Below are 72,089 nucleotides of genomic sequence, written 5' to 3'. Positions count from 1 at the left end.
ACGAGGAAAGCTGGTGAGGGAACTTAAAAGTGCCCCTAGATTGGACTAATTATCCAACTGAAAGCATTGGTCGATACTGGTACTTTCAGCTTGTGCTCCAGTTCTCCTGATGTTATTTGCAATTACTAAGTAGGTCCTAGAGCAAGCAGGGAATGGAATTCCTGGGAAAGCAATGAAGTCTTGTTGCTCTTACCACCCTGTTTTTTGAGGGATCATGGTGCACACTTACTCCTTACAACTCCTTACTTATCACATTTTTGCCACATTTTTGTGTCAACTTTTCCTGTATAAGGTTCTATCTCCACATTTATAATAGAACCTATCCACATAAACTTATCATGCTGTAGTTACTCTCTTCCACAATGGTTGCTCTGGAATATCTTAGTTTTGCATTTCCCATCTTCTCAGCTTGTGCTGCAGAAGTCAGAAAATGGAGATTCAACAAAACTCAAAGCTAAAACTTAAATATTCCCTTGTTTGAATTTTTATTCCTTGAAATAAGAGCATCTTCATTTTCATTCATTTGTGACCACAGAACATTTGTAAATTTGTATGAACTGAACATAAGTTGCTCAGAACAGATATTTCCACAGATTTCAAAGCAACTCGGAGCACAAGGCAATTTTTCAGTTACCTACTTCAATGTTACATCAGACTCTACCTCTTAACTTCCCAAACAATAGAAAGGTTTGCTACCTATTAAGATGGGTAGGTAGAATGAGTAATTCATTGAAAACTCTTTATAAGTCTCAGCAATTCCCATGTCGACATTTATAATAGATCCTGCCAACATAAACTTCTCATGCTATAGTTACACTGCTTGTCAGTGTCAGCTGTGACTCAATTGGTAGCACTCTTGCTTCTGAGTCAGAAGGTTTTGGGTTCAAGAAACTGTGCAGTACTGAGCAAGTGCTTTACTGTCAGAGGCATTGTCTTTTGGATGAGACATTAAGCCAAGGCCCTGGGCTGAAATTTATACCTCCGCCACTGAAAACGGTGGTGGATGAAAACAATGGCAGCCCGCCTGTGTGGGGCGCAGGTCGTGGAACCGCTGTGAGATTAAACACGGCGGCTCAATTAAATAGCTGGGGCGGACCGCCCACCCACCCCAATGGCGTGGAGGGGGTAGGCGTTCCCGTCCCCAGCAATGGCGTCAGTTGCCTTTGCGCTGACACTGATGCCATTTTTAAAGGGCTTTGAACTCTACATTTCAATTTAAATATTTAAAGAGAGATTGCTTTTAAAAAATGAAATAAATTGATCATGCTCTTCTCCTACCTCCCTCCCAATAACCATAATTACCTGCCCCTCTCCCACCCCCAAAACACTTACCTTGTGCACCTGACCTTCCCCCCACAAAGTGCATCAACTTTACACTTTACCCTTTCCCACCAACCCCTACACCAATGAGATGCCTTCTTACGTCGAAGTCTATGGCGGGCCTCTCCCGGAGGCATTTTCTTCTCCCCCCCTCCCTCCTCCCCCACCACCACGAACCCCGATGTTGAGGAGTCTGTAAAACTCGCCCTCTGTCTGCTCTCTAAGGTGAATGTTAAAGATTCTATTGCATTATTTTGAAAAAGAGCAGGCGTGTTATCCCTGGTGTCCTGGCCAATATCTATCCCTCAATCAACATTCCAAAAACAGATTATCTGTAATTATCACATTGCTATTTACAGAAGCTTGCTGTGCACAAATTTGCTATTGCATTTCCTACATTACAACAGTGACTGCACTTCAAAAAGTGCTTCTTTGGCTGCAAAGCACTTTGAGATGTCCTGTGGTCATTATAAAAATGCAAATCTTTCTTTGTTTCTTCTGTTACTCTGATAGGTAGTGCTATGATAGACCTTATATTATGTGACACACAATAGCCCAGAAATTGCTGGAAAATTAATTGTGAGTTCATGGTATCAGCATTATTAGTAATTTGTGGTGAAAAAGAGTTATGCCTTAAGTTCTGATTCTCCACAAATTGCTGGACGATTTATGTCATTACCTTGAGAAAAGCAAAAAAATTGCTGCCTGGCCAGGTATCTCCCCATTGAGGTTCATCACTTGTTCTGAAGTTGCTAGATTTCCACAGTAAATGTGAATTAATCTTAGCGCACCCATTTAGAGCTGGTAATTCATGTCATAAGGATCCTGTTAATGATGTGATATATGATCCTGCCATGCCAATCAACTTTGAAAGCTCAAAAAAGGAACAATGAATCTGTGGAGTTTCATTCTCACAGGTAGTATATTGTTCCTAGAGATTTAAAAAAATGTTTTATCTATTCAAGCAGGATTTTTGTGTTAGGTTTGCTATCCACACACCTGCTGGTTTGAGAAAGCAATAATTTTCAGAATACAAAGTTCTTTTGACATTCAGAAATGCAAATTAGATACATATTGGGATGCAATATATAAATAATTTGAGACATGACATGGTTAGCATAACATGTTTGGGAATAAAACTGTGCCTATTGTTTCTAAAGTCCTCCCCACTGGGGCTATCCTCACTTCACTTCTGGGCCTATTGTAGACCATTTGATAGAGCTTGATTGCTATGATAAGTCAATAACTCCATTGTCGCTGTATCTTGTGACTACTAAGATGATAGAAGACGAACAAGATGGATTGTTGTCTTTTTACATCGAGTAATTCTTATGTTCCTATGAAAGCAGTTAGACTGTTCCTGATCATGATGTTCATGCTGGTTCAATATTTCATGGTTTAAGAATATTTGTACATTTCAAGGACCTACCCTGCCAATCATTCTTAACATCTCAAGGATAAATACAATTCCAAAACACAATTGTGTTACACTGTCCTCTTCTTATAATTGTTAATTTTAACATTTTCTTCTTGGCTTTCCTTTCTGGCTCTTTTTCCTCTCTCTCTTAATCCATTCTCTGTTTCTCTCTATTTCTCTTTCTATATTTAATCTGACTCTCACCCTATTTCCTTTGCCATTCACTCTGTTTCTTTCTCCATCATTTGGTTAAGGAGATAAACGTTTTGGCATATTATTGATGAGGTCCCAGATGAAACACTGACATTTCTGCTCCATTATCAAATCAAATTTCCAGCATTTTGTAGCAGAAATATAATGCAATCTGAGGGATGAGGATAAAGTTTAATTAATGTCTGGATGGGATGCATCCAAGGTTATTAAAGGAAGTGACAAGAGAAATTGTAGAGGCTCTGGCCAATATTTTCCAATCCTCCTTGAATATGGGGTGATGCCGAGCACCAGAAGAATGCAAATGTTACATTCCTGTTAAAAATAGAGAAAGAAATCCAGCAACTATAGGCCAGTCAGCCTAACACCAATGGTGGAGAAACTTTTAGATACATTAATCCTGGATAAATTAATTGGCATTTTGAAAAGTATGGGCCAATAAATGAAAGTGAGAACATATTTGTTAAAGGTAAATTGTGTTTGACTAACTTGATTGAGTTCTTTGCTGAAGTAATGGAAAGAGTTGATGAGGGTAGTCCAGTTGATGTTGCCGAAATGGACTTTCAAAAGTTGTTTTACCATGTACCACATAGTGGACTTGTTAAACAAAATTAAGGCCTATGTGATTAAAGGGACAGTGGCAGTGGGGATCGAAAAGTATGCTCAGGACAGAAAACAGAGAGTAATGGTGAACGGTTGTTTTCAGACTGGGGGGGGGAAGAATGCAGTGATGTTCCTTGGACGTCAGTATTAGGACCACCGCACTGTTTGATATTTATTAATGACCTGAACTTGAGTATACAGGTTGTAATTTAAAAGCTTGCAGATGATACAAAACACGGAAATATAGTAAACAATGACGAGGATAGTAACAGAATACAGAAGGACATAGACTGGTAAAATGGGCAGATATATGGCAGATTAAATGTAATGCAAAGAAGTGTAAAGTGATACATTTTGGTAGATTGAGGAGAAACAATAGGAATTAAATGGGAACATTTTAAAGGGGATGGATGTACAGAGTGACCTGGGTGTCGGGTATATACACAAATCTTTGAAGGTGGAAGAACAAGTTGAGAAAGCTATTTACAAAGCAAATGGGATCCTTGGCTTTCTTAATAGAGGAATAGATTACAAAAGCATGAAATTTATCATAAACCTTTTTGAAACACTGATTAGACCTCAGTTGCAGTACTGTATTTAATTCTGGGAACCACACTTTAGGAAGGATGTCAAGGCCTTGTAGAAAGGGCAGAAGAGATTTCCTCAAATGTTATCGGGAATGAGGGACTTTACTGGAGGAGCTGGGCTTGTTTTCCTTAAAACAGAGGAGGTTAAGAGGAGATTTAATAGAGTTGTTTAAAATGATGAACAGTTTTGATAGAGTATATAAGCAGAAATAGTTTCCAGTGATTAGATGGTAGGTAAGCAAAGAACGCAGATTTAAGGTGAGTGGCAAAAGAACCAGATATGAGATGAGGAAACTTTTTTTTATGAGTTGTTGTGATTTGGAATGCACTATCTGAAAGGATGGTGGAAGCGGTTTGAATAGTAATATTCAGGAGAGAATTGGATAAATACTTAAAGGGAAACAATTTACAGAGTTATGTAGAAAGAGCAGGGGAGTGAGATTAAACCCTATCAAAGAGCCAGCACAGGTAGTAGAAAAAGGCTGAATTTGTTCTTTCTGTGCTGTATATTCTATGATTCTATGAAATTACTACTTGCCATAAGATGCGTCATTCCAGCCATTTCTGGTCCAATATCTGCTATCTTATATTGAGTATGTCACTTTGCAATTGTTCAACCTGGCTATCGGACTCCCACAAATCATGCTGACGTTGATTGTATAACTTACCTGTCACCAGCCTGTGCTGTATTATCCTTTCCCCACAAATTGCTTAAAATGCATTGTGAAGGAAAACATCACTGCCACTTTTTACTTGAAAAACTGAAATTTCTAGTATCTAAAATAATAATTTAAAGAAAATAATGAAATCAAACGTTCACATTTCATAATAATGTAGTTTTTCTACTGAACTATCTTTTGTGTCTTTTATAACTTGATTTAAATGTTTGCATGAAATTCCCAGACACTCTCAAATGTGTATAATTTTCTCACTCTAATTTGATTCTTTCTTAAACAAGTTAATTTTTGACGAGAAAACATAGTAAGCGGCAATAGGTGAGGGAGAGAAGAACAAAACAAGATAAGGGTGAGGAGATCACTGGCACTTTGCCCCCCACCCCCCACCACCCCATCCTTGGGAAGAGAGGGCCCCATATTCTCCACACCTCCCACCCATAAATTGTGACCTTTAGCTGTTGTTGGATCATCTTGGATATCAAGATTCCAAGTCCTTTAATATGTGAGAAAATGAAGGTCCATGGGGCAAAACAATCCTGACACATTAACTAAATCCAGCACTACTTTCTTTTTGTTAAGGGTTGACAATGTAAACAATATAAAATCTTTAAAGGCCACCCCAAGCTTTTACAACTAAAAACACACTCAACTAGCTGATAGTCAGTCTATCTGCAGCAACAGCGAGGAGAAGCAGGAATACAAATGACCACACAATACAGGTGAATGCAACATTGAGAGTTCTCAGGGCCAATTTAAAATGTTTTGTCTTTCAATGCTGAGTGGGAAATTCAACTATAGAGCCATAAAGTCATAAAGAAAAAAAAAGCACCTACCTATTCTAATCCCATTTTCCAGTACTTGGCCCATAGCCTTGTCTGCTATGGTGTTTCAAGTGCTCATCTAAATACTTCTTAAATGTTGTGATGGTCCCTGCCTCTACCACCTCTTCAGGCGGTGTGTTCCAGATTCCAACCACCCTGTGGGTGATAATTCTTTTCCTCAAATCCCCTCTAGACCTCCTGTCCCTTACCTTAAATCTATGCCCCACGGTTATTGCCCCCTGCGCTAAGGGAAAAAGTTTCTTCCCATCTAATCTATCAATGCCACTCATAATTTTGTATACCACAATCATGTCCCCCCTCAGCCTTCTCTGCTCTAAGGAAAACAACCCTAGCCTTTTCAGTCTCTCTTCATAGTTGAAATGCTCCAGCCCAGGCAACATCCTGGTGAATCTCCTCTGCACCCTCTCCAGTGCAATCACATCCTTCCTATAGTGTGGTGCCCAGAACTGTACACAGTACTCCAGCTGTGGCTTAACTAGCTTTTTATACATCTCCAACATATCCTCCCTGCTCTTATATTCTATGCCTCAGCTAATAAAGGCAAATATCCCATATGTCTTCCAAACCACTTATCTACCTGTGCTACTGCCTTCAGTGATCTATGGGCAAGTATACCAAGGTCCCTCCTGCCATCCATTGTATATTCCCTTGCCTTGTTAGTCCTCCCCGAATGCATCACCTCACACTTCTCAGGATCAAATTCCATTTGCCACTGCTCTCCCCATCTTACCAGCCCATCTATATCATTCTGTAATCTAAGGCTTTCCTCCTCACTATTTACGACACCACCAATTTTCATGTCATCTGCGAACTTACTGATCACACCTCCTATATTCATGTCGAAATCATTAATGTACACTACAAACAGCAAGGGTCCCGGCACCGATCCTTGCGGTACACCACTGGTCACAGGCTTCCAATCGCAGAAACAACCTTCGAACATCACCCTCTGCCTCCTGCCACCAAACCAATTTTGGATCCAATTTGCCAAATTACCCTGGATCCCATGGGCTCTTACCTTCTTAACCAATCTCCCATGTGGGACCTTATCAAAAGCCTTACTGAAGTCCATGTAGACGACATCAACTGCTTTACCCTCGTCTACACATCTAGTCACCTCCTCAAAAAATTCAATCAATTTAGTTAGACATGAGCTCCCCCTGAAAAAGGCATGTTGACTATCCCTGATCAATCCCTGCCTCTCCAAGTGGAGATTAATCCTGTCCCTCAGAATCTTTTCCAATAGTTTCCCAACCACTGATGTAAGACTCACCGGCCTGCAATTACCTGGTTTATCCCTGCTACCCTTCTTGAATAATGGTACCACATTCGCTGTCCTCCACTCCTCTGGTACCTCTCCTGTGGCCAGAGAGGATTTGAACATTTGTGTCAGAGGCCCTGCAATCTTCTCCCTTGCCTCACATAACAGCCTGGGATACATCTCATCTGTGCCTGGGGATTTATCCACCTTTAAGCCTGCTAAAACAGCTAATACTTCCTCCCTTTCAATACTAATATGTTCAAGTATATCACAATCTCACTCCCTGATCTCTACACCGACATCATCCTTCTCCATAGTGAACACAGATGAAAAGTAATCATTTAAAACCTCACCTATATCCTCTGGCTCCACACACAGATTGCCACTTTGGTCCCTAATGGGCCCTACTGTTTCACTGCTTATCCTCTTGCCCTTAATATACTTAAAAATGCCTGAAGATTTTCCTTTATCTTGCCCAGCAGTGTTTTTTCACGTCCCCTCTTCGCTCTCCTAATTACTTTTTAAGTACCCCCCTACACTTTCTATACTCCTCTAGGGCATCCGCTGTTTTCAGCGCTCTGAATCTGCCATAAGCCTCCTTTTTTTCCTGATCCATTCCTCAAAATCCCTTGCCATCCAGGGTTCCCTGGACTTGTTGGTCCTACCCTTCATCTTAATGGGTACATGTTGGCTCTGATCTTTCACTATTTCCTCTTTGAATGACTCCCACTGGTCTGATGTAAACTTTCCTACAAGTAGCTGCTCCCAGTCCACTTTGGCCAGATCCTGTTTTATCATCCTGAAATCGTCCTTCCCCCAATTCAGTACCTTTATTTCCGGTCCATCTTTGTCCTTTTCCATAACTACCTTAAATCTTACAGAGTTATGGTCACTATCCCTGAAATACTCCCCCACTGACATTTCTAACACTTGTCCAGCTTCATTCCCTAGGATTAGGTCCAGTACTGCCCCTTGTCTTGTCGGACTTTCTACATACTGGCTCAAAAAGCTCTCCTGAATGCTTTTTAAGAATTCCACCCCCTTTAAGCCTTTTGTACTAAGACTATCCCAGTTGATATTGGGGAAGTTGAAATCCCCTACTATTATTATTCTATTATTTTTACACCTCTCTGAGATTTGCCTACATATTTGTTCCTCTATCCCTCCCTGACTGTTTGGAGGCCTGTAGCAAAGTGATTGACCTCTTTTTGTTTTTAAGTTCTACCCATATGGCCTCATTTGAGGAACCTTCTCAGATATCATCACTCCTTACTGCAGTAATTCACTCCTTGATCAACAGTGCAACACCACCTCTATTTTTATCACCTCCCCTGTCACGCCTGAAGATTCTATACCCTGGAATATTGAGTTGCCAGACGTGCCCCTCCCTCAACCAATTCTCTGTGATAGCAATAATATCATAATCCCTTGTGCTAATCAATGCCCTAAATTCATCTGCTTTACCAGTAAGACTTTTTGCATTAAAATAGATGCAATCCAGCCTTGCATTTTTCACTTGTGCCTTAACAGGTTGATATTTTCTCATCCTTCCAGACTGACTTTGTTTCTCTTCTATATTTGATGGTGCATCACCCCCTACTGTACTCTGTATCCCATCCTCCTGCCAAATTAGTTTAACCCCTCCCCACAACAGCACTAGCAAACCTCCCAGCAACGATCTTGGTCCCGTTCTGGTTCAGATGCAACCCATCCAACTTGTACTGGTCCCACCTTTGCCAGAAACAGTGATCCAGGAAACTAAAGCCCTCCCTACTGCACCATCTCCTCAGCCACGTATTCATCTACTCTATCCTCCTATTCCTATACTCACTAGCACGTGGCACCGGGAGTAATCCAGAGATTACAACCTTTGAGGTCCTGCTTTTTAATCTGCTACCTAGCTCCCTAAATTCTTGTTGCAGGACCTCATCCCTCTTTCTATCTATGTCATTGGTACCAATGTGTACCACGACCTCTGACTGTTCACCCTCCCCCTTCAGAATGTCCTGCAGTCGCTCCATGACATCCTTGACCCTAGCACCAGGGAGGCAACATACCATCCTGGAGTCACATTTGCGGCCACAGAAATGCCTATCTGTACCCCTTACGATAGAATCCCCTATCACTATAGCTCTCCCAATCCTTTTCCTCCCCTCCTGTGCAGCTGAGCCACCCATGGTACCACAGACTCGTTTCTTGCTGCATTTTCCTGAGAAGCTATCTCCCCCAACAGTATCCAAAGTGGAAATTCTGTTAGAAAGGGAGATGGACCCAGGGGACTCCTGCACTACTTGCCTAGTTCTTCTACTCTGCCTGGCAGTCACCCATTCCCTTTCTGTCTGAGCAGTCTCTACCTGCGGTGTGACCACCTTCCTGTACGTGCTATCCACGATGATCTCAGACTCGCGGATGCTCCACAATTGCAGATTTTGAGTAGCTGCAGCTGGAGACACTTCCTGCACACGTGTTCGCCCTGGACACTGGAAGTGTCCCTGACTTCCCGCATTGCACAGGAGGAGCACTCCATGCTGCCGAGCTGCCATGCCATGACTTACCCTTAAATTACCCAACAATTAGATTATTTACACTAGGGACCTTGATTCCCTAACAAAAAACACTACCTACTATATTCAAAAAGACTGTAGACCTTTCCCTTTACTTCAGTTACTTACCCAGCTATTTACAGCTATTCCCTAACAGCAGTGATTCACCAACCAATCACTTTGCAGCTTTCCTGTGACATCACCGTTGGCTTTTTTTCAAAACTCCGGCGTGCTTGAAGAGGTCCAATTGCTTTCTGCTCCTGAAGATAAGTGAAGGCCCCAAGTCTCGCGCTGGATTTATCCGCTCCCGGTTCTTGGTGTTTCTACACAGGTCTGACTACTATCTGCTCCTGAAGGTAAGTGAAGGCCCCGAGCCTCGTGCTGGATTTATTCGCTCCCGGTTCTCGGTGTTTCCACACAGGTCCGACTGCTCTCCGCTCCTGAAGGTAAGTGAGGCTCCAAGCTTCATGCTGAATTTATCCGCTCCCTGTTCTCTGTGTTTCCACACAGGTCCGACTGCTCTCCGCTCCTGAAGATAAGGTAATCAATCAGCAAGCAGAAAATGATAATATGGAAGAAAAATAAATAAGTCATTCTAAGCATTAGATTTTTTTAGAATAAAGCTTCCCTTTTCGAATAAAGTTTTCTATATTACATGTAGTTTAACTAGGCAGCTAAAGAAAGGTGAGATTCAAAGAACATTATTGTTGAGCACAAGGATTGTTATGGACAAGTGTGTTTCTAATGTAGCTATAAGTTTCGGCTTGGAGTATAGATGTTAGAATGTTCTTGAAGTGGGATTGGACATACTCACGTGTTACCACAAGGCCATTTAAGATAGATCACGTCAAAACCTTGTAGAAGTTAACAGATTGTACCTGTCTTTAACTGACTATATTATAAGTATAACCTTTGTATTTTAGTTTCTTTACTTCTTGTAACCTATTGAATGACCTTAATAAACATAAATACTTTGGAACAAGTCTTTCTCTAATCTTGGAGTATCACAGACTGAATCTAATATAAATCATTTACAATGGGGGTACATTTCTGACCACACGCAGTATTGGGGATACCCTCACTCGACATCTGCGGATATCGGAAAATTGTTTGTGCAATATACGGTCCAAAAATTGCAGATAGCTTGTTTAGGATTTTCGGATATGCATTGGTGGCTCCACTCCACCAGCATGTCTCAGGAAATTGCTCCCATCTGCTTTCTCCAAACTGCAGATACTGGCCAAAGTTTCATCCTCTGTCTGCATTTGCATTTGAGGAGGGCAAATAAAGTGAGGGAATACACAATAAATGGGAGAATATTGAGAGGGGTAGAAGAAGTGAGAGACATTGGCATGCATGTCCACAGGTCCCTGAAGGTGGCAGGACAGGTCGATAAAGTGGTGAAGAAGACATATGGAATGCTTTCCTTTATTGGCCAAGGTATAGAATACAAAAGCAGGGATGTGATGCTGGAACTGTATTAAATGCTGGTTAGGCCACAGCTGGAGTATTGCGTGCAGTTCTGGTCACCGCATTACAGAAAGGACATACTTGCTCTGGAGAGAGTACAAAGGAGATTTACAAGAATGTTGCCGGGACTTGAAAGTTGCAGCTATGAGGAGAGATTGGATAGGCTAGGGTTGCTTTCCTTAAAACAGAGGAGGCTGAGGGGTGACTTAATTGAGGTGTGCAAAATTCTGAGGGGCCTAGATAGAGTAGACAGGAAGGACCTGTTTCCCCAAGTGGAGAGGTCAATTACAAGGGGACACACATTTAAGCTGATTAGTGCAAGGATTAGAGGGGACATGAGGAAAAGCTTTTTCACCCAGAAGGTGGTGGGTGTCTGGAATTCACTGCTAGGAAAGGTGGTGGAGGCAGAAACCCTCAATTCTTTTAAATGGTATCTGGAAATGCACCTGAAGTGCTGTAACCGGCAAGGCTATGGACCAGGTGCTGGAAGGTGGGAATAGACCGGGCAGCTAGTTTTTTTTTTCCAGCTGGCATAGACATGACGGGCTGAATGGCCTCCTTCTGTGCCTTAATTTTATTATGGTTCTATGGTTCTCCACCTTGTCAGCCTTGGCTCAATGAAGCAGCTTTGCTTCTGAGTCTGAAGGTTCAAGTTTCACTTTAGAGACTTGAGCACATAAAGCAAACTGACAATCCAGTGCAATACTGAAGAAGTACTGCATTGTCAGAAGTGCTGATTTTAAGATGAGGCATTAAACTTACCTATCAGGCAGATGTAAAAGTTTCCATGGCACTATTTGAAGAAGAGCAGGGAAGTTCGCCTAGTGTCCTAGCCAATGTTTGGGGCATGTTTTTGTAGTGCAGACATTTGCTTTGCACAGAAAAGGTATTTGGTTGGAAACCCCCACAGATTCTTATCAAACCAGACTAAAGACATATTGGTAAATTTCCTCAAGGTTGCTCCTGCTCTGTTGTAACATTGCTGAACGTGCGACAGAATGTATACAACACTAGTTAGACCATGGCTTGAGTACTGCATGCAGTTCTGGTCACCGCTTACAGGAAAGATGTGATTGTGCTGGAGAGGGTGCAGAGAAGATTAATGATGATGTTGGCAGGACTGGAAAATTTTAGCTATGAGGAAAGATTGGATCGGCTCATGTTGTTTTCCTTGGTATAGAGGCGGCTGAGGCATGATTTAATTGAGGTGTATAAAATTATGAGGGGCCTAGATAGAGTAAATAGGGACGACCTATTCACCTTAGCAGAGGGGTCAAAAATCAGTGGGTATAGATTTAAAGTAATTGGTAGAAGGGTTAGAGGGGAGACAAGGAAACGTTTTTTTCACCCAGAGGGTGTTAGGGGACCTGGAACTCACTGCCTGAAAGGCTGGTAGAGGCAGAAACTCTCACCACATTTAAAACGTACTTGGATGTCCATTTGAAGAATTGTGACCTGGAGGGCTACGGACCTAGTACAGGAAGGTGGGATTAGGCCGGGTAGCTCTTCATCAACTGGCACAGACACAATGGGCTAAATGGACTCCTTCTGTGTTGTAAATTTTCCATGATTTCTTGAAACCCTATTTACACATCTAGTCAGGATTTGCATCAGCTCTGGGGGAATTCAGCCACATAATTTTGATTTTTTTATTTATTCTTGGGATGTGAGTGTTGCTGGCAAGGCCAGCATTTATTGTGCATTCCTAATTGCCTTTCAGCAGGTGGTGGTGAGTTGCATACAACTCATGCTAGGCCATTTCAGAGGGCAGTTAAGGGTCTGAGGTCACATATAGGCCAGACCAGGTAAGAACAGAAGGTTTCCTTCCCTAAAGAACATTAGTGAACCAAATAGGTTTTTACAACAGTGCAGTAGTTTCATGATCACTACCAATGAGACAAGTATTTAATTCCAGATTTATTAATTAACTGAACTTAATTCCTCCTCCTACCATGGTAGGATTTAAGTTCATGTATCTGGAGCATTAATCCACACCTCTGCATTACTAGTCCATTACTAGCCTCTGAAGCTTAACAGTTATGCAAATAAAAGAAAGAACTTGCATTTATATAGGGCCTTTCACAACCTCATAATGTCCCAAAAGCCTTTACAGCCAATTAAGTAGCTGCATCAGGCATGCTGCTTTATGCCTACCCTTTTTTCCCTTTCATACCCCTCCCCTTCCCTTCTCTGGACTAAAAGAAGGAATTGAAGACTTGCATTGATATCACACCTGTCACAATCTCAGGACATCCCCAGGTCCATTACAGCCAATTAAGTACTTTTGAAGTATAGTTACTGTCGCAATGCCGAAATAGTGACAGCCAATTTGTGTACAGCAAGATCCCACAAACAACAAAGAGATTATGTAATGTTGTTGAGGGATAAATATTGGCCAGGATACAAAACATGTTGGCACAATGCAAATGTTTCAGACAGATTTACAGTTCTTAATAAAGTACAGTTCAGTAAATCAAAATGTCAGAAAGGCTTTGATCTGTTAATTTAGTCCAGGGTTTTCCATTTCCTTTTGGATACACTTGGCCTAATTGATAGATTCAATAACTCTGCATACATTAGCTCAATTGTACTGCAGTCTCTGACATTTTTACTTTCTCCCAATGCCAGAACTGATGCAGACATAGCAGATAAGGTGACCATTTTCACATCTATGGTTTTTCTTCCATTTCTACTTCACTTCTACGTCATCCTGATTGCTGTCAACATTGCTTATAGGTACAAACGTACAAATGTGGCTGCTTTCTCAAATTTTAACCTCTTACATTAGCATGTTGTTAATCTCTTTCCAAAGCACTCTTGAAAAGTATCAGTTTAATTGGTATATAGGCACATGGGGAAATGGAAGAAAAGATACAGAGATCGACAAACATTTAACTCTGACATAAAAAGGATAAATATATATTTATATATATTTTATAAATATATATTTATGTACATTTTATAGATATATGTTTATATATCTTTTATAGCTATATATTTATATCCCCAGCCATAATGGCAACAGTCTGAGCTTGCATAGCAGCAAGCTGAGATTGCATTGCAGCAGTCTGAGCTCCCACTGCAACACTCAGACCTTTGGTGGAACCTACATGTGCTGCAATGGAAGCTGAGATGTCAACTGTCGGGCAGCGCATCATGGTGGACTCCGCAGGTGTGCTGATGGAGGTGACCACCTGTTCCATGTTGGCAAAGATGAGCTCCAAGTTTTGTGCAAAGCCCTGTGCCATGTTAGCGCTGGAGCCCTCTATGCTTCTTGAAATTGACCACAGACTTTCTGTCATGATTTCCAGTGCACCAATCATTTGGTTGTACTCCCAACTGTCTTCTTCTTTAGCCTGGCCCATCAAAGTCATCATCTGATTCCTCTGCAACAGTACTAAGGTGTAACCTTGCCGTCTGTTGAACTGGCACTTACTCTATCCTTTCCCTGTACCCTGTCTCCTTCGCACTTCGGCCCATTGTCTCACCACAAGTAGATCCCTCCCTGTGAGCTGGTGGCTGCGACTGTGACATTGAGAGACTGTGTCTCTTCATCTACACTGTCTTCTTCTTCTTTCTTCATTGTGACTCGTTTGCAGCCATCCTGGTGTCCATTCACAGAGAGTGAAATAAAGGCTCACCTTACTGCCTGAGCTCTGCCGCGTCCGTTCCATCTGTGGTCCCTGTCTTATGAGTGGGTGCAATTTGAGCTAGTGCCCATGGGAGAGCATATGGTAACGAAGCCTCTCATAATATTAGCATGTTAATGAGGGCTGCAGTCAAATTGGCATAGTCCTAAGGGGAAAGTGTGAGGTCTACATCTCACAATTAAGGCAAAATGGCACATGGTTTTCAGACAATGTAGCCTAAAGATTTCAACAAATGATCTTTTAATTATTTACCACAAAATATATTCTATACCCGTGAAATCCAAAGTTTTGCTATGTGCTCTTTTTATTCCATTTGCAGGTGCTCCTATGTGGTATGATCCTGGCAGCAGCAGCTGGGCTGGAGGCAGGCTTCTGATCAGGCTGCCCCTTGACCTGCGATGAATTTGGCGGATATCCTCTGGCTACCTGAGGCCTGGAAGGCCCCGGCTGCCTGGGAGTGTCCTGGACTAGTGCAGGACTCTCCTCAGGCGTCATGGCTGCTGGAGTTGGGCTCACTGACAGAGAGGCTGAGGAGCTAGGTGCCACACTCGGGCCCTGAGTGGAGCCCCCATATAAGGCTGACAGCCTCTTCCCCTCCCTTTGAAGGCTGTCTTGAGCCTCCCAGCTCACCAAAGAAGGATCAGGAGCTGCAGAATCATCTGGGCTCTTTCCTTCTCTTGCCTTGCCACTGCTACGTTGAACTCATGGCCAAGGTGATGGTGTGCAGGTCATAGCGGATCTGTGGGATCCGACTCTCCATGAGAGTTGCCAATGTCTCGTTGAAGAACACCAAGTGCTCACACACCTGAGATATGGCAGCACTCATGGCATGAATAGACTCCTCCATTATTCATTCATTGCTGTTCACGGCCTCTGGCATTTCCGCAAAATTTTGCCCTATCTGTCTCTGGAATTCCAGCATGCTCTGTACTGTTGACACTAGAGGCTTGTCATCATCCTGGGGCTCAGCATGGGCCTGGCCACCCACAGTCCTTGCCTGTTGGAGGCCTTGGTTGTGTCAACCTCCGTCAGCTGCTCGTGTGTGTGTGCCGTGCTCTCACCAGCTTGTGACCCTGATTCTAACGCCGAGTGGGAATCCATCAAAGTGAAAGTATCTGCACTGGTGGAGGATGTAAGAGAGTCATGGGATGGTGCATCCTCCGAATTGTCCTCCTCCTCATAGGTGGACGACTGTCCCCCAGTGGTACTGTACACCTGTGAATGGCTACCTGCATGACAGAACACAAACATACGTGGGTTAGGCAGTGCTATTCTCTCGATGCCTATAAAGCATTATCAGGTCTCCATCATTGGTGCGCATGCTGACGGGAGGCAATCCTCAGTCTTGCACAGAGAGTTCAATCTCCCTGTCAGCTATTGTGCGGCCGCCCTGGGTGCCCACCAGCTCTAAGGCCTCTTTCTCAGCGGAGGTAAGTGGATGTGCATCTGGGATTCCTCCACCTGTCCAGGCCATCTCCCTTCTATTATGGACCCTCTTGTCCTGTAAGAGGAAGAATGGAGATGGTAGAGAGTGGCACAGAGATCAACATGACAGTTCAGACCTTTTAAGCCCCTCAACCCCGACTAGGGAATCTGATGTCTCTCATGCTGACACTCGTTGTCATGGGAGTTAAGGCGGGTGAAGGAAGGTGGCCTGTGGCCGAGAGACATTCATGCATCTGCCGGGAAGAGACAGATCCCTAGCCACTCAGCCAACGCTGCATCACTGCCACCCTCCCCATGTCGCGCCATCTCCACATAGTCACATGCAATGCCCAAGACGATGACTGGTATGAAGCACTCACCTTGACAGAATGCAATAGCTCACAGTGTCATAGAGTCATTTACAGCACAGAAGGTGGCCATTCGGCCCACCGAGTCCATACCAGCCACCCATCGAGCTCTGCAGTCACTGCCACTTCCTTGCTCAATCCCCACAGCCCTGCAAATCTATTTCTCTCGAGTGGCCATCCAACTTCCTATTGAAGTCATTGATCGTCTCTGCCTCCACCACTCTTGTGGGCAGCGAATTCTATGTCATTACCACCTGCTGCGTAAAAAAGTGCTTCCTCATATTCCTCCTGCGTCTTTTGTCCAAAATTTTCAGTCTGTGGCCCCTAGTCCTTGTACCATCAGTTTTTCCTTGTCTAACTTATCTAAGCCTGTGATAATCTTGTACATTTCTATTAAATCTCCCCTCAATATCCTTTGTTCTAAGGAGAACAAACCTAGTTTTTCAAACCTAACCTTGTAACTAAAATCCTCCATTCCCTGGAACCATTCTGGTAAATCTCCTCTGCTCCCTCTCCAGGACCCTCACATCCTTCCTGAAGTGTGGTGACAAGAACTGGATGCAATACTCCAGTTGGGGCCAAATTAGAGCTTTATAAAGGTACAGCATAACTTCACTGCTTTTGAACTCATTGCCTCCATTTATGAAGTCCAAGATCCCATATCCCATATGCCTTACTAACCACTCTCTCAATATGTCCCACCACCTTCAAAGAACTATGCACATGAACCCCCTGGTCCCTCTGTTCGTGCACACTCTTTAGAACTGTGCCATTAAGTATATATTTCCTCTCCCTTTTCCTTCTGCCAAACTGCATCACCTCATACTTGTCATTATTAAATTCCATCTGCCACCTGTCTGCTCATTCTGCTAGCCTTTCTATGTCCTGTTACAGACAATCCGTATCTCCCTCACTGTTTGCCATATCTCCAAGTTTGGTGTCCTCAGCAAATTTTGAGATTCTACTCTATATTCCAAGATCCAAGTCATTTATACATAGCAGAAAAAGTAATGGTCCCAGCACTGACCCTTGGGGAACACCACTGTCTACCATCCTCCAGTCTGAAAAGCAACAATTTTCTAAGACTCGCTGTCCTTAAGCCGATTTTTTATTCAATTAGACACTGACTCTCCTATTCCATGAGCCTCAATTTTGTTAACCAGCCTTTTATGTGGTACTTCATCAAATACTTTCTTAAAATCCATTTAGACAACATCCACCACATTCCATTTATCATCCTACTTCGTTACTTCATCAAAAAATTCAATTAGATTAATCAAGCATGATCTGCCTTTTACAAATCCATGTTGGCTATCCTTAATTAACTCAAACCTCTCCAATCGTCTGTTGATATTTTGCTCGGTTATTGTTTCTAAACTTACTCACCACTGATGTTAAACTAACTGGCCTGTAGTTGCTAGGACTGTCCTTACACTCTTTCTTGAATAAATGCATCGCATTTGCCACTCTCCAATCCTCTGGCAGGTCCCCCATATCCAGGGAAGATTGGAAGATTATGGCAAGCCCTTCCGCTGTCTCCATCCCTATTTCTTTTAGCAACCTGGGATGCAAGCCATCTGGATAGGTGGTTTATCCATTGCCTCTACTCTCTCTGCTTCTACTGATATTTTGTCAGCCTCCATTTCTTTAGTGAACACTGATGCAAAGAATACACTTATTAAGTATATTAGCCTTACTTTGTACCTCTAAGCATATATTACCCTCTCTGTCCTGAATAGGCCCCACTTCTCTTCATGCTCGCTTACTATATATTTGCCGGTAGAAGGTCTTAGGGTTTCCTTTTATCTTGACTCCAATTCTATTTTCACATTCTTTCTTTGCCAGTCTTATTTTCCTCTTCACCTCCCCTTTCAACTTATTGTATGTGGCTTGGTTCTCACTTGATAAGTTCATCTGACATGGATCATACACCCTCTTTTTTGTTTCATCATCATCTCTATTTTCTCCGTCAACCAAGGAGCCCTGTTCTTGGTTCCCCTACTTTCACCCTTGTTGGAATGTTCCTAGCCTGTACCTGAAGCATCACTTCCTTAAAGATAACCCATTATTCCAATACAGCTCTTCCTGCCAGTCTTTGGTTCCATTCGACCCTGGTTCGATCCCTTCTCATCGTGTTGAAATTAGCCCTCTTCCAATCTAGGCATTCTACCTTATATTGTTCCTTGCTTTTCTGCATTACTAGTCTAAACCTTATGATATGATGATCAGTCTTACCCAAGTGCTCTCCCACGGCCACTTGGCCCACCTCATTTCCCAGCACAAGATCCATCAATGCCTTTCTTCTCGTTGGTCTGAGAACATACTGATCAAGGACGTTCACACGAACACATTTTAGAAATTCCTCCCCCTCATAACCCTTTACTCTAAAATTATCTCAATCGATATTTGGGTAATTAAAGTCGCTCAATATCATCACTGGATGGGTTATTACACATCTCCTTGATTTCCCTGCATATTTGCTCCTCTATCTTTCTCTCAGTCTCTCTCTCTCTCACTTTTTGGAGGCCTACAGGATACCCCGAATAGTATGGTCATACCCTTTTTGCTCCTTCCCTTGCAGTCTGGAGGAGAATCTGCAGGGAGGCATCACCAAACTGTGTCTTTGCTGTGACATCATCTTCTGCCCTCCTTGGGGTTGGGGGGTGAGGGGGATACAGGACCCAGTTGGACAAAGTTGTAGGCTGCATCAAGCTGACAATGCAGGGCTGGCAGGCCATTAAATATGGCATCAGCACCTGCTCCAGAGTCATCTGAAGCTGTAATCACCAACTCGCCTCCCCTATGCAAAATGGGCACCCACGACATAATCGCAGTGGGCGGGGGCCCACATGATAGACAGGTATGGCGTCATTTACCAGGCAGGTTTATTAAATTTAGAATATATGCAAGCTATGTGCGTATAGCTTGTAACAGTGGTAAGTGTGTGAGGGTTGGGTAAAGCATATGAATGATAGGGTTGAATCCTGACTAATAGAGATTGTTGATGAGTTTCTAGTGATTTGAGCAGTGGATGATCCTAGGGATGCAGTCGGTAGAATATGGCATTTGAAGATAAACTCACTGACCTTGACAAGCCATGTGAGATCATTATACTTCTTCCTATGCTGTATCCAGGTTCTTGCAGGCCCACTCAAGGACAGAGATGGGAATTTATGTGTGGAGCCAGAGGAAATGGGCGAGGTGCTAAATGAGTACTTAGCATCAGTATTCACCAAAGAGAAGGACTTGGTGGATGATGAGCCTCGGGAAGGGAGTGCAGATAGTCTCAGTCATCTCATTATCAAAAAGGAGGAGGTGTTGGGTGTCTTGCAAAACATTAAGGTAGATAAGTCCCCAGGGCCTGAAGGGATCTACCCCAGAATACTGAGGGAGGCAAGGGAAGAAATTGCTGGTGCCTTGACAGAAATCTTTGCACCCTCATTGGTGACAGGTGAGGTCCCAGAGGACGGGAGAATAGCCAATGTTGTGCCTTTGCTTAAGAAGGGTGGTAAGGATAATCCAGGAAATTATAGGCCGGTGAGCCTTATGTCAGTGGTAGGGAAACTATTAGAGAGGATTATTCGGGACAGGATTTACTCCCATTTAGAAACAAACAAACTTATTAGCGAGAGACAGCATGGTTTTGCGAAGGGGAGGACGTGTCTTACGAATTTGATTGAGTTTTTTGAGGAAGTGACGAAGATGATTGATGAAGGAAGGGCAGTGGATGTTATTTATATGGACTTTAGTAAAGCCTTTGACAAGGTCCCACATGGCAGACTGGTACAAAAGGTGAAGTCACGCGGGATCAGAGGTGAGCTGGCAAGATTGATACAGAACTGGCTCAGTCATAGAAGACAGAGGGTATCAGTGGATGGGTGTTTTTCTGAATGTAGGGATGTGACTAGTGGTGTTCCGCAGGGATCAGTGCTGGGACCTTTGCTGTTTGTAGTAAATGTAGCTGGTCTGATTAGTAAGTTTGCGGACGACACAAAGGTTGGTGGAGTTGCGGATAATGATGAGGATTGTCAGAGGATACAGCAGGATATAGATCGGTTGGAGACTTGGGCGGAGAAATGGCAGATGGCGTTTAATCCGGACAAATGTGAGGTAATGCATTTTGGAAGGTCTAATGCAGGTGGGAGGTATACAGTAAATGGCAGAACCCTTAGGAGTATTGACAGGCAGAGAGATCTGGGCGTACAGGTCCACAGGTCACTGAAAGTGGCAACGCAGGTGGATAAGGTAGTCAAGAAGGCATACGGCATATTTGCCTTCATCGGTCGGGGCATAGAGTATAAAAATTGGCAAGTCATGTTGCAGCTGTACAGAACCTTAGTTAGGCCACACTTAGAATATTGCTTGCAATTCTGGTTGCCACACTACCAGAAGGACGTGGAGGCTTTGGAGAGGGTACAGAGGAGGTTTACCAGGATGTTGCCTGGTCTGGGGGGCATTAGCTATGAGGAGAGGTTGGAAAAACTTGGATTGTTTTCACTAGAACGACGGAGGTGGAGGGGCGACATGATAGAGGTTTACAATGTTATGAGCGGCATGGACAGAGTGGATAGTCAGAAGCTTTTTCCCAGGGTGGAAGAGTCAGTTACTAGGGGACATAGGTTTAAGGTGTGAGGAGAAAAGTTTAGAGGGGATGTGCGAGGCAAGATTTTTACACAGAGGGTGGTGAGTGCCTGGAACTTGCTGCCAGGGGAGGTGGTGGAAGCAGATACGATAGCGACGTTTAAGAGACATCTTGACAAATACATGAATAGGAAGGGAATAGAGGGATATGGGCCCCGGAAGTGCAGAAGGTGTTAGTTTAGGCAGGCATCAAGATCGGCGCAGGGTGGAGGGCCGAATGGCCTGTTCCTGTGCTGTACTGTTCTTTGTTCTTAATCATGGCATTGAGATCCACTGCTAACTCTCCCTGGTCAAGCTGCCTGGTTTAAATTTCAAACAAAGCTTTGCAGCTAACTGTCATAGAGAGATACAGCACTGAAGCAGGCCCTTCAGCCCACTGAGTCTGTGCCGAGCCATTAAAACTAATCCTACATTAATCCCATATTGCCTACCACATCCCCACAATTCTCCTACCACCTACCTACACTAGGGGCAACTTACCTATCAAGCTGCAAGTCTTTGGCTGCGGGAGGAAATCAGAGCACCTGGTGGACCCACATGGTCACAGGGAGAACTTGCAAACCACACAGGCAGTACCCAGAATTGAACCCGGGTCACTGGAGCTGTGAGGCTGCAGTGCTAACCACTGCGCCACTGTGCCACCCTGGGTAAGTCACCATAAACTGGTGTCTTCTCCATGGCAACATCTCTACCAATCAGAGTCCACTTGCCAACCAATCAGCAGTCTCTTCTCATACAGTATAAAATTGTTGCTTTCCCTTCCACTGGTATTCTTGCAAATTGCCCTGATGAGCGCAAGACAAAAAGCTTCAACAAAATGTCTCTATTTTCAGCAATAGTCAAAATGTTTAAGTGGAATACACAGTGATTCTCTTTATAAGAACACACTGACTAGAGTCAATTGTACAAAGCAAAACACATGACCGTGGCATGACATCATATATCATGCTACATATCAAGTTGCCATATCTGAAATTATGACACAATTGTACTGTCTCAGGATAATTTTATTAATAAATGATTGCACATTGCAATTTGGAATTTTCTTATAATTCAGTGAAAAAGGAGAATATTGATACAGCCAAATTTAGATATTCTTGTTACTGATTACTAAAAGAGCAAAATGGGCTTTGAAACAATTCACATGTATGAAAATTGTGTACACACTTAGTTCACATATATTCAGTGCTGTGAGATTAGAGGCCTACCAGGTTCCTCCTTTCAGTGAATTGGTTATAGGAATGGGTTAAATTTTATGGAAAAATCATCTGCAAGCAACAGAGAAATGCTGTCGTATTTATTGTTAGGATTGCTATTTTAGGATTTACAGTGCCCCATTCGCCAATGTGCCCAAGCACTCCAGGAGTTGAAGGATGAGGAAGGAACGGATTCATGCAAACAGCAAGAAATTTTCACAACATCTTTAAAAAAGATGAGCCATTAAGTGGTAGGGTAAGCTGTCATGTTGCAACATTTTAAGGCTTTGTATATCCTGTGAAGTGTTCAGTTACTGTAATAGATGTTCATATTTTTGAGAACTGTTATACTAGCATCTGAAAGCTGAATGTTTTTGCCCTCTACTGATCAAATTCGGATTGCACTGTACACATGGGAAGCTGCTGCAATCTCAGCTAACACTTTCCAGTTTGGTTTAAACTGCAACTTGTTCACCCAGCACTGAGCTGGGACCAGCAATTGCATGGAGCGTATCATAAGATTTTTTTCATTCATTAATTTTAATGCGCAGAACACCATGGACTATTTTCCTACAATATTCTGCAAAGCATTGGGAGTGTTGAATCAGGCTTACAGCGTATTTTTAAAGAAATATATCAGCAGAAACTTCCTATAAGTAAGTCATTATTAACTGGCATCGGAATATAAATGGACTGAAATCCATATGTGACATTAGCCATAAACACTTAATGCATTCATGTGTAATTTCTTTGTCTGCTATTTTAATGGACAGATTAAACTGCACCATTATCACACAACAACAATTTACCATTTATGTAACACCTTTAGTGTGGAAAAACATAAAAAGACATTTCACAGAAGTGTAAAGAAAATAAAAGCTGCTGTACCAGAAAAAGAGATTTGGAAAAGTGACTAACAGCTTGGTCAAATAGATAGGTTGTCAAGAAGGTAGCTGGAGGGATTTAAAAGAGGGAATTGGGGTCCAGGCAGCCACCAATGTTGGGTCATGGAAAGGTTGGATGGGGTGGAGGGGAACACTCAATATGCTGGAGGCATGGAATGCAGAGTTTAGGGCAAGTTGTACCATTAGAAAAGTTTACAAAGATAGAGTACGGCAAAGACATGGAGATACTTAAACACAAGTATGAGAATTTGAAATGTAAAATTCTGGTAGTCAGAGCAAATGAAGGTCAATAAGGATAAGGGTAAAAACAAAGCAAAACTTAGTATATAATAGCATAAGAGAATGTGAATAACTTTTTCTGTGCAGGAGGGATGAGGTAGAAAGAAATAACTTGCAGTTATGACCTCAGGACATTCCAAAGTGCTTGCAACCAATTAAGTACTTTTATTTTTAAAGTGATGATGGTGGAGAGAAAATATTGGCCCCAGGACACTGGAGAGAACTCTCTTGCTCTTCTTTGCAATAATGGCAATGTGATCTTTTATATGCACTTGAGAGGGCAGATAAGACCTTGATTTCATGTCTGATCAGAAAGATGGCACTTCTCAGTCAAGTGTCCTTCCAACAGGACCGCACTCCCTTAATACTGCCCCTCTGACAGTGTAGCACTCGCTTAATATAGGCAAAGTGGAGTGTTGGCCTGGATTATGGGGTTCGAACCAACAAACCTTTGACAGAGAAAGAGAGATAGAGAGAGAGTGCAATCCGCTAAGTAGCGGTGTAGGCAGGTGATATTATGGAAAGGAAAGCAGTTTTCTTTGTGAAAGAAAGGATATGGATTTGAAGGTCTGTTTGGAGTAAATTAGGACATTAAGATTGTAAACAGTCTGGTTCAGCCTGAGATAGTGATCGGGAGGAGGATGGTGTCGAATGTGAAGGTTGTGACTGGGGCCCAAAGACGATGGGTTTGGACCTCCCAGTGTCTAGCTAAAGAATATTTTGACTAGTAAAGGAGATGAAAGTGCTGACCATGCACTTCCCTGTTTGATACATGCTCAGACTGCAATCAACGCCATGATGGCCTGAAAGAAGTTAAGTCAAAAATGTGGTGAGAGGAGGTGATCTTTACTGTCATTGGCAATGCTGGTCTTATGGCACAAGTTAGTTGCAAGTGGCCTTACAGTAGATAGCGCAGATGTGCAACTGGCCCCATGTTAACCCAGGCTGGACCTGCACAGCCATTTCTCTACATTTAGGTAGGTGTGCCAGAGTTTGCATTTGTAGTTGGTTTAATAATTTGGGTGTCATCTGTCTGGCTTTGGCACCTGAGGGTTATTTAATCTTGTACCACATTACTTATGAAACTCCGTTTTTGTACTGTTTCAAAAACAAATCCAAGAATTAATTTTAACTGATTTGCCAATCTTGGAACTTTTCACTTAGAAGCTCTGAGCTGCTCAGACAGTTTTCTTTATGAGAAGGTCTTACCTTATTAACTTAGCTGCCTTTTAAAAGTATTAATTGACTCTGCTTTAACTACCTTCTCTGGAAGTTTATTTCCTATATCCCTCAGAGCTGCTCTCGCTCCACTATTGTAACCAGAAGTACGGCAGCAACCTCATTTACATGCCGGGACAGAGTTTCCGCCATACTTCCAGTGAAGTTACAAGTGTTAAGAGTTAAAAACTTTGAGAAGCTTCACCCCCATAGTGTTCTACGGGAAGAAACATTTTTTCTTATCTCAAATCTTGGTCAATTCTTTCAAATTTTGTACTTGCATCCTCCAGCTTTTTGCTATTAAACTTATGCTTTTTGCCCAAGATAAACAGGGTGATTCCACCTTATCTATGCCATTCATTATTGTGCAGATAAGGAACTGCAACATAGTGGTAAGGTTGCTGGACTAATAGGCTGGTATCTTTAAAAGTCTGGAAAAATCCAACTGGATCAGTAATGTCCTTTAGGGAAGACAACCTGTTGGCCTCACCTGGTTTAGTCTACACCAATATGTTTGACTCTTAACTCAGCTCTGAAGTAGCCTCGCAAGCCATTCAGTTGTATCAAACCTTCTCAGGGCAACTAGGGCCAATAAATGCTGGCCTTGCCAATGACACATGCATCATGAGAATGAATCAAAAATGAGCAGCACAGTATCTCCTTTCAGTCTCTGGAGTAAACATTAATGAAGTTGTTTGAGCTTTTCTTTTCTGCCCTTTTAGATCAGATAATCAAGAGAGCAGGTAGCAAGGCTGAGAAAAGAACAATTTTGTTTTGCAGGTTCCATAGAGATCTTGGGGTTGGAGGCAGTCTGCTTGTTGGGTTTGGACAGTGACCAAAGCAGTCCACAGATGACAGCCATTACTGAGGCCTGCAGCAGTGGTTGGATTTTCTCCATTCTGCGTATAGGCTTCCTCCACATTTCAGGGAGCACACCAGCTGACCTGCAACCAGAGGTTGGGAGGGGGGGGAGGGGAGGAAAGTTGGGGCTAATAATAAGCTTTGGGGGATATAGGCTTGGATGCATAGGAATAGGAGTTAGCCATTCAGCCTCTTGAGCCTACTCCACCATGACCATGACTGACCTCAACTTCATTTATCTGCAATTGCTCCATATCCTTTGATACTCTTACATAACAGAAATCTATCGCTCTCAGCCTTGAAAGCTCCAATTATCCCAGCATCTATCGCCTTTTGGGGAAATGGCCTGAATGGCCATAATGGCCTCCTAAATGGCCTGACTCTAATTTTAACATTGTGTCTCCTTGAATGCTCAGAGGAGGAAATAGTTTTTCTGTATTTACCCAATCCAATCCTTTTAACATTTTAAGCACCTTGATCAGATCATCCCTCAATCTTCTTAAATCATGGGGATATGAGTCAAGTTTACTCAACCTATCCTCATAATTTAACCCTCTAAGAACATAAGAATATAAGAAATAGGAGCAGGAGTAGGCCATTTGGCCCCTCAAGCCTGCCCCGCAATTCAATAAGATCATAGCTGATCTGCCCCAGACCTCAACTCCTCTTTCATGCCAGCTCCTCATAGACCTCACCTCCCTGATATTTCAAAAATCTATCAATCTCCTCTTTGAATACTTTTAGTGATCTAGCCTCCACAACTCTCTAGGGTAGAGAATTCCAAACATTCACTACCCTCTGAGAGAAGACATTCCTTCGCATCTCAGTTTTAAATGAGTCTCCCCTTCTTCTATAACTATGTCCCCTAGTTCAAGATTCCACCACTAGTGGGAACATCTTCTCAACATCTACCCTGTCAAGCCCCCTCAGAATCTTGGACGTTTCAATAAGATCACCCCTCATTCTTCCAAACTCTAATGAATAAAGGCCTAACCTGTTTAGCCGTTCTTGATAAGTCAACCCCTTCATCCCAGGAATCAGCCTAGTGAATCTCATTTGAACTGCTTCCAATGCCAGTATATCCTTTCTTAAATACGGGGATCAAAACTGTACACAGTATTCCAGGTGTGGCCTCACCAACACCCTGTACAGTTGTAACAAGACTTCCCTATTTTTAAACTCTAACCACCTAGCAATAAAGGCCAAAATTCCATTTGCCTTCTTAATTACTTGCTGCACCTGCATGCTAACTTTTTGAGTTTCATGCACAAAAGCACCCAGATCCCTCTGTGCTGCACTTTTTTTGGAGTCTCTCTCCATTGAAATAATTGTTTGCCTTTTTATCCTTCCTACCAAAGTGTATGATCTCATATTTTCCTACATTAAACTCCATCTGCCAATTTTTTTCCCACTCACTCAACCTATCTATATCCCCTTGCAGATTCCTTATGTCCTCATCACAACATGCCCTCCCACCTATTTTTGTATCGTCAGCAAATTTGGTTATATTACACTCTGCCCCCTCCTCCAAGTCATTAATATAGATAGTAAATAACTGAGGCCCTAGGACTGATCCTTGTGGTACTCCACTAGTTACGTCTTTCCAACCTGAAAAAGTCCCATTAATCCTGACTCTCTGTCTTCTGTGAGTTAACCAATCCTCAATCCATGCTAATACATTACCCCCAATACCCTGAGCTCCTATCTTGTGCAATAATCTTTTATGTGGCACCTAATCGAATGCCTTCCGGAAATCCAAATACATTACATCTACTGGTTCTCCTTTATCAACTCTGCTTGTTATATTCTCAAAGAACTCTAGCAAATTTGTCAAACATGATTTCCCTTTCACAAAACCATGTTGACTTTGTTTGATTGAGTTAAGTTTTTCAAAATGTCCTGCTATTTCTTCCTTAATATTGGACTCTGGCATTTTCCCAACTACTGATGGTAGGCTGACTGGCCTATAGTGTCTTGCTTCTTCTCTCCCTCCCTTCTTGAACAGGGGCATCACATTAGTGGTTTTCCAATCTGCTGGGTCCCTCCCGGAATCCAGTGACTTCTGAAATATTTCAACCAATGCCTCCACTATCTCTGCAGCCACTTCCTTTAAAACCCTAGGATGTAGGCCATCAGGTCCTGGCTACTTATCTGCCTTTAGGCCCATTAGTTTGTCAAATACTTTATCCCTTGTGATAGAGACTGTTGCAAGATCTTTCCTCCCATTAGCTCCTTGCTTATCTGATATCTGTGGGATGTTTATAGTACCCTCCACTGTGAAGACCGATGCAAAATATTGGTTTAAATTATCTGCCATTTCCCTGTTCTCTGTTATCGGTTCTCCAGTGGCATCCTTCAAGGGTCCCACGCTTACTTTAGCTACTCTCTTTCTTTTTATATAGCCATAGACGTTCTTGCTGTTTGCCTTTATATTTCTTCACAATTTACTTTCATAATCAATTTTCTCCTCCTTATTAGCTTTTTAGTCATCCGCTGTTGGTTCCTAAAACAAAATCCCAATCTTCTGGCCTACCAATAGTTTTTACCGTTTTGTATGTCTTAGTTTTTGATTGGATACTCTCCTTGACTGCCTTTGTTAACCACGGGTGGTTCATCCTTTTCATCGAGTCCTTCTTTTTGACCGGGATAAATTTTTGCTGAGCGTTATGAAATATTTGCTTAAGTGTCTGCCACTGCTCATCCACTGACCTTCCCCTTAGTCTATCTTCCCAGACTGCTTTAGATAACTCTTTCTTCATGCCTCTGTAATTGCCCTTGTTTAACTTGAGGACACTGGTTTGTGACCCGAGTTCCTCGCCCTCAACTGAATTTGAAATTCTACCATGCTATGATCGCTAACCCCTAGAGGATCCTTAACTACCATATCTATTATTAATCCTACCTCATTACACAACAAGAGATCTAAAATAGCCTGTTCCTGGATAGGTTCTGCAACGTATTGCTCTAAGTAACAATCCCTGATGCACTCTACAAATACTCTGCCAATCTGATTTGTCTAGTCACTATGCAGATTAAAATCACCAGTGACAATTGTAACGCCCTTCTTACACGCCTCCGTTATTTCCCGATTTATGCTTTGTTCGACAGTGAGACAACTCTTCAGGGGCCTCTCGACAACTCCCACCTGTTACTTCTTTCCCTTGCTATTCCTTATTTCCACCCAAACTGACTCCACATCACGATCTATTGCACCCATATCACTACTCTCCACCACACTGATACCTTCCTTTATTTACAAGGTTACTCGACCTCCTTTTCCTTTTTGCCTATTTTTCCGGAATGTCGAATACCCTTGAATATTGAGTACCCTGTCTTGGTCACCCTGTAACCACGTCTCTGTAATAGCTATCAAGTCGTACTCATTAATTTCTATTTGTTCTGTCAACTCATCTATCTTGTTCAAATGCTGCGTGCATTCAGATAAAGAGCCTTAAGCTTTGACTTTTTACCATTATTACTCATTCTGGTTCTAATTTCTGCTGCACTCTTCTACTTATATTTTCTGCCCCTTCTGTCACATTTTGATTACCGTTCATCTCTTCACCACCCTGCACCTCTGCTCTCTTGTTTCTTTTTGATTTTTTTAAACTTCCCTTCAATTGAACCTTCCCGCCCACTAATTAGTTTAAAGTCCTAAGCCCCAGTATCATTCTGGTGAATCTATCTTGTACCCCCTCCAAGGCTAATATATCCTTCCTGTGGTGCAATGGCCAAAATTGAATGTTGTGCTCCAGATGGGGTCTCACCAAGGCTCTTTATAACTAAAGCATAACTTTGTTTCCTCTGTAATCCAGCATCCTTGAGATAAATCTATAAAATGGTTAGTTTTTACACTGAAATACAAAATTAAATTACAAACTCCCCTCCTAAAGAACAATGTTAGCCGTGGCTTTGTAGCACTCTCACCCCTAATTCAGAAAGTTGTGGGTTCAGGTCCCTGTTCCAGAACTTGAGCACTAAAATCAAGGCTGCCACTCCAATACAGTACTGACAGAGTGCTACATTGTTGGCATTTTCACCTTTCGAATGAGGCGTTAAACCAAGGTCCCATCGGTAGATATGAAACAATCCATGGTACTATTTTGACGAAGAACAGGGGAGTTATTTTTGGTATTAAAAACAGAAAATGCTGGAAATACTCAGCAGGCCTGGCAGCATTTGTGGAAAGAGAAACAGTTTTTAACATTTAAGGTCTGTGACATTTCATCAGTTCGAATGAAAGGTTACAGACCTGAAACATTGGGCTGAATTTTATAGAGCCCTCGACGTCGGAAATGGTGGCGGAGGGGGGGGGAAGGTGCATGAAGATCGCTGCAGATGAGGCCCGCCTCTGACCCCGATGCCAGCAGGTCCCAGCCCGATCTCAACGGAGGCGGAGAAGCCTCATGGTGCGCCCCCCGCCACTCGGCGACAGGACCACAATTTCCATGTCAATAAATTATCCGACCTCAACTAATGAAGGTCCCGTCGCCTCCTGATTTGCTGCACCGATCTTCATTCTGGTGGCTGGCACAAATCAAGTAATTTGTTGACACCTGACACTTGTTTGGAGCTGAATTGGCAGTCAGAACCCGTGTTTGAAGAGGTACGCTTTTCTGGCCTATATTACCAGTAGACACACCGTCCGGGGAAACGAGGCGCGACACCTGTGCGGAGGGGGAATGAGGTAATTTTCTCAGTGCGGGAGGGGGGGAAGCAGGGTCAAACTTGCCTGATTGGTTGAAGGGGTGATCGGAAGGGGTAAAGAACAAAGGTTCTAAACTTTGTGCGGGTTGGGGGGAAAAGCCCTTTACAAATGGTGCCAGTGTCTGCCTAGTGACACTGAACGCTGTCATTGGGGGTGAGGGGTGGGAGGGGGGGTGGCCGCCACCCCGGACATGTTAATGAGTAGCTGTGTTTGGAATCGCGGCGGCTCCGCGGCATGTGTGCCGTGTGCGTGGGCCGCCATTTTATCGGCTCGCCGTCTATTTCAGTGGCAGGCCTATAGAATCTAATCCATTAACTCTGTTTCTCTCTGACTGGAGATCTGTTAAGAACAAAGGTTGCAGGTTTTGACTTAAAGTGCTTTGGGATGTCCGGTGGTCGTGAAAGGTGCTATATAAATGCAAGTCTTTCTTTCTTCTTTTTAGAGCCTAACATCCTGAAGATACATCCTACTAGTTTATTAATCGTGTTGCTAACAGTTTTACACTGATTGGATATTTTTCAGTGAATGATTGATGATCACAATTAAATTATTTTCCTTTTCCACCTTTGCCACTGGGCATCCCCTCATCAGGCTTATGTTTAACATTTCTTGTTCCAATATACATTATCTTAGCTTATCTACATAAAAATCCATCTGCCATCTCTTAGTCCATTCATTTAGTTCAGCCAGATCCTAAGCACTATCAATCTCTTTTATATTTGCCACTTGGCTTACCAGTATCAGCAAATTTTATAAAATTATATGCAACAATACTCTTCTCCTTATTCCTTATGAACAGTGTGGGTTGTAAGCAAACCAGAACAGGCCCTTGAGGAACTGCATTTGGCACTCTCGTCCAATTAAACATTTTTCCATTTATCATTGTAGTATATAGATATGGTAACCAAATACAGTATGTTCTTTTTAAATAATATCCAGGGTCTCTAAGTGATTGATTAGACTCTATCAAAAGTTCTTTAAAGGCTTTTCAGCCTGGATTTTTCAGTAAAAGTAACTGTGAGGCTATCAGCACTTACCATTATTCAAGTGTAAATGGGCTAGTAACTTCCAGCAACCATACATGTATAGTTAAATGTGGAAATCAGGAAGTTGCTGTCCAGAAGCTGCACTACATATGTATCTTGCCGAGAGACCAGCATTGAAACACATGAAATGGCATGAGGTTGTGGTATTTACTTCATAGTTATCCATTAAATACACCAGCAAAATTTAGGGTTTGTCCATTCCAGTGTCGGTAATTTTTTAAATGGGCGTGACAACTCTGAATTACTTCCAAACTACCTCTCTGGCACTGAAAATGAATAGAGATTTAAAAAATACATTTCTTTTTAGATTTTTCTTTATCTTTTGTGACTTTCTCTCTCTCTCTCTCTCTTAATCCAGTCTTTCTTTCCCTCTCTTTCTTTTGTTTTCTGTACATGATTTGGCATGGAATCATCTATTCTAACTGACACTTCCTGCTTCAGGCTCTGCATGGCTCAGTAACAATTCTTTAACTTGATTGGTTATGAAGGTACACAGCTTCTTTCTCTATTCACACTGGTTCCAGACCCACTGTAGAGGATGCAGTGCTAAACAGGCTTTCTAATCACAGTAATTTCCAGCACCAAATCCCATATAAAATTTGCGGCAAGTGTGGCTAGTGCTGTTCATTCACTGCAGACCTTAAAATCTGACCCAATGTTTCACCTTCTGGACAATTGTAAAAAATAGTTAGCAGAAGTTAACTTCTGAAGATGATGATTCAGTTCCACAGTCATCAGCATTCCAAGTGACTGTTCCTTCAATGTGAGAAGACAGTTAGTGTTGCATAGATAGTCAGTTGTGGGGCTCTCACAGCCCGGTTTTGCAGTACCAGCAGCCAATACTCACACACGTAATTTTAGCAGAATGCTTCTTCACCTTGGCCCAGAGATGGTGAGGCCATTTGTGGCATTTTGTTGCCAAATGAGATACACTTATTGGAAAGTGAGATTTTGTGAGGCTAAGTGTCATTCTTATTTAGAAATTTTGATCCCAATGCTGGAAATGTGGAGGGCATTCCCATCTTATGACAAGAGGTGGCAAATCATAGAAACATTGAAAAATAGGAGCAGGAGTAGGCCGTTCGGCCCTTCAAGCATGCTCCGCTGTTCAATACGATCATGCCAGTGAGAATCCTGCGTCACCCTTCTGTGGGAGGCGAGCCGAATCAAGTGCCAATTAGGCACGTAACTAGACAGAGGCAGGCCTTCCACAGGATCAAGGACTCCAGAGACAGAAGGCCTGCCCTCTGAGAGCAGCCGGTTAATCAGTCATTGGCAGCTCTTTAACGGAACAGGGCCACCGCAGAGGCGGTAGCTGCTGCCATTGGAGCACCCACCCGAGGCCCAGGAGCAGCGCTGGACCCAGGTCACAGGTAGTTCAGGACAGGAGGGGTCTCGCGGGTTGTGGGTCAGGGGGGTGGGTAGTTGGCAGCAAGGGCGATGTCTCTTAGTGAGCCCGCGCCCCACTTCCCAATTCCGGGTCCTTCCTTCAGGCACTAAGTGCCTTTTAACAAAGGAGCATAGCCTCCCCCCAGAGCTGGAAAGCAACCTGCCCAGTTTTTCTTGCCGTGCCCCTCTGTTTGGCGACAAGCCTGCCTGCCACTGGGCTAATTGTGGCAGTGGCAGGATGAGGCCCTTAATTAGGCATTGATTGCCCATTTAAGTGCCTCAGTTGGCAGCAGGACAGGAAGGCCGCTCATATGCCTTCCCGCCTCAGACTTAATTTCGGCAGAGATGGGAAGGTGGTGGGGTCTCCCCACCTCCAAACCCGCTGCGGAGAAGAGCATAAAATTCCCCCCTTGATTTTGTAGATAGAGTCAATACATTCAGCTGACCTGTGTGCCCCTTGATGAATATCCATTCTTTATCATTTCTGGAACAAAAAGGAATCAAAACCTGAAGTGAAAATTGTTTTGTTTATGTGTACACACAATTGTTTAGAAATGGCAAAATACAGTAGCTTTTCACAGTCATGGAGCTGGAAAATAGATAGCTCAATTTCTTGGGCATGGAGGTGTCATAATTCATAATCTGCTCATGTCCATGCAGATCACAGTGAGAAACATGCAAATTTGTCCTGTGCTTCTTCCTACTCCTCCATGCTGCCTGTGCCCACTGCACTCCGCAGGGGAGTGGGCGGGCGGTTGGCAGCAGCATTGTTTGAAGATCATGATGTGCAGCAGCAGGCTGTCCCTCTTAAAAGGAAGCAACACAGAACAATTTTGCTGCAATTTCAATTATGGCAAATTGAACACCAGGTCACAGAGTGGGTTCCAGAACAATGTATGCAGTGCTGGAGGCATTAGTGGTAGAAGTGAATAGGAGGAGAGATGCCCTGGTTCCACGGGAGCAGGAGGCCCTCAAGAACCACCTACAGATGGAAGTGGGAGCAGGTGGCCAGGAAGGTCAACGCCTGGAGTCTGGACTGGAGGAACTGGCAGCAGTACCACAAGAAGTCTAATGACCTCATGTGGGTTATCAATGTCAGTGAATGCATCTTGGCTTAACATCTCCTACCTACCACAGCACCAACGTCTCATGCTGCTCAATACACCACACCCTCATCACTCACCCAGCAGCATTCCCTGGTACTCAGGAGTCATGCTTAACAGTCTGACAACCTCACACATCTACCAAATCTGTCAACCTCACACCCACTTCTCTCTGACTCCACATACCTCCAGCTATTCAGCTTTGGCATGCACATCACCCAAACACAGCACTACACAATCACGACATTTCACCTGCTCTCTTGTGGGACAATGTGGCACACAATAGAAGGGAGCAAAGCAAAACTGGCAGGAGACAAGGGTACCTGCATCTCCTGAGCCCTATGGAGAAGATTGTTCTCCGCATCATGGGGGCCTGTGGAATGTGACACTGATAAGAACATTAAGGATAACGGCATCTTCTTGCTTCACGCCTCTTCTCAATTCCCAGCATATCGTCATCCTGCTATCTGCATGATGAGCAACCTGCTGATCGTATGACCATGGACCTCTTGCTTCCCACCCCATGCCCCTTCCCTCACATCAACACTCTCCTTCTGAGTGCTTGCTTTCAGACACCCAAGAACTGCCACCTGCCCAGTCACAGCAGCCCTAGGAGGAGGAAAGAGACCACCAGCAGAACACTAATGAAAAGGCTGTCACTTGATCTGACATTCACAGCCACCAGCTCAGACTCTGACACTGCACGTACCTTAGAGGCTAGTACGGAGTTGAAATCAGCCCATGGTGAGTCATCTGCAGCCAGGCCAGGGGTAAAGCATGATTCGTGTGACAGCTCACCAGAAGGCGAGGTCGGAGATGAGTATTGCTGCAGAGGACTCAGATGAGGACTTTGATGGGGTGGCATATAGGACCATGCTGATGGGCATGCATACTGAGATACTGGGTGCATTGGCTGGCCTGCCAGCCAGCCTCATGTCACTGTCAAGGAGCATGGAGGAGTCCAGGTCCAAATTGGAAGAGGGCATCAGAGAGAAGTGACCTCTCTGCAGGCCCTGTTCCATCTCTTTATTATGTTACAGACCCAGAGACACAGCCACTGCTGCCCCAAGACCTGATGCACAAGTCACCGACTCCTCTGCCCCCACCCCCCATGAGGATGTGTCAGAACTCTCTGGCAAATCCAGGAACTCTCCACAACACCTCCAAAAACGGTTCAGGTTACTTCCAGACACTTTGCAGTAGAAGACGTTCCACAAAATTACCTTACCTGGGTGCCTAGCTCTTTAAATAACACTCACACAGCACCCATCTTAAAGCTTCACCCTTGTAGTTTGCAGAGTGAACAACGAAGAGGCTGCCTGCGCAAGCATCTCCTAAATTTGAAAACCTGGCTTCAATTCAGCTGGTTGGACTGTGTGAAGTTAGGATAGTGTCGATTCAGGGTCTTCTGGCCCACGCAGGGGACTCACCTGTGTGTGCCCTACTCCTCCAGCAATGCTGTGTGGGCTTCGCAGAAAGTGGCCAGCACCACATCGTACCCCTGGGAAGCAGCGGTTGGTCAGATCAGCACTTAAGGCTTGAATGAATTTCTAGCCACACTTTCAACAATCAAGATAAATTGATAATTTTGGTCAAAGACCATGCACCTGAAAGCATGCCAGGCATTAGATGACCCAATCAATGTTAACCATAGAATTTTATTGAGCTGTAAGTATGGAAAAACTGAATAATGAATCATCACAGGAAACTACATTAGAAATAGCCTGAACAACGAACATTGCTTTTTGATTGCGGGATTCAAATGTAACCAAATAAAAATATGGAAAAACACAAGCCCTGGTCAGGATTTTACAAAGCTCCCGACGTCAGGATCCGTGGCGGTGCCGGGAGAGGGGGTGCAGGGGGGGCTGGAAGATCATTCTGGCAGTGGCCTGTCATGGAGCCCGACCCTGGGAGAGCTGTGCCAGAATTTCCCGGCGGCGGTGAGGCTCCATGGCGCCCACACCCCCTGCTGCTGGGTGACGGGACCCGGATTAAAATATTCAAATTAGCAAATGCATACATTTAAATAAAATTAACTCTGTTCTTCTGAGTGGCGGGCAGCACTCAATGCCTTCACTTTCCCGTCTGGAGAAAGCAAGTGCCACAGTGGTGGGGAAGGGGGGAACTTAACATTTTTAGTGTGGGGGGAGGGGGCGGAAGGGGGTCAAATTTACATCATTAGTGTAGGGGATGGTGGGAAGTGGTGACCTGTGCCCTTTGTTCAGTTTGGGGTGGGGGGGAAGCTCAACTGTGGAAGGTAAGTGCTTTGAGGGGGAGAGGGAAAATAATGAATTTTATTGTTAATGGGGGGTGGGAAAGGGGCGGCAGATTTTTAATCAGTACAGTGGGGGGGCTGGGTATAACTCTAAAAATTTTAATTAGCCAGCAGGCCTTTAAAAACGGTGCCAGCCTCAGCACAGGCAGCTGATGCCATTGCCAGCATCAGAGAACCCACCCCCTCCACGTGATTGCGGGGATGGCCCAACAGTCATATTATTGTGGGCTTCTGCGAGGAAGGTCACGGCGGCATGGCAGCACATGACCCACACATGCGGGCCACCATTTTTTTCACCATCCAACCCCCTGCATTTACAGCTATTTACATTCAACTGCATATCACATGTAAGATCGAGAAGCTGTCAGTATTAGGGCTGATTCTCCGATTGTACATTCCAGAGAAGGATCAGCTCTTATAGGGGGCATTAGTTAAGAAATCATCGTCCTGAAACCTCTCATTTATGGTCCATTTGAATTACTGAATGGAAGATCAGGGGCTTTGGTATTGACTGGTGCTCTTTGTGAGCACATTGCTTAGGGGGTATGTAATCAAGCTGTCAACCCTATTGTTTCCACACTTCTTTGGCTGTGGCAGTTTTCATAATCTTTCTACTGGTCCCTTACATCCTTTAACTGAAGTGCAGACAATGCTCTGCTGTATAAGCTTCTACGGTAATGTATATAATGGTGCAATAGGGAATTTCAAGATTCAGTTTTGCAGATTTTTGGCAGAGAAAGCAATTAAGGGGTATGAAAACGCAGCATATTATGTGAAACAAAAACAAGAAATGCTGGATTCACTCAGCAGGTCTGGCAGCATCTGTGGAAAGAGAAGCAGGGTTAACGTTTCGGGTCAGTGACCCTTCTTCGGAACTGCATATTATGTGGTTATTTTTAAAGTGTACATCAGGCCAGGTGGACTCTAATTTTTATTTTGATCCTGTTTTCATCCCACAGTTGTTTTCCCTTAAATGTATATCAAGTCAAAGACAAAAATGTTCAAACCAGCTCGACTGGTTAAATTATCAATATATTTCTACAGCTTATGACCATCACTGTTCTGTGCATTTTCAAAATCATGGTCAGCCAGCTCCAGAAACTGATGGGATCACAATGGAAACAACAAGAAAAGGAACTCCAATGCCTAGTTCCACCTCACCATCTCTACTGGGGTTGCCCTTTCACTGCTGGGACTGCCACTGCCCAGTCCTTCCTCATTTGTCACCTACAAATGATTGGGTATGGATACGGTGAATTTTCCATCTTTTCTTCTTTGTTACTATTGTTTCCCAGGTCGGCTGTAGAGAAGGTGTAGTGGGCCCTGCGAAGTGATGGCAACCACCCTGAGAAGCAGCCCAGGAGAGGGTCCTATAATAGCCTCCTTTCCCTCCATCCTGTCCCCAAAGATTTGCCTATTGAAGGCCTAGAGACTGGCTCTCTCATGATGTTGGAAATCCAGCTAGGATCTAATGACCCCCAAATGGTCAAGCCTGGGTGAATATGAAGTCCCACCCCAGCAAATCTCTGATCTGAAGAGGAAAATCCCCTCCTAGGCTATTAGACCCTTAAATTATAACAGTCCAAACTAAATTAATTAGCAATTACACTTAGAATTATTGTCAAAAAATATTTCCAAAATATTTCAGCCATGTGATATAAATAACCTACTCCTGACTGAGGTAAATGGAGTTGGTTTGGCAGTACAGTGGATTATTGTGCTATTATATTACATTGTGTGGTGGGACTCATGTTTTCTATGATTCCTCACTCAGAGTATTCTAGGTCCCAGTTACTCCATAACAGGAGAACAATAAGTGAAGAAATGGAGAGGCAAGAGAGCTTCTATTGTGCTTTCACAAGTCCGAACAGTTGGCTCAAAATAACAGTAGCAGAGGCCTGGGAGCTGGCCATGTGCCTGTCCTCTCAATCAAGAACATGTGGGTAGTGCGTGAACTACAATGTAACTTCCAAAAGAGTTAGGAAAAGATCATTAGTAATTTTGATCTTCAACGGTAAGCACCATAAATCACTTGCAACATTGTCCACCTGGTCAGCTGCAGTTCTCAAAGTGGGAGTCATGGGTTGAATGTCAATAGTCAGACCCGCTCACAGCAGGGGAGGCCGGCAGTGCATCAAGAGATTGGAAGTTTCAGCAGTGTGTTTTTCAGTGGATTTTTAACTCAGCCATGGCATTTGCATCTGACTGCCAGGTTTCCCACTAATTAGAGTGGGCAGGCATAATGACAACCTGTGGTAGTCTGTTTCAGCTCCAATGCACTAGAGAAGGAACAGAGAAGATATGCGAGGATATTATCTGTACTAGAGAATTTTAGTTATGAGGAAAGATTGGATAGGCTAGGGCTATTTTCTTTGGAACAGAAGAGGCTGAGGGGAGACCTAATTGAAGTGTATACAATTATGAGGGGTCTAGATAGAGTGGATAGGAAGGTGCTATTCCCTTGGTTGAGAGGTCCATAACCAGGAGGCATAGATTCAGAGTTGGAGGTAGGAGGTTTAGAGGGGCATCAGGGGAAATCTTTTCACTCAGAAGGTGGTGAGGATCTGGAACTCACTGCCTGAAAGGGTGTAAAGGCAGAAACCCACAACATTTACAAAGTACTTGGATAGACTCTTGAAGTGTTGTAACCTACAAGGCTACGGACCAATAGCTGGAAAGTGGGATTTGACTGTGTGGCTATTTGTCGGCCTCCTTCCCTGCTGTAAATTTCTATGATTCAAGATTTCAGGGAACCCTGTGAGGTCAGAATGAAAACATTCTAGAAGTGTCAAAATAGAGCCAGCAACTGGAGAGATGCACAATGGTTCTGAGATTCGTCCTTGAACATCATGCTGTGGGGAGGAGGGGTCCACAGGGAGATTCATTTCCCTGTGCCCTGGAGAAAGAAGCCTGCCACAGAGAGCAAGTAGGCATAGCTGGAGGTTGCCATGGAGGTCAGCAACAGGAGTGTGGTGCCTCGCTCCAGGATACAGAGCCATAACAGGTTCAATGAAAGGAGAGGAGCATGGCACATTCAATTACAAACCCTCTCACTCTGCTTTCCACTGCTTCTCCTGCTCCTTACTTCTCAAACCAACAAATCTTGCAGGTGCAGCCATCCCTCGCTGTCAAGGACCTCCTCACACACTCATCTGATCAGCACCATTGACACTCAGCCTCATCTTATTAAATGTCATACCTTTCCCTCACAGTGATCCTCCACAAATGCATCCTCTTAAAACATTCCACTTCTCGTACTCATTAATCTCTTCTTTCTCACCTTACAGGAGATGTGAGCCCAGAAAAGCAGGGAGAGTCAGAAAACCGGAGGTGACCCTCCAGTCATCGCCACATAGACATCTGCGGAGGAGAAGGTGACGGAGATAAACTGTGTCTCCGAATGCCTGGTCATTGATGATGGAGAGATGTGGGTCTCCCAGGTACATGTTGATAGAATTAAATGTAACACAGCCACATAGCATACAACACTCGCACATGTTGACTTAATGTCAGCAGCCACTGAAATATGGTAATCTATACCATTATGAGTTAGAACCCTTTCACCTTGTCAGTTGTAATTCTTGTCTTTCATCTCCCACAGGTCCTGCAAGTGTCCCTCGAGAGCTAATACGGAGAAGGAAGACTCATCAGAGGACACTCCCTCTGAGGAAACACCATCACAGGACTCATACGCACCCTCCACCAGCTCAGATATGCTCACCTTGGTGGGGCAGCCAAAACAGGTAGTTGCTTTGTCACATGTTGAAGTGCATATCAAAGGTGAGCAGACACAGGTTTTGGGGACAGGTACAGCAGTGGAGAGCCACTGACTGAGGGTACAAAACCTTCCAAGTTCTGCTCAGCTGGACGCAGCTGCTGAGCCTCGGGGCTCATCAACAAAGAGGACTACTCTGGAGCAGCAGAAGAAATTGTGTGAGGTTCTGTCAGCATTTCCTGAGGTGCTACACACCATTGGAGACAGAATGGAGAAATCTATCTCTAGCATGAGTGCCATGATGTCTCAGGCAGTCATGCTGAAGCATCAGATATGGTTGGCAACAGCATGCATGCAGGCCCTGACCAATGATCTGCACCACTCGGTCTACCACCTTAAACAGGATGGAAGAAAGCCTCACCTTGGCCATTCAGCACCTCACTGAAGTGCAGCAAAGTGTTTTTCTGCACTTGGCCAGCAGGCAAGTGCAAGTGGACCACAAGAGGTAAAATGAAGAAAGAGCACATGGAAGTGGGGACTCTGCTTAAAGCGCATCCACTTCTCACTCCTTGCTCTCCCCCTGCCTCACTCAGAGACCCACATGTTGCCTCCTGTCCTGATGGCCTGGTGCTGCATAGGTGCTAGTGGGGCAGTCTTTGGCAGGGCCTTCACAGGCTCCAAAACTCAGAGAATGTCAGCCAAGAGCACCTGAGCTGTCTTACGACCAGGTGAGCAATGTTTCTTGGGGTCTTGTGCTGTCTTCACCTGGTCTTATTGTAACAGGGTTTAATTTTAAACACACTGTGTTTTGAGCTCCCCCTTTGTGAATCCTTGTTCACAGTTTTCCAATTATAAGACAAAGAAACCAATTCACACAGGCTTTCTCAGGTTTAAAGAAGAAAAATTAAATTTTATTAAACCTTAAAACTTAAACTCTAATACGGTTCACGCTTATGGATATACGACGCGGCCACGCTAGCATGCACATGCGACACACACATGCAAATAGGGACAGAAAAGAGAAGAAAATATAAGGTGGAACAGTTTGAGGCAATGGGCTGGATTTTACCATAGGCGGATGGGACTTCCCACTTCTGTCTAGCCCGGGGATCTGACTCGCATTTTACGAGTCCCCGGGCTTTAATTGTCCCGAGGCGGGACTTCCATCCACTTGAGGGTGGAGGTCCCTCCTCAGTGAGCTGCCGGTAGCTCTTAGTCCCAGCAGCACCACCGGGAGCAGTGGCCACTGCTGGGACTGCAGTCCAGCCGATTGAGGAAGCTGCCATAGAGCCAGGTAAGTTGGGCATGCCTCACCAGGTGGATCGGTCGTGCCTTGGTGAGGCCAGGGTAGTCGTTTGGGGGGGAGGGGGCGGGGCGTCTTGTATCCTGGGGGTGGATTGGGAGGCGGGGTTGGCCCTCAATCGGGCACCACATGCCCGACTGCCATGGCACCTCCCCAGCGTTCAGAAAGACTGGCAGCTACCACTGGGCTGCCTTCCACAACTCCAGTATGCCCACTTGCCATGGGTAAAATAGCCCCTGTGGAGGTGGGAAAATGGCCCTAATTGGCCGTTAAGGGGCCACTTAAGGGCCTTGATTGGCCTGGGGTGGGTGGGTGGGTGGTTGCCCCCTCCCCTTCCACCGACCACCATAAAGTTGGCTGGAGGTAGGAGCAGGGTGGGAAGGCCTCCCGGAGCCACCATCCAACCCATTGGGGCGGCGTAAAATTCAGCCCAATATCTTGTTACGGTGCTTCAAGCTCACTGTAGTCCTTTTGTAAGTAGTCTTGCTTTTCCTTGGGGCCCTGTAGTCATCTTAAAACCTTGTTCATGCAGGAAACCATTCTCTCTTTGAGTTCCACGTGTTTTCACAGGATTCAGTTCCGTGGGAAGGAGATGGAAGCAGGCAGGAGAGAGATCTTTTTGCTTCAGTTCCAGGAGAGTTCTTTACTCCATGAGCAGATGGCTTTGTCTCCATTCCAATTCCTTTGTTGGGAGTTCAAATTCAAAAAAACTCCCAAGGTGCCCACCAAGTTAGTTATGCGACTAGCTCCTTATATGGAACAGTCTCTCCGGCGAGGTTTGTGGATTTACCTTAGCAGTCTCTGGAATTCTAGCTCCCCCCACCTTCAACGTCTGGTAATCAAAAGTTCATTGTTGGTTGAATGAGTCAGGCATGGCCCTTTGTCCCTTGTTCCAATACTGTCAGTTACCATGGAAATGTCTTTCCGGTCAGGGGCTTGCAATTTTATTTTTAATGTTCATGTGGCGAAATCATGTGTGCCTCAATCTTGGCAGGTGGAGGGTTTGCCTGACAGCTGTCAGAACAGGGGAATGAGCAGCTCTATGGACGCCACAGGGCTTGCATCACGTGGTCGCAACAGGAAAAGGAAGAAAAAGGACTTGTAGTTCTACACTTGGGTGTTTAACACTGCATTAAATTTTAACTTTTCTGTTCAATATTTATCAGTCATGAACTTTGTTTCAAGGTCCCATTGCCCCGTCCTTCTGCTCCCCATTGTTGCCTACTGCCTGCCAGGTGGTCTTGTGCCTTGTGAAAAATGATGTGACAATAGTATAAGACAAGCAATGGATGGCTGAAAGAGGCATGAATTGGTTATTATAGGACTGCTTTGTGCTGGATTCTGGGGGAACACAATGGGTTCAGAATTGGTTTGCCAGATAGCTGCACTATCTCAGATTAGCTGAAGCATGCTTGAATCTCCATCCTGGACATCCCTGACAGGAATGTGGGTGGCTGCAGGTTTCCTTGCAACAGCAAGCTCCTTCTCCTCCTCCTGTTGTTCCTCCTCCTCTGAAGATGTAGAATGCTCATCACCTTCCATCTTCTGCAGTTCCTGTCCTCATTGTTGCACAATGTTGTGCAAGGTGTAGCACACCATCATCATGCTGAAAACCCTTGCTGGTGCATACTGAAGGGTGCCTCCAGATCTATACAGGCACCTGAATCACATCTTCAGCAACCTGATGGCTTGCTCAATGAAAACTCCTGTGCTCATATGGCTTCAATTGTACCTGTGCATCAGTGGTAGGGCTCATCACAGATGTCATCAGCTACATTCTTAGAGGGCAGCCCTTGTCTGCAAGGAACTATCTACTGACTCTGCTTGGAGGGGCAGATATCTGTCAGAGACCTGACTGACACAGCATGACGGTATCATGGCAGCTCCGTGGGTATCTTACCCAGATATGCATGATGATCATTTTGATGGTTGCAGACCAGCTGGACATTGATGGGGTGGAATCCCTTTCAGTTGATGAATGCTCCTGGGTGATCTGGGGCACCTTGATTGATGCATGTGTACAGTCTTTGACTTCCTGAACCCAGGGGAATCCAGTCAGTGTATATGATCTGAGGGCCCTCTCAATCTGACTGAACTCATCAGTGATGAAGTGCACATAAGTGCCTGACAAACATGGCACCCGTCACCTGTGAAATGCACTTAGGGGTGGCAGCTTATGAGATTGGACAAATATCTTCTGTAATTTCCTGGAGGCAGCTGAAAGTGAAGAAATTAAGTGCTGTGGTGACAGTGACCTTGACCACCACTGGCAATGCATGCCCACTTGATCCACTTGGCAGGAGGTCTTCTTCCAGGAATCAGCAACCACCTGATGGGAAAATCTGAGCCTCCTGAGGCACTGGTGCTCAGTCATGTCCAGAAAATGAATCCTCTGCCTGTATACTCGATACTGGGGATATCACATCTTGCGAGCTGGAGCTCTGATCTTGCCCCTCTATCCTATGGAGCGGCAGGTGGTTGGTTAGAAAGCTACTGCTGCTCCTGCTGCTGCTGCTCCTCCTGGTCCTCACCAAAAGTTCAAGGTAGAGTTGCATAAGGAATTCATGCTGCTGAGAAGGCTGATAGCAGGGAAGTGCAGATCAAAGGCAAAAAATTCCAAGGTAGCAGAAATGACCTCTAAAGTATTGGAAATCACGTCCAAATCAGTGAAAGCACAATCTCAGAACAAGTCCTGCGATCAAATACCTTTCAATTCGGCAAGAAAGCAGCAGTCCGATCTCAATATTTAAATGCCTAACAATTGCTCAATCCCGTCAATTCCCACTGTTCTCTCGCCTTATTCAACCTGGTGAGTTTCAGGAAGCCCAGGAAACTGGGGTGTTCAGGGTTAAGGACAGAATCCAGAGTTAAAACTCCACTTAGTTTCCTTCTAACATGTGTAAATGCCAGACCCGCCTGTCCCAAGAGGATTTCCTGCAATAGCAAACACACTCAAGTGAAATGCAGATGTTGCGGGTTACTGGCGCCTTCCTGACAGTTTCCGGTCTTTTAACCTGCTTCTTCTTCTTCTTCTTCTGCCTCCTTGTCTCGAGAGACAATGAGTAAGCACCTGGAGGTGGTCAGTGGTTTGTGAAGCAGCGCTTGGAGTGGCTATAAAGTTCAATTCTAGAGTGACAGGCTCTTCCACAGGAACTGCAAATAAAATTGGTTGACAGGGCTGTTACACAGTTGGCTCTCCCCTTGCGTTCTGTCTTTTTTCCTGCCAACTGCTAAGTCTCTTCCACTCGCCACACTTTAGCCCCGCCTTTATTGCTGTCCGCCAGCTCTGGCGATCACTGACAACTGACTCCCACGACTTGTGATCAATGTCACAGGATTTCATGTCGCATTTGCAGACATCTTTAAAGCGGAGACATGAACGGCTGGTGGGTCTGATACCAGTGGCGAGCTCGCTGTACAATGTGTCCTTGGGGATCCTGCCATCTTCCATGCGGCTCACATGGCCAAGCCATCTCAAGCGCCACTGGCTCAGTAGGATGTATATGCTGGGGATGTTGGCCGCCTTGAGGACTTCTGTGTTGGAGATACGGTCCTGCCACCTGATGCCAAGTATTCTCCGGAGGCAGCAAAGATGCAATGAATTGAGACGTCGCTCTTGGCTGACATACGATGTCCAGGCCTCGCTGCCGTAGAGCAAGGTACTGAGGACACAGGCTTGATACACTCGGACCTTTGTGTTCCGTGTCAGTGCGCCATTTTCCCACACTCTCTTAGCCAGTCTGGACATAGCAGTGGAAGCCTTTCCCATGCACTTGTTGATTTCTGCATCGAGAGACAGGTTACTGGTGATAGTTGAGCCCAGGCAGGTGAACTCTTGAACCACTTCCAGAGCGTGGTCGCTGATATTGATGGATGGAACATTTCTGACGTCTTGTCCCATGATGTTCATTTTCTTGAGGCTGATGGTTAGGCCAAATTCGTTGCAGGCAGCTGCAAACCTGTCTATGAGTCTCTGCAGAAACTCTTCTGTGTGGGATGTTAATGCAGCATTGTCAGCAAAGAGGAGTTCCCTGATGAGGACTTTCAGTACTTTGGTCTTCGCTCGAAGACGGGCAAGGTTGAACAACCTGCCATCTGATCTTATGTGGAGGAAAATTCCTTCTTCAGAGGATTTGAACGCATGTGAAAGCAGCAGGGAGAAGAAAATCCCAAAAAGTGTGGGTGCGAGAACACAGCCCTGTTTCACACCACTCAGGATAGGAAAGGGGTCTGATGAGGAGCCACCATGTTGAATTGTGCCTTTCATATTGTCATGGAATGAGGTGATGATACTTAGTAGCTTTGGTGGACATCCGATCTTTGCTAGTAGTCAGAAGAGACCACGTCTGCTGACGAGGTCAAAGGCTTTGGTGAGATCAATAAAAGCAACATAGAGGGGCATCTGTTGTTCTCAGCATTTCTCCTGCAGCTGGCGAAGGGAGAACAGCATGTCAATGGTGGATCTCTCTGCTCGAAAGCCACGCTATGCCTCAGGGTAGACACGCTCAGCCAGCTTCTGGAGCCTGTTTAAAGCGACTCGAGTGAAGACTTTCCCCACTATGCTGAGCAGGGAGATTCCACGGTAGTTGTTGCAGTCACCGCGGTCACCCTTGTTCTTATAGAGGGTGATGATATTGGCATCGCGCATGTCCTGTGGTACTGCTCCCTCATCCCAGCACAGGCAAAACAGTTCGTAGAGTGCTGAAAGTATAGTAGGCTTGACACTCTTGATTATTTCAGGGGTAATGTTGTCCTTCCCAGGGGCTTTTCCCCTGGCTAGAGAATCAATGGCATCACTGAGTTCCGATTTTGTTGGCTGTTCGTCCAGCTCATCCATGACAGGCAGAGACTGGGCTGCATTGAGGGCGGTCTCAGTGACAACATTTTCCCTGGAGTACAGTTCTAGGTAGTGCTCCACCCAGCGGTCCATTTGCTTGTGTTGGTCAGTGATTGTGTCCCCTGATTTCGACTTGAGGGGGGTGCGATCTTCCTGATGGTTGGCCCAAAAGCTTTCGTAATGCCATCATACATTCCTCTGATGTTTCCGGTGTCGGAGGCCAGCTGAATACGACTGCATAGGTGTTGCCAATAATCATTTGCGCAGCGCCTGGCTGTTCTTTGTGCAGCACTTCTGGCTGCTTTAAGTGCTACAGATGTTAACTCGCTGGGGGCTTTCTTGTAGTTCAACAGTGCAATGTGCTTAGCGGCTCTGACAGGTTCCAGCTCTTCAAACTGAGATTGAAACCAATCTACGTTCTGCTTCACACTTAACCTGCTTAACCTGCACAGAAACCCATCCACTCTAGCAGCTTAAAATTTAGCCCCATATTTCCCTGATGGATATGATTTTTATTAGCTCACTACTTAATATATTTTAAATTAAATTTTCCCCTCCTGGGGTTCCTGACTTGCCCGTTGCACCAAAAGGTATTAAATCCTCTCCAAGACTACAAGTAAACGATCTGCTATGAGACTCCTAACTGCATAGCTGCGTAACCATCTGCCAGTAGATACCAAAAATGGCACTGGATGCTCTGAAGCCAAATTTTCCCTCTGTGTGAATGTGACAGTGCAAGAACATATTATTCAGGGTATTCTTTTATTCCTATTTGCCATTTATCCAGATGGCATGGTAAAGTGAGAATTCACTACGGGAGGAATCACAGCATAAACCCAAGCCTTAGCACTTTCTGTGGCATAAGATATTGCTGCACCTTGCCCCAAACAGATTAATTTATATATTCACATTTTTGGTATTATTAGGAGAAAATAGTGACACAGTGGGCCACATCTGTAACCGAATTGTTCAAAAAAGCTGGAGAGTTGAAATAAGTAAACTCTACAAAAAAATTAGCATAATCTGAAACAAGAGCAAAATACTGCAGCTGTTTTAACAACCTAAAATGTTAACTCTGTTTCTCTTTCCAAAGATGCTGCTTGACCTGATGAATATTTCCAGCATTTTCCATTTTTATTTTAGCATAATCTGAAATGTATTTACAAAAAATAGCATTTTCAAGGACAGACTTTCAGGCCCTTGTACTTTTGTTTGCAGTCCATCTTTAGGGACCCAGTTAATTCTTAGTCAGTAATGGTAATGCAAAGGATGCAATCAAAAATTACAAACAGGACATAGATCTTTCCAGATATCTGCTGTTTTATATAGATGTATTTTGTTTGGTTACTGTAGTAAAGTTGCCTTTTTATTGTTCAGATTTATTTGGTAGATAGTGAGGCCCAGAAATCTTTGGTTGATAGATTAGAACTGTCAGATTCAATCCCAAGTCATGGCTCGTAGGCCATGCATGAATGCTGTGATATTATAGATGCTTGGTTTACTGTGATAGTAGAGTGAAGAAGAACCATTTTGCTTCTTCTTCATTCCTTTACAGCTTAAGTGCTCACTGTATATGCTTTTGCAATTTGGATGGTGTGTGTGCGTGTGTGTACACATGTGCTGGGGGGCTTGTTGTATATTTTTGTGAAATATTCTTTCCTGAATGATCTGTATAGCTATTTTTTTATATCGGTATGGTTTGCAAACTCCATCCTTGATGGTTTATAATTCATTACATATGGTAAGGTCATCTTTAAAAATATATTTGTACAGCAGCCAAAAATAAATAATGATCTGGTTTTTGACAGCCAGCTCCTGGAAGTTAAAATAAAGAACAATTGCATATGCTTTAGGGTACACCTGTAATTTAGCTTCTACCATGGAGTGCTCCCAGATTATGCTCAAATGAGGAGAGATTTCCAATTTGCGCATAATGACGCCAGCACAACGTACAAAGGCTCCTCAGATTTGTTTTTCATTTTAATTTATTGAATGAGCTGTCAACATGAATCATGGTAATTGGACAGCTCACCCATTGGGAGGAGGAAGTTTGGGCAGATCCAATGTCATTCTTGGTGGCCTATATCTCTCAATGGGGAGGTATAGTGCTTATTGTCAAGTTCATCTGAAGACTGTTACTCTATTGGATGCCAACAAATGTCGATGGGGAGAGAACCCCAATTCTCTGATAATATCTTGAATTTTCTAGTGGAGCAAGTTAGCAGGAAAAAGAATATTCCCATCCCATCAGATGGGAGAAGGGTGGCCAACCACATTATCAGGCAAGAATAGTATGAGTAGCTGAACATTTCAATATCAGAGGTTTTGCCCATCCGGCCTGGAAGCAGTGCAGAAAAATGTTCAATGACCTGACGGAGGCTGCTCCCATTCACAGATGTGTGGTACTTTATTGTAACAGCATCAATGAAACTCTTGATCTCCCCAACTTCACATTTCACTCATCGAATCATTGCAGCACCCTTCAGTGCACCCGCCCCGCTGTGAAACTTGGTGTCACAAAGGCAAGAGGGAACATTGACGCGAGGGGTAGGCAGCCTTGGGCACTGCTGCATAGGGGAAGGGGTGGAGGGGTATTGGTGGCCATTATGGGAGCGCATTGCTGCAGACTCTGCAAAGGGGTCTGGGGTAGTGGGGACTCTGCAAAGGGCTCTGGGGTAACAAGGGCTCTGCAAAGGGATCTGGGGTAGCGGGGGCTCTGCTAGGGGGTGAAATATGTGTTTAGGGGTTGCGAGTCACTATGGGATTGGTAAGCTGCTGTGTGATAGGTCTGTGTGATCACACAGTTGGAACAGAGGGTGGGCCATCATCAAGGTTGGGATCTGAGGTCCATGAGCGACTACACCGACAGAATTGACACATTCTCAGGTTCTAAGGCAGGAGGTCAGACGTAGAGCTACACTCGAAGGAGGCTACAGGCAATCTCACATTACTCGTTTGCAGCCATCCTGGTGTCCATTCACTGAGAGTGAGATAAAGGGTCACCTTACTGCCTGAGCTCTGTCGCATCCTTTCCATCTGTGGTCCCTGTCTTGCGAGCTATGCAATGTGAGCTAGTGCCCATGGGAGAGCATGTGTTACCGAAGGAACGCATCACATTGGCATGTGATGAGAGCTATGGTCACATTGGCATAGCCCTAAGGGGGGGGGGGGGGGGGGGGGGTGGCGGGGGTGAGGTCTACATCTCACAATTAAGGCATAATGGCACATGGCTTTCAGACAATGAAATCTAATCTTTTGAATAAAGGATTTTTTTAACTGTTTAGCATAAAAGGTACCAAAGTGTTGTTTTGTGCTCTTTTTATTCCATTTTCAGGTGCTCCTATGTGGTATGATCCTGGCCCCAGCAGCTGGGCTGGAGGCAGTCTGCTGATCAGGCTGCCCCTTGGCCTGTGATGACTTTGGTGGGTGCCCTCTGGCTGCCTGAGTCCTGGAAGACCCCATCTGCCTGGGAGTGTCCTGGACTAGTGCAGGATTCTCTTCAGGCATCATGGCTGCTGAAGCTGGGCTCAGCGACAGAGAGGCGGAGGAGGCAGGTGCCATACTCGGGGCGCCTTGAGGGGAGTCCGCAGATGAGGCTGTCAGCCTGTACGCCTCCCTTTGAAGTCTCTCGTGAGCTTCCCTGTTGACCAGGGAAGGACCAGGAGCTGCAGAATCATCTGGGCTCCTGTTCTTCTCTTGCCTTGCCACTGCTACATCGAGCTCATGGCCAAGGTGTTAGTGTGCAAGTCAGTGAGGAACTGTGGAATCTGACTCTCCATGAAGTTGCCAACCTCTTGAATTTGGAAGTCATGCATTCATAGGCCTGTGACATGGCAGCACTCATGGCATAGATAGACTCCTCTATTCGCTGCTCATCGCAGAACATGGCCTCTGGCATCTCCACCAGATAAGCCCTATCCCTCTTTGTACAACTTCAGCATGCCCTGTGCTGTTGACACCAGAGGCTGTCATCATCCTGGGGCTCAGCATGGGCCTGGCCACCCTCCGACTGTTAGAGGCCTCGGCTGTGTCAGCTTCTGCCAGCTGCTCGGTCACGTGTGTGTGGTGTTCTCACCAGCTTGTGACCCTGATTCTAAAGCCGAGTGGGCATCCACCAAGGTGAGAGTATCTGCACTGGGGAGGGTGCAACAGAGTCATGGGACGGTGCATCCTCTGAGTCGTCCTCCTCCTCATAGGTGGACAGCTGTCCCCAGTGGCACCGGACCCCTGCGAATGGCGACCTGCATGAGAGAACGCAAACATATGTGGGTTAGGCTGTGCTATTCTCCCGAAGCCTACCAGGCATTCTTGGGTCTCCAACATTGATGCGCATGCTGATGGGAGACAATCCTCATTCTCACACAGGGAGTTCAATCTCCCCATCAGCTATTGAACGGTCGCCCTGGGTGCACGCCAGCAACAAGGCCTCTTCTTCGGCAGAGATAAGTGGATGTGCATCTGGGGTGAATGTGCCTCTCTGGGACATCTGCCTCTATTATGGGCCCTCTTGTCCTGTAAGAGGAAGGATGGAGATGGTAGAGAGTGGCACAGAGATCAACATGACAGTTCAGACCTTTTAAGCCCCTCAACCTCTACTGGGGAATCTGATGTCTCTCATGCTGACACTCACTGTCATGGGAGTTAAAGGGGGTAAGCTATGAAGGAAGGTGGCCTGTGGCCGAGAGACATGCATGCATCTGCCAGGAAGAGACAGATCCACAGCCACTCAGCCAACACTGCATCGCTGCCACCCTCCCCATGCAGCACAACCTCCCTCATCTGAGGCTGTAATCAATGACTCGCCTCCAGCCCCCACCACGTGATTGTGGGGGACCCACGCCTCCACTTTGTAAATTGGGCATTACGGTCAAATGAGGAGAAGTTGAAGGGCTTCTCTCTTTTCCCTCTCCTTGTTAGACCACAACATGTTTAATTTTTTCTTAAAGAGGATATACTGGCCAATTCAGTAGGTGTTTGATTCCTTACTTGTTATGATCATAACAAGAACCAATTGGACAGGTTTTCTTGAGTTAACAAAGAAAGGGGTTAACTTTATTGTACCTAACCCGAACTAATAAAATAATAAACAACATGCCAACTTTCACTCACACACACACTTGAGGTTTACACACACACAAATAGGTTATGGAGTGGAGAAAGGTAGATTGGTTGAGTTCGAGTCCATAAAAAAAGGTATACAGTCTGTGGGGTTTGGTGATTTGGCTGACTTCTAGCTGAATTTGATGATCCTGAGGTTTTTAGTTTGAAGAGGTTGATGATTGGATCGGTGAGTCTTTTTGAGATAGCAATGCGGATGACTCCCTCCAACAGGGTTTTGGGTTGCAGCCAGAGTATGCAAAGATGATCAGTCAACAAGCAGGATTTGAAAGTTTTCAGGCTGGAATGGAGAGAGAGAGACCACTTAGGGTCTTCTCATCTCAAAGTCCAGTTGCTTCTCCTCTGCTGCAGAGAAAACACCAGCTTAAAACCACAGATGGGGACGGGCTTGTCACATAACAGTCACTCAGTGATTCAAAACACAGCAGTTAGCGGTACTTTTCTCTTGAAATAAAAGAACAAGCAGTTCCTCCAAACTTCTGGCATCTTCGTTTCTGCTGAGGAATTAGCAGACATTTCATCTCCCTCCTCGCAGTCCTTTGCAATGTAGAATACAGTGTAGCAAACTAGGTGATCATCTTAAGTTGCCAGCAGTCATCTGGTTTTAAATGTTCTTTTTAAATTTCTTCAAAAAAATATAAATTCAGATCTCTAGTCAGTGAACCAAAGAAAATTATCATTCAACAAAACACATTGGCGTAACAGCAGTGGGACAGGCACCCACACAATGGACCGGAACGGCGCCAATTACCAGATCCGCTGCCGGTTCGACAGCAAGCTCATTAAATTCAGTCCATTCTTCTTAGCACCAGGCAAAATATTGAGCCTTCCTACTGAAATGTACAGAACTTTTCATTCCACCAAATCACCTGTCTGTAATGTATTCCCTTTTCTCTAGCATGCAATTCCAGGGAGAGGAGTCGCGCCAGAGGAGAGAATCTATAATTTTAAATGTTGACATCATCTGAAATGGCCACAATGGGCAATCACATGGCAGGGGCGGGAGGTGATTCATTGATTACAGCCTCAGATGAGGAAGGTTGTGTGACATGGGGAGAGTGGCAGCAATGCAGCGTTGGCTGAGTGGCTAGGGTTCTGTCTCTTTCTGACAGATGCATGGATGTCACTCAGCCACAGGCCACCTTCCTTCACAGCTGGGCAGAGGGCAAGCCAGAGATGTTGCAGCCAGTGAGGCAGAAGGAAGCATGCCACAGGGTGCTTGACCTGATAACCATTTATTCCTCACCATTTAATTATATCCGTCACTCAATCTGCATCCCAGGCTGCCGCTGAAATGAGCAACCGCTGTTCTGCAATGTTATGCCATTATCTCTAGCTACCAACTATTTTCTCTAATCCCCTTGTTTCCGGTTCTGCTGAAGTACTGACCCATTGGCAGTAGAGGAAGAATCTCCAACTGAAGATGCACCATCATTCACTTTTACTTTTGATCGTACCAGGTCAATAATTGGCATTCCACGACCTTTAGACAGTGACTTAGAGGGGTCAGTACTGGGCAGTGCACCAAGCACAAGTGTCCAGGAGGAAGGACAGGAGGAGAGAACAGCTCAAGCCGCAGTGCACTAGAAGCCGAGTTTGCCTCCTAGCTCTGTTGAAGAGGCCAGAGTTGAGGACTTACGGGGCCCATCCTTCAAAACATTGACTATTAATAGTGCCCCAGAAACTGTGTAGTGTAGTGGATTGTGTAACATGGGGTCCTATGCAACAATGTGGAGAATCTACTTTCAACTGGTGTGTAGCATTGATGTATGGCATCAAGTCACTGCAGTCTACCATGGATGCCAACTACAGGTGGGTCTGCTAGCCAGAGATCTCAGGCACAGGTGGTAACATTTCTGTACATACTGAGGCTGTGCAGGCTCTGCACTCCATGTTTCCTCCAGCTTACTAAGCTTGAAACAAAGCATGAATAGGACCTTCCAAGACATCAGAAAACTTCTACAGTCTGCTCAACAACTCAGGCAATAATTTGGCATTGTTGAAGTGCTGATTTTCTTCTACCTGTGTATCAGTGATTTGTTCACGGTCATTTGGAGGATGTATCTTGCCTGGCAGAGATGTCTCGTATTTTCTGCCATTCAGTAGCTCTGCTGGCAATTTCATGTTGGCCTTGAGGGGTGCAGCTCGGAGTGATAATAAGGCAAGGTTTGGGCTTTCCTTTGTCCCTCTGCATTTTATGAGCATCTACTTGACCATCTGGACATGTCTTTCTATTGAAAAGCATACTCTTGTATAATGTGGTGATGAGGTAATGATTTTGAACTCACACTGACCAGCAAACTCCTTAAACTCTCTGGAGGTGAATTGGGTTCCATTATCACATATCATCCTTGCTCAACAGGACTCATACTGCTGTGCTGATTGCTGTAGCTCTCAAATAATTTACCTTCCTGATGAATAAGTACTTTGAATATTAGTCTGCTATTATAAGATACTATTCTTGGTTGTGCATGAATTGGTCAGCTCCCACAGTATGCCACAGTCTGGGTGGTACCTTAATAACCATAATTTCCTCTTTCGGCTGTGTATTTCTATGCTTCTGGCATACACTGCATGTAGATACCCATTCTTTCAACGTCTTTGTAGAATCCTATCCAGTACACAGCTGGTCTGGCTCTAAGCTTACATTTCTCCATTTCCACGTTGCCTTCATCTATCTTCTGGAGAAGTTCTCTCTGCACCGTTGTGGGTACAATGATTCTGGATCCAGCCAGCAGAACACCCTCTCCTAGTGAAATCTCATCTCTGATTGACCAATACTGCTGTATTACTGGTTGTGTGTGTTGCATCATATGTGGCCATCCTAGAGTCACTTGCTGAGAGAACATCTGCAGCTCTTTATCTTTACTGGTCTCATCTCTGATTTGACTCAATTTCGGGGGCATCACATTCACTAGGTGATCTATCTTTACACCTAGATATTTTATCCCGTGTTTGTCATGTGCTGTCAGATGAGATAGGCTATTCACTAGCACCATTTCTCTTCCTGGCTTATACTTCAGAGTGAAATCATAACTTTGAAGCCTTAAGAGTAACCTTTGTAGTTGTGCTGGTGCTCTGTATAGATTTTTCTTGTAGATCTGCTCCAGTGGACGATAATCACTCTTCACAATGAACTTTCTCCCATAGATATATGTACGGAATTTCTTGCATCCATAAACCACTGCCAAAAGCTCTCTTTCTATGTTGGCATACCTGATCTCAGCTGATGTTAGAGCTTTGGATGCGAATGCTATCAGCTTTCCTTCTTGTACCAGGCCTGCTCCCAGTCCTTTAGTAGAAGAACATCTACTTGCAGAGTGACATATTTCAGTCTGTTGAAGTATAACAGATTTGTCTCCTTGCATATTACTTCTTTGAGTTGACTGAAACTCCTCTCATGTGATTCCAATCATTGATACTCAACATCTTCTCTCATCAGCTCTCATTGATTTCCTGTGTGCTCTGACATTTGAGGTATAAAAGAGATCATGTATTGATTCAAGCCAAGAAAATTTCTCAGCTCTTTCTTGTCTCTCAGAGCTTCCATCTTAGGGATAGCTGTGACATTTTCACGACTCAGCTTGACTCTATCAGGTGTGTGCACCATTCTGAAGAACTGGGATTCTGTCACTTTTACAATGCATTTGCCTGCCTTCAACTTGATCCCAGCTTTCCTGGTTCTCTCCATGGCTTCATTTAGATGGTAGGAATGCTCTTTTCCATCTACACCATAGGTTTGGATAACATCAGCTATGTCAATTGTTTCTTTGCATCCCCTGGATGTCTCATCTATTTTTGTGCTGGAAAACATTCTAGCTCTCTTTAAGGCCAAAACGTAGATGCAAGAATTTGTATTGTCCAAAGGGTGAGCTGAATGTTGTTAAAATCGAAGATTCCTCATCAAGCTTCGTGTTCCAGTAGCCATTTCTGGCATCAAGCTTGCTGAAAACCTTTGCCCCTGCCAATGCTAGCATGATCTCTTTCAGTGTTGGAGTAGGGTAGTGATTCCCCTTGATTGTTTGATTAAGATCTTTGGGATTCAGGCAAATTCCATTTGGCTTCTCTCTCACCATGATGGAATTCACCTAATCTGCTGTAGGCTCTGTGACTCTGGCAATCACTTTATTTTCTTCCATTTTTTTGAGTTTTCTTTCAAGTTTTCCTTTTAGCTCTATTGATACTTTACATGGGGGATGAATCATTGGTTTCTTCTCTGGGTCAATGGTAATATGATACTCAAAATCTTAAAAGCATCCAACCATCTCATTAAAACACTCTGGATACATTAGGACCAGATCTTTCTTGCTTCAGATTGGAGGGCGCTTTTCAATTTGTGTGCTACCTTCAACCTTTATTGATGTCTCCTGCATCGCATGGTTTACTGAGATCAGCTGCAGCTCATCACCAGGATAGATGGGCCATCTGTTTCAGTGACATAGAACATACAGTTAACGTCTTTTCCTTTTATGTGTCCCTCTGAATTATTCCCAGCTGTCCAATCTCAGTTCTGTCGTGTGCCATCGGCATGATGTTGTTCAGAGCATCTTTCTTTAGGTGACCATTCTCTTTCAAATTTTCAGGAAAGATATTTTGATATAGTCTGAGTGGGATGATGTTACTCTGTGCTTCAGTATCAAGCTACAGCTTCTGGTCGATGGTTGATTCTTCCTAATTTAGTTTAGTTTAGAGATACAGCACTGCAACAGGCCCTTCGGCCCACTGAGTCTGTGCCGACCATCAACCACCCATTTATACTAATCCTACACTAATTCCATATTTCTACCACATCCCCACCTGTCCCTATATTTTCCTACCACCTACCTATACTAGGGGCAATTGCTAATGGCCAATTTACCTATCAACCTGCAAGTCTTTGGCATGTGGGAGGAAACCGGAGCACCCGGAGGAAACCCACGCAGACACAGGGAGAACTTGCAAACTCCACACAGGCAGTACCCAGAATTTAACCCGGGTCGCTGGAGCTGTGAGGCTGCGGTGCTAACCACTGCGCCACCCAATCTGTATGGTTGTGTGAATTCCTTTTCTCTGGGAACTTTTGCATCCAGACATTTCATGTAGGCCTGTGGTTCCTATGTCTATTGTGTCCTCACACTCCCCGTCATTTTCCAGGGTATGGATGTTTTGATTTCTTTTACTTCTCATTTACCCTTTTGCTCTGCCTCTGGCATATACTTTACCATATACTTTCTTTGTCCTCCACTTCTTTTCCCAGTGATTGGGCTTTCCACAAGCTCTGCAGTTTGATTTGTATGCAGGACATTGCTTTCTGCCTGTGAACTCATAATCGTCCACATCTCTTTTACATCTTTCTCTCTCTCTGGTGTGCATTCTTTTGTTGCTGTTTCACTGCATCAACCCTACTTCCTTTCCCTTGATTTAACTGAAGGCTAGCCTTCTGGATAATCTGCATCTTCATCTGTTTACCCATGGCTCCATATGTTCTGGCAGTGTCTACAGCCAGCGATATTATAAGCTTGACCCTTCCAATTAGTGCTTTTTGTACATCAGGGTATGCAGAGCCACAAATGAGCTGATCTACCAGCCTTTCAAATGTGTCCTTGAATTTACACTTGCTGTCCACATTCCTCAGTCTTGCTAAGAAATTGTCAATAGGCTCATCATGTTCCTGTCTCAGGCTCTGAAATTCATAACAATGGATCTGCTGGTTTGACTTTGGCTGAAGATGTGTGCGAAATTTCTCAAAAATCTGGTTTGGGTTTTTATTGGCATGCTTGTTCATTTCCCAGCTATTGAAAAAATCTAATCCTTTCTTCTCCTGTCCACAAAAGGATGTAGTTGATCTTTTCCTCTTCATTAGTGCCTTTCAGAAAAATGTCAATTTGCACATTTGCTTAAACTTTTCAAGTGCCTTCACGACAATGTCAGCCTCCCAATTCATCATGGGCTGGAACTGTTCGTTCATTGCTGTGGTAGCAGCCATCTCATTTTTTCCACAATCATTTTCAGCATTTACACTGCTCATAGGGTTTGAGTTCTACTCACAAACAGCTTGTGACCACCAAGTTATGTCTTGTAGTTCCCAGAGCTCCAAAGTAACCACACTTTTTAACACAGCTACTGGATCTTGCATCTCTTATATTTTACACATCTCTACACACATGCGGTGGAATGATACAATGTGTGTTTGGTACACAGATGAGTGCAGCAGTGGTTGATGTGGTATGATGTACATGTATACATATGCATGAACAATATAGATCCTAAATCATTTTGTGATTATATAGCAATATTACAACAATAACAAGAGGCCTTAGCACACTAGATTGTGCAAGCCCAGAACTTCATACCTACAGCTCAAAGCGGAGCACTTTACCAAGCGGGGCCATCACACAGCTGTCACCAGCTGCAACACCAACTTCAGCCCAGAGCCAGGGTATGCTTCACCTTGTCTGTAGCTCTGGGAGTGGCTGCGGCCCTGCATGTTAATGCTTCAGAGTCATTCCAGGCTGCAGTTAATAGCATTAGCAACATTAGTCTATCTGCTGTGTATGCCTACACGAAGCAGGTGGTGAAAGCACCCTTTGGCAGAGCCAACGATTTCATATACTTCCCAATGAAGGCTACAAAGTCGTAAAACAGGCCTCTGGGCTTTGCCAAGATTGTATGCTTCCCCTAGATGCAGGGCATCATTGACTGCACATAGATCAGCATTGATATTAACTCCCCCCATGATGAGCGGGATTGGGTCGTGAGGGTTAAAATATTGAATTTGCACAGCCCCACCCCAAACTCCTGCATACCCCTCTGCCACCATTGTAACAGTAGCAATTGTCCAGATGTCCAAGTGTCCTGTTGTGGAAAGGCAGGCAGCTCATTAACATATTTAAATAGAGGAACTTTTGAGTTGTTTAAGTAAAGAAGGTGGCATCATGGCTGCTGTCGGTTAGGCTGAAAAAGAGGAGAGAATGAAGGTGTGATGTGGAGGGTGATGCAGGCGAACTTGGTGGCTACTCATTACAACATAGTGCAGCAACAAGGACACTAGAAATCCAAGAGGGAGAAGCCACTAGGGCACCTCATCTGATGATTCCCATGGTGAGAAGGAAGATGGGATGCCCAACGCAAAACTAGCCAATCACATTGTTGCTCGTGATTCCGGAGATACCTTGCTAGCTCAAAGGATCAGTTAGTCACTCACACTGGATCCTTTGACATGAGTCATCCTGTAACCATTAATCCAATGATTTCACATCCACCAATTGATGTCACCCACTAAATCTCTTTACCTTCAACACCAAATAAATGAAAAGCAGAATAGGCACTCACCATTCAAAAATGAGAAAAACAGGAAAGTGGAGCATATTTATAAATTTTATATGATCCAACACATAAATATCAATAATGAATATGAACAGACCCACAGGTGCTTACCCTTGGTGAACCATAAAGCTCTTTCTACCATTACCACTTCACTGCTGTCCCTATGGCTTCAGCAGGGAGAGTGGCAGGTTGCTCTGTTCCTTGCTTGGCCTTATCAGGTACCCGCCTTCAACGACTTCTGTCTGTTAGAGCCTTTGAGGGTCCTGCCTCTGCATTTGTGCAGGGGCAGATGGGCCAGCTGAAAGGAGGCAGCATTTCAGATACTGTTGAGGAGAGGCAATGAATGAAAAGCATGCTGACTTTCCTCTCCTTTGTTACGATCCTCCCTCCCTTGGGCCAAAGGCACATCACTCCTGCCTCTGTAGGAAAGCAGTTTAGAGGAGATTAATGATGCCTTGAAAGCTGATGCCTAATGTATTGGCCAGTTTGTCAAACCCGGTAGAAATATTGACAAGGCCACTGTCTGGGCCTGCAGGCACTCATTTGTGCATCCTTCCATAGAGACATCCAAATGCTCAATGGAAGGATTGTTATGATTGAAAAGCCCTGTGATATGACTCCCTAAATTGTCGAGGTAGACTCCTCCATCCTCTGTGTCACGATGGAAAGTATGCCTGGAAGGACGGCCAGTACCTTGTACAATTGCTGCTGAACCTCTAGCATTCTCCTTTTAATTGATGGCCTTCCAGGTTCAGCATCTCTGTCCAGCTGAGTACAGCTTGGAGAGGATGGTGCCCTCTGACACAGGCAAATGCATCATGAGTGATACGGGCATTTGAGGAATGCATTGATGGTGCTACCTCAGGATGGGTGCTGAGAATTGGGGGAGCTGAATGAGGCAACATCAGATTACATGAGGATTGTGGTGATTGGAAGTGGCAGTTGGGGGAAGAAGGAGGTCAGGATATGAGGGGATTGAAGATGGAACTATAGAATTATAGAATGGTTACAGCCCAGAAGGAGGTCATTCAGCCCATCATGTCCATGCTGGCTCCCTGCAAGCGCAACTCAGTTAGCCCCACTCCCCTGCCATTTCCCCGTAGCCCTACATTTTTTTTTCTCTTCAGGTGGTTATCCAATTCCCTTTTGAAAGCCCTGATTGTTTCTGACTCCACCACACTCTTGGTGCATTCCAGATCCGAACCAATTAGTACGTAAAAGAGCATTTCCTCATGTTACGCTTCATTCTTTTGCCAATCAATTTAAATTGGTATTTTCTGGTTCTCGACCCCTCTACCAAAGGGAACAGTTTCTCTCTATTTAATCTGTCTAGACCCCTCATAATTTTCAATACCTCTATCAGATCTCCTCTCAAACTTCTCTTCTCTAAGGAGAACAGCCCCAGCTTCTCCAATCTATCTATGTAACTGAAGTCCCTCATCCCTGGAACCATTCTTATAATTTTTTTCTGCACCCACTCTCTAAAGCTTTCATAGCCTTCCTACAGTGAGATGTCCAGAATTGGATATAATACTCTAGCTGAGGCAAACCCGTGTTTTATAAAGGTTCACTATAACTTCCCAAGTTTTGCACTCCATAACTCTATAAAACCCAGGATCCCATATGCCATTTTTACAACTTTCTCAACCTGCTGTAGGCCTGAGGCCTGCAGCCAATACTTTTGTACTTTTTATGTTTTTGCATTTTACTTCTGCCTTGCTTTTGGTTTGCTTTTGATTTATTTTTTAAAACCTGTATTAAACCTGTAGTGATTTTTTTAAAGGTTACTTAGTAGACATTGATTTAAAATGAAGTTTGATTGTACTCTGATTAAGTCAAGTAATTAATCAGTTATGTAATCAATGGCAATTAGTAGTAATATTAACTTTAATTTGTTTTTCCCAAGAACCTTTCCCTTTTGTTTGCATACTGGTCAGGCCAGGCCATGCATAGCTGTTGTTTTGTCTAAACTACTGTTTTGTCTTCTTGAAAATAACAGTTGCTTTCCCATTGTTTAGACAGAAATTGTCTACCAATATCCATTATAAGCCCACTGACTCCCACAGCTACCTCGACTACACTTCTTCACACCCTACCTCCTGTAAGGACTCCATTCCATTCTCCCAGTTTCTCCGTCTCCGACGCATCTGCTCTGATGATGCTACCTTCCATGACGGTGCTTCTGATATGACCTCCTTTTTCCTCAACCGAGGATTTCCCCCCACTGTGGTTGACAGGGCCCTCAACCGTGTCCGACCCATTCCCCGCACCTCTACCCTCACCCCTTCCCCTCCCTCCCAGAACCGTGACAGGGTTCCCCTTGTCCTCACTTTTCATCCCACCAGCCTCCATATCCAAAGGATCATCCTCCGCCATTTTCGCCACCACCAGTGTGATGCCACTACCAGTCGCATCTTCCCCTCCCTTCCCCTGTCAGCATTCCGAAGGGATCGTTCCCTCCGCGACACCCTGGTCCACTCCTCCATTACCCCCACCACCTCGTCCCCGTCCCAGGGCACCTTCCCTTGCAATCGCAGGAGGTGTAATACCTGCCCATTTACCTCCTCTCTCCTCACTATCCCAGGCCCCAAACACTCCTTTCAGGTGAAGCAGCGATTTACTTGTACTTCTTTCAATGTAGTATACTGTATTCGCTGCTCACAGTGTGGTCTCCTCTACATTGGGGAGACCAAGCGCAGACTGGGTGACCGCTTTGCGGAACATCTCCGCTCAGTCCGCAAGCAGGACCCTGAGCTTCCGGTTGCTTGCCATTTCAACACTCTCCCCTGCTCTCATGCTCACATCTCTGTCCTGGGATTGCTGCAGTGTTCCAGTGAACATCAACGCAAGCTCGAGGAACAGCATCTCATCTACCGATTAGGCACACTACAGCCTGCCGGACTGAACATTGAGTTCAATAATTTCAGAGCATGACAGCCCCCCACTTTACTTTCATTTTTAGTCATTTTTAGTTATTTTTTCTTCCTTTTTTTTGCATTCCTTCTTACATTTTTTACAATCTTTTTTTGCATTTATTTCATTTCATCTTAGTTTGTTCAGTTTGCTTGCCCACTGTTTTTTTCAGGTTGTTTTTCTTCAGGTTTGCACTTGCTGATGTTCAATATTCAGTATATTCACACCTAATCTGTACTAATGCTTTGTCTTTCAACACACCATTAACATATTGTTTGCCTTTGCTCCGTGACCTTTTGGTCAGCTATGTGGCCTGGTCCAATCTGCACCTTCTCCTTTGTTATCTCTTGCCCAACCCCCACCTCACTTGTTTATAATCTGTGACTTTTCTAATATTTGTCAGTTCCGAAGAAGGGTCACTGACCCGAAACGTTAACTCTGCTTCTCTTTCCACAGATGCTGCCAGACCTGCTGAGTGAATCCAGCATTTCTTGTTTTTGTTTAGACAGAAGTCAGTTCTTGTGGTATTCAACCTTTGAACTACAAGCCAGGACAATGGATAATCGTGCACATGGGGTTGTCCACTATGGTGTGGCATCAGAAGATGGAGTTTAATTGATGGACAGTATAACCTAATTGATGGCAGGTGACAGACACCATCAAAGAATGTGTCAACAGCCTGAATGGCCTGTGAGAAGAATTTGATAAGGACTCATGGTTGCCAGACTCTTGTTTTGAGAAACTCTGGATGGAAACCTCGGAAAGCTGGAATGGAGTCAGAAATTGGACTTAAAGGGACACAGCACCAACGTTCAGGGCTGCAACCAGAGTTGAAGACTACAGATTAATGGACGTCTAAGGAGTGACTGACCAGAGAGTTTACCCCTGTGCAAGGTTCTCCAGAGACTTGGTGATGTATGTACCAAGGGGGAACGGTACTATTTTAGGGAGCTGTCTTGAACAGACTAATTTGGAGTTATAGTAGTTGTGCTCTAAGTTTTTTTTTAAAACTCGGTGGTGTATGTACCAAGGGGAACACCATGCCATTTTAGGGACCTGTCATGAACAGACTAATTTGGGGTTATAGCAGTGATACTATAAGTTTTTTTTTGTCTTTCTTTACTCTTTTCCTTCCTTCCTTTTAAATAAAGATATCTTCTTTTCCTGTTTTTATCGTTGATAATTGTTTAATATTTACTTAATAATTACTCAATAAAATTATTGTTTTAACACATTATTTGGTGCTGAGTCACTCATTCCTGTTATGTCTAGAGTATGGCTCTGAATCTAAGTGAGATTCCGCAGGGTCACTCATGCCCTACAGTGCCCTGCCACTTTCAAAGATTTCTGCAGCTATACTACTGGTCTCTCAGTTCCTATACCTATTTTAGAATTGTGCTCTTTATTTTATATTACTTCTCCTCTTTCTTCCTACCAAAATGTATCACTTTATAATTATCTGCATTAAATTTCATCTGTCACAACTACTTCCTATTTCACTATGACTTTGGCAGAATCTTCTTCCTTGATTCAGACCAATGCAAAGTACTTATTTAGTACCTCCGCCATTGCCTCTGCCTCCATGTGTAGATCCCCTTATAGTCCCTAATCAGCCCCACTTGTCCTCTAACTACCTTTTTACTATTTATATGCTTATAGAAGACTTTCAGATCCCCTTTTATGTTAGCTCTCTCTTCTCATACTCTCTCTTTGCCTCTCTTATTTCCTTTTTCACTTCCCCTCTGAACTTTCCATGATCTGCCTGGTTCTCTCTTATGTTATTAACATAGAGTGGAGTGGAGCTGAAGGATGTAGGTGAGGTTTTAAATGATTACATTTCATCTGTGTTCACTATGGAGAAAGACTATGTAGGTGCAGAGATCAGGGAGGGGGATTGTGATATACTTGAACAAATTAACATTGAAAGGGAGGAGGTATTAGCGGTTTTAGTGGGCTTAAAAGTGGATAAATCCCCAGGCCCAGATGAGATGTATTCCAGGCTGTTATGTGAGGCAGGGGAGGAGCTAGCAGGGGCTCTGACACAAATTTTCAAATCCTCTCTGGCCACAGGAGAAGTGCCAGAGGATGTGGTTCCATTATTCAAGATGTGTAGCAGGGATAAACTAAGTAATTACAGGCCAGTGAATCTAACATCAGTGGTAGGGAAACTATTGGAAAACATTCTGAGGGGCAGGATTAATCTCCACTTGGAGAGGCGGGGAATAATCAGGGATAGTCAGCAGGGCTTTGTCAGGGGGAGATCGTGTCTAACTAACTTGATTGAATTTTTCGAGGAGGTGACTAGATGTGTAGATAAGAGTAAAGTATTTGATGTAGTCTACATGGACTTCAGTAAGGCTTTTGATAAGATCCCGCATGGGAGATTGGTTAAGAAGGTAAGAGCCCATGGGATCCAGGGTAATTTGGCAAATTGGATCCAAAATTGTCTTAGTGGCAGAAGACAGAGGGTAATGGTTGAGGATTGATCAGTAAGTTTGCAGATGACATGAAAATTGGTGGTGTTGCAAATAGTGAGGAGGAAAGCCTTAGATTACAGGAAGATATAGATGGGCTGGTAAGATGGGCAGAGCAGTGGCAAATGGAATTTAATCCTGAGAAGTGTGAGGTGATGCATTTTGGGAGGGCTAACAAGGCAAGGGAATGGGTGGTAGGACCCTAAGAAGTACAGAGGGTCAGAGGGACCTTGGTGTACTCATCCATAGATCACTGAAGGCAGCAGCACAGGTAGATAACTTGGTTAGGAAGGCATATGGGATACTTGCCTTTATTAGCCGAGGCATAGAATATAAGAGCAGGGAAGTTATGATGGAGCTGTATAAAACGCTAGTTAGGCCACAGCTGGAGTACTGTGTACAGTTCTCGTCACCACACTATAGGAAGGATGTGATTGCACTGGAGAGGGTGCAGAGGAGATTCACCAGGATGTTGCCTGGGCTGGAGCATTTCAGCTATGAAGAGAGACTGGATAGGTTAGGGTTGCTTTCCTTAGAGCAGAGAAGGCTGAGGGGCGGGAGGGGTGGAGGGTGGGTTGCTGATTGAGGGATACAAAATTGAGGGGCATAGATAGGGTAGATAGGAAGAAACATTTTCCCTTAACGAAGGTGTCAATAACCAGGGGGCATAGATTTAAGGTAAGGGGCAGGAGGTTTAGAGGGGATTTGAGGGAAAAAGAGGGTGGTTGGAAATCTGGAACACACTGCCTGAAGGGGTGGCAGAGGCAGGAACCCTCACAACATTTAAGAAGTATTTAGATGAGAACTTGAAATGCCATAGCATATAAGGGCCTGTTTCTGTCCTGTATAACCTCTGATTCTATGACATCCGTTATATGCCCCCCTTTTCTTCTTTATCTTACTCCCTATTTCTCTTGTCATCCAGGGAGCTCTGGCCTTGTTTTCCCGACCTTTCCCCCTCATGGAAATGAACTTTCACTGTGTCTAAACCATCTCCTTTTTAAAGGCAGGCCATTGCTCCTTTACTGTTTTGCCTGCCAGTCATTGATTCTAATTTACCTGGGCCAAATCCGTTCTCACCTCACAGAAATTGTCCTTTCTCTGATTTAGTATTTTTACTCTGGATTGCTCCTCCTCCTTTTCCACGGTTCATCTAAACCTCATGATACTATGATCTCTATTTCCCTAAAAGTTTCCTGATTGACACTTGATCCAGTTGACCAACCTCATTCCCCAGAACCAGATGTTTCAATGCCTCCTTCCTTGGTGAGCCAGAAATGTACTGATCACGAAAATTCTCCTGAGCACACTTCAGAAACTCTTCCCCCTCTCTGCCCTTTATACTATTCCTATCCACGCTTATAATTAGGATAATTGAAGTCCCCATTATCATTTGTCTATAGTTTTTGCACCTCACTGTAATTTCCCTGCAAATTTGTTCCTCTATATCTTTCCCACTGGTTTGATGGCCTACAGAATCCCCTGAGTGTTGTTATGGTACCTCTTGTTCCTTAACTCTAACCAAATATATTCAGTCCTTGATCTCTTTACGACACCCTCTCTCTCCTGCACTGTAATATTCTCCTTAATTTTTATGCCACGCCTCCGCCTTTCTTTTCATCCCTGTCTTTGCTGAACATCTTGCATCCAGGACTATTTAGTGTCCAGTCCTGCCACGTTTTGAGCTCGGTCTCCATTCTTGCAATGACATTATATACCCATGTGGCTATTTACAACTGCAGCTCCCCAACCTTATTTACCATGCGTCGTGCATTTGCATACATGGACTGTAAACCTAATTTAGACCATGAATTTAGTTTAGATTGAAGGATGTGCATGTTAGTGTTATGATAGGTGCTCATTGAGTAGTTCCTTCCTTATCCCCACTAATAACAAATTAGAAAAGCTAGAGACAGTAATATGTCTGACAATTAACTTCATTTATTATTGTTGAAAACATTCATCTTATGACTTGATATAGACCAATACAAACAACCCTACAACTAACACTTATATGTAATGAACTTTGCAGGGTTGTGAGCGTTGCTTTATCCAAAGTCTGTTCACGTTACCTCCCCTTGAAGGTAGTCAAAATTTCTAAAGAACTTTGTTTTGTTTTGGACTTTACACTGTTTTCTGTAATTGCCCAGTTCTTTCTGGGTCAACTTTATTGGGTGCTTTATGACCCTTAGATTGCTGGACAATTATGGAGGCCTTATGTCTTATTAAATTGTACCTTTGGTTCCTACCTTTGCTCCTCCCGAATTATAGACTTTGTTGTACAAGCCTTTGATATCTTAACTCTTGCAATCTTTATAGTAAAACAAACCTGTTCCTTTATTTATATTGCAATAATTTCCTTCTCCACGCTCCCACCTGCTGTAATAAAAGCCTTTCTTAGAAAATCCCACGGCTAGAAATTGATTTATCTCTGCTTTTGTGTGCGGGGCCACAATTCGAGGCATGCCTGCACTGATTCCGATAGAGGTTGGGAGCACATAATTTTGGTGTTCCCACATGTTTACATAATAGTAGTGTGGCCCTCTACATATCCTGCACTGCGTTCTTCTCCGCAGAGTCAGATCGCATTGCGAGCAAACCATCTGCTCCAGGCTGTCTTCCCTTTTGAAAGGTGCAGCCCCTATAAAAGGGAAGTTGCACCAATGCACTGAATGCTGCTGGATAATCACTGTGGAAGAATCAGACTGAAGGGAGATGTCACAAAGTGCCAGGAAGAGGGATCCCTAATTCAGTGACATTGACCTGTGGGCTCTGGTGAGATAAGTGCAGGCCAGGAGAGACGCAATGTTTCCGCCAGGGAGCAGAAAGCCTTCGAGGCATACTCCCAGAAGGAAATGGGAGCTGGTGACAAAGACAGTTAATGCCTGGAATGTCATTCTGAGGACATGGCAGTAGTGCCCTAAGAGATTTAATGACATCTTTGGGATAGTCAAGGTGAGTGAATGCGTCTGCACATCACATCACACACCAACTATATCACCCACCTCTCACACTGTTCAATGTACCACATCCCCATCACTCACTTAGCAGTACACCCTGGCACTCAGGATTCACCTCTAACATTCTTAACACTTAACACTTCACCCACACAAACCTTCTGAATCATTCCAGCCATGAACACACCTCTCCACACTTCTGTAAAGCTATAGCTATTCACAGTGACACACAGTTAATTTGCACTCTCTCTTGCAGAAGAAGGTGTCCCACAGCAGGAGGGAAAGGCAAAGGACCAATGCAGGACCACAGATGGTGCAATGTATAATCAGGACAGATGCCATGGAGGCAGTGGTACCTGGAGCTGGATGGGCATACAGAATGATATTAAGTTTCTGCCTTATGCACCTTCTCCAGTCAATCCTCACCCTCATTGTAGAAGGTGCCATGAAATAGAAATTCCTTGTTGTGATAGTGCTTTAATTTCTTTATTGCTGATAAACATACTACTGAATATGGAAATAATTTAGTACATATCAGCAAAGGAAGTAATGCAAGTTAACATGTGATACAGTAGTTGGAGTAGTGCTCATCAGCAGGTAGCACGTGTATTGAAGAGCTCCCCTAGAATCCTGTTATTTTTCAATAAAGTTTAGTTTACCAATCATTGTTATTGTGTTTGGTGCATTTGTGTTAAGAGTAAATAACAATATGGTGGTAGCGATGCAGAGGTGCACAAAGTGTTAGCAGCGGTATTCAACACAGTGGCAGCGATCACAAGTGCAACATTGTGGACAATGGGAAAAGCCATAAAAGCCTGGGACAACACTGAAAACAGCTGAAAGAAGCAGCGGCAGGGAGAGGTAGGCCCGGATTCAAAAATCACCCTTGAGAATCGATACTCCAAGCGAGTGAGTAATTAGAAAGGGAATTTTATCAGAATGATAGTTGGCCAGTGTTCTGGTGGAATCAGGCTAAAAAAAAAAGTCGATCTGAATTGGGCCTGCAAGACGGCACCAGCATTAAGCATCATGGCTTTCCTGCGAAAAAGAGCTGCAAAGGCAGAGTCTCCCTGTGCAGAGGCTGAAAGCCTGCACTGCAGCCACAGAATACAGGGTGTGGCAGAGGGTCAGTGCTGCAGTCACAGTAGACCTGCATTGTTTTTTCCTTGAAGGAAAGTCATTAAAGAAAAATTGTTTATGGGGAAAGCTCTGGTAAAAGGAATTCTTGCACAGCAAGACATTTTGATGCCATAACAACAAAATATCCAGCTATGAATTGAAAGGTTCTGGATGTCCTTCATGAATTCCAACAATTTTGGCAGTTTTGAGGAGGAATAGCTGTCAGCTGAGAGAGATAGCCAACAGCATCATTCCTAACACTCCTGTAGCATCAAGATACATTCACTTCAAGTTCTGAGAATGGAGTTCTAAGGAAGGTGACACATACAACACTTAAGTACAAGATAATTTTTGCGTCTGCCTGCAATGAATTTGGCCTAACCATCAGCCTCAAGAAAACGAACATCATGGGGCAGGATGTCAGAAATGCTCCATCCATCAATATTGGCGACCACGCTCTGGAAGTGGTTCAAGAGTTCACCTACCTAGGCTCAACTATCACCAGTAACCTGTCTCTAGATGCAGAAATCAACAAGCGCATGGGTAAGGCTTCCACTGCTATGTTCAGACTGGCCAAGAGAGTGTGGGAAAATGGCGCACTGACACGGAACACAAAAGTCCGAGTGTATCAGGCCTGTGTCCTCAGTACCTTGCTCTACGGCAGCGAGGCCTGGACAACGTATGCCAGCCAAGAGCGACGTCTCAATTCATTCCATCTTCGCTGCCTTCGGAGAATACTTGGCATCAGGTGGCAGGACTATATCTCCAACACAGAAGTCCTTGAAGCGGCCAACATCCCCAGCTTATACACACTACTGAGTCAGCGGCGCTTGAGATGGCTTGGCCATGTGAGCCGCATGGAAGATGGCAGGATCCCCAAAGACACATTGTACAGCGAGCTCGCCACTGGTATCAGACCCACCGGCCGTCCATGTCTCCGTTATAAAGACGTCTGCAAACGCGACATGAAATCGTGTGACATTGATCACAAGTCGTGGGAGTCAGTTGCCAGCATTCGCCAGAGCTGGCGGGCAGCCATAAAGACAGGGCTAAATTGTGGCGAGTCGAAGAGACTTAGTAGTTGGCAGGAAAAAAGACAGAGGCGCAAGGGGAGAGCCAACTGTGCAACAGCCCCAACAAACAAATTTCTCTGCAGCACCTGTGGAAGAGCCTGTCACTCCAGAATTGGCCTTTATAGCCACTCCAGGCGCTGCTTCACAAACCACTGACCACCTCCAGGCGCGTATCCATTGTCTCTCGAGATAAGGAGGCCCAAAAGAATTGTCAGTCTAGACATACAAGTCAAGAGAAAAGAATTGATCATTCCAGATCTCAGCAAAGTTTCACTGTTAGCAGGTCGAGTCAGCAGACCGCCTGTATGTTTCGGAGACACTTGAATAATTAATATGAGAGTCCGTACATGTGTAAATACTGTTCACAATGATCCTATTTTATTATGTAAATAGCTTATAACTTATGTAATTTTTCTATTTAAGGAAAAAGGGATGTTGTGATCTTGCTTTAATTGCATAAATTTTTTTTTTTCTTTGGGCCTCCTTATCTCGAGAGACAATGGATACGCGCCTGGAGGTGGTCAGTGGTTTGTGAAGCAGCGCCTGGAGTGGCTATAAAGGCCAATTCTGGAGTGACAGGCTCTTCCACAGGTGCTGCAGAGAAATTTGTTTGTTGGGGCTGTTGCACAGTTGGCTCTCCCCTTGCGCCTCTGTCTTTTTTCCTGCCAACTACTAAGTCTCTTCGACTCGCCACAATTTAGCCCTGTCTTTATGGCTGCCCGCCAGCTCTGGCGAATGCTGGCAACTGACTCCCACGACTTGTGATCAATGTCACACGATTTCATGTCGCGTTTGCAGACGTCTTTATAACGGAGACATGGACGGCCGGTGGGTCTGATACCAGTGGCGAGCTCGCTGTACAATGTGTCTTTGGGGATCCTGCCATCTTCCATGCGGCTCACATGGCCAAGCCATCTCAAGCGCCGCTGACTCAGTAGTGTGTATAAGCTGGGGGTGTTGGCCGCTTCAAGGACTTCTGTGTTGGAGATATAGTCCTGCCACCTGATGCCAAGTATTCTCCGAAGGCAGCGAAGATGGAATGAATTGAGACGTCGCTCTTGGCTGGCATACGTTGTCCAGGCCTCGCTGCCGTAGAGCAAGGTACTGAGGACACAGGCCTGATACACTCGGACTTTTGTGTTCCGTGTCAGTGCGCCATTTTCCCACACTCTCTTGGCCAGTCTGAACATAGCAGTGGAAGCCTTACCCATGCGCTTGTTGATTTCTGCATCTAGAGACAGGTTACTGGTGATAGTTGAGCCTAGGTAGGTGAACTCTTGAACCACTTCCAGAGCGTGGTCGCCAATATTGATGGATGGAGCATTTCTGACATCCTGCCCCATGATGTTCGTTTTCTTGAGGCTGATGGTTAGGCCAAATTCATTGCAGGCAGACGCAAACCTGTCGATGAGACTCTGCAGGCATTCTTCAGTGTGAGATGTTAAAGCAGCATCGTCAGCAAAGAGGAGTTCTCTGATGAGGACTTTCCGTACTTTGGACTTCGCTCTTAGACGGGCAAGGTTGAACAACCTGCCCCCTGATCTTGTGTGGAGGAAAATTCCTTCTTCAGAGGATTTGAACGCATGTGAAAGCAGCAGGGAGAAGAAAATCCCAAAAAGTGTGGGTGCGAGAACACAGCCCTGTTTCACACCACTCAGGATAGGAAAGGGCTCTGATGAGGAGCCACCATGTTGAATTGTGCCTTTCATATTGTCATGGAATGAGGTGATGATACTTAGTAGTTTTGGTGGACATCCGATCTTTTCTAGTAGTCTGAAGAGACCACGTCTGCTGACGAGGTCAAAGGCTTTGGTGAGATCAATGAAAGCAATGTAGAGGGGCATCTGTTGTTCACGGCATTTCTCCTGTATCTGACGAAGGGAGAACAGCATGTCAATAGTCGATCTCTCTGCACGAAAGCCACACTGTGCCTCAGGGTAGACGCGCTCGGCCAGCTTCTGGAGCCTGTTCAGAGCGACTCGAGCAAAGACTTTCCCCACTATGCTGAGCAGGGAGATTCCACGGTAGTTGTTGCAGTCACCGCGGTCACCTTTGTTTTTATAGAGGGTGATGATGTTGGCATCGCGCATGTCCTGGGGTACTGCTCCCTCGTCCCAGCACAGGCATAGCAGTTCATGTAGTGCTGAGAGTATAGCAGGCTTGGCACTCTTGATTATTTCAGGGGTAATGCTGTCCTTCCCAGGGGCTTTTCCGCTGGCTAGGGAATCAATGGCATCACTGAGTTCCGATTTGGTTGGCTGTATGTCCAGCTCATCCATGACTGGTAGAGGCTGGGCTGCATTGAGGGCAGTCTCAGTGACAGCATTCTCCCTGGAGTACAGTTCTAGGTAGTGCTCAACCCAGCGGTCCATCTGTTTGCGTTGGTCAGTGATTATGTCCCCCGATTTAGATTTGAGGGGGGTGATCTTCTTGATGGTTGGCCCAAGAGCTCTCTTCATGCCATCATACATTCCTCTGATGTTTCCGGTGTCTGAGGCCAGCTGAATATGACTGCATAGGTGTTGCCAGTAGTCGTTTGCGCAACGCCTAGCTGTTCTTTGTGCAGTACTTCTGGCTGCTTTAAGTGCTGCGGATGTTAAATCGCTGGGGGCTTTCTTGTAGTTCAAAAGTGCAATGCGCTTAGCGGCTATGACAGGTTCCAGCTCTTCATTATGAGATTGAAACCAGTCTGCATTTCTCTTCGCACTTTTGCCGTAGGTGGTCAAAGCTGACTCATAGATGGCGTCTCTGATGTGGGCCCACTTGGTCTCAGCATCCCCTGTGGGAGTGTTTTGAAGGGCTGTTACAAGTGAATTTAGAAATTTTTGTAACAGCTGTGGGTGAGAAATTCTGCTCGTGTTGATGCGCGGGTGGCCCTTCTGCTTGGAATGATGCAACTTCTTTGGTCTGAGTCTAACCTTGCTGCACACCAGGGAGTGGTCGGTGTCGCAGTCCGCACTGTGGATGCTGCGTGTGATTTGAACACTGTTTAAGGCGGCTCGCCTTGTGACAATGAGGTCTAGCTGGTGCCAACGACGTGATCTTGGGTGCCTCCATGAAACCTGGTGACAGGGTTTAGTGTGAAAGAACGAGTTGGTGATGCAGAGGTTATGATAGGTACACAACTCAAGCAGTCTCTGCCCGTTCTCATTCATCCTTCCAACGCCATAGCGCCCAAGGCAGGAGGGCCATGAGTCATGGTCGGCCCCAACCCTGGCATTAAAGTCCCCCAGCAGGAATAGGTGTTCGGTGTTGGGGATGCTGCTAATGATGTTATG

Source organism: Heterodontus francisci, chromosome 5 (genome assembly GCF_036365525.1).
Source record: "Heterodontus francisci isolate sHetFra1 chromosome 5, sHetFra1.hap1, whole genome shotgun sequence".
Lineage (NCBI taxonomy): Eukaryota > Metazoa > Chordata > Chondrichthyes > Heterodontiformes > Heterodontidae > Heterodontus > Heterodontus francisci.
Note: the sequence above shows the minus strand (reverse complement) of the source record.